The sequence below is a fragment of the Lepidochelys olivacea genome (genome assembly GCF_965140295.1).
Source record: "Lepidochelys olivacea isolate rLepOli2 genome assembly, chromosome: 2".
NCBI classification, from domain to species: Eukaryota; Metazoa; Chordata; order Testudines; family Cheloniidae; genus Lepidochelys; species Lepidochelys olivacea.
The window spans coordinates 255,940,362-256,011,734 of record NC_140412.1 but is presented as its reverse complement, the minus strand read 5'-3'; the positions used below and the strand labels follow the sequence as shown (position 1 = coordinate 256,011,734).

General features: G+C 45.5%; 1 protein-coding gene across 2 annotated transcripts; it reads right to left on the bottom strand.

Moving 5' to 3' along the window:
* Nucleotides 1-10,865: 10,865 nt before the first annotated feature.
* Nucleotides 10,866-60,317, bottom strand: WDR86 (WD repeat domain 86). 2 transcript variants are annotated; one of them, XM_084620892.1, is made up of 7 exons: nucleotides 59,651-60,317; nucleotides 56,985-57,314; nucleotides 45,652-45,793; nucleotides 42,511-42,934; nucleotides 20,409-20,544; nucleotides 12,743-12,846; nucleotides 10,866-12,637 (listed from the first exon to the last, which is right to left on the bottom strand). In XM_084620892.1, the coding sequence occupies exons 2-7, from the start codon at nucleotides 57,145-57,147 to the stop codon at nucleotides 12,419-12,421; spliced, it is 1,188 nt and encodes a 395-aa protein (XP_084477018.1). In that variant the 5' UTR covers nucleotides 57,148-57,314; nucleotides 59,651-60,317; the 3' UTR covers nucleotides 10,866-12,418. The 2 variants fall into 2 exon arrangements, with proteins under 2 accessions (XP_084477018.1, XP_084477019.1); XM_084620893.1 differs by having other exon boundaries at nucleotides 12,456-12,612.
* Nucleotides 60,318-71,373: the final 11,056 nt, after the last annotated feature.

The window sequence follows — 71,373 nt, the reverse complement described above, 5'->3', positions numbered from 1 at the left end:
TGTCTCTATCTCAATTTTTAGATAATTTAAACGTAAGGAGGAGGAAACAAAACACTGGCCAGCTAATAAAGACAGAAATTGGGCCAGGCTCATTTCACCTGTCACTTTGTTGCCTTCAGAAATTTAGCTGAATGTTCCTTCCCAATGCTCTTTATCTTCCTTTTGATTCTAACACTTAGCCCTCTTCTTTTTGGTGTCCCTCCAAATGCAACTGCTGAACAGAGATGTTCCATTTTTGAGATCTGTGGTGATGCCGTAGCCCTGTTGGTCCCATGAGACTAGAGAGACAACATGGGGGAGGTAATATCTTTTACTGGACCAACTTCTGTTGGTGAAAGAGACAAGCTTTCAGGCTTAAACAGACCGACCTCTTCTTAAGGTCTGGGAAACTGAAGAAGAGCTCTGTGTAAACTCAAAAGCTTGTCTCTCTCACCAACAGAAGTTGGTCCAGTAAAAGATACTATCTCACCTACCTCTCGTGTCCATTTTTGAGAGGCTGTTTTGGAACAGAGAATGTGGTATAATATTTTTATTAACTTTATTCAAGCAGTAGAGGGACTCAAAGTCCCATCCATTGTGTCGGTCCATTTAGATGGCCCTACTTCAATGAAGAAAACAGTGATTGGGAAAGGAGGGAATATGACAGCAATGTGTGGTGTTCATAGTCATCTGTATCTAAACCCAGATGAAGCCCCTTCAAAGGTTAGTTTACTGCCTAAGCGGTGTACACAAGTTATTCAGGGGCCTGCTTTTCAGTTTACTCCAGTTAATTCATATGTGCTGGAATTCTAATGAATTAGCCTTCTCTAGAAAACACAAGGACAGTGGCACCTTATGGTCCAGTTAGAACAAGGAGGAAACATGGAACTATAGTTTGGTCCACCAGTATAACAATCTGGAGGGGGTACCTGGTAAGAGTTTTGTCTGCATGAAATGCCGTCTGATAGAGCTAAAGAGGAGGAAAAGATCCGAGGTTTGGAGATGCAGGTGGAAGGTCTGGTTGAGTTTAGAAAGGAGTTCGAGCAGATTATGGAGCAAAGACATGAGGTATCTGAAGGGAAAAGCTCAGACTTGCAGATGGAAGCAGGACTGAGGAATTCTGAGGGGAGACTGGGTGAGGAAAGTGATCATTGGAAGCATGTGACTAAAAGAACCAGGCAGAGGAAAAGACGGGCTAGTGAAGGAGAAATAGAGCTCAAGAACAGGTCTACAGAGTTGGAAAATGAAGGAGGGGCTCAGCAGGTAGTCACTGAAGGTGGAAGGGCAAGGAAGAAGAGAAGAGCAGCTAGTCCTATAGGAAAAGGGGAAGAGTCAATGGAGATTACACCAAATATGAGCCCCAGGAGGATACAGGATGGGTTGAAGAGGATTACAAGGGAGAATAGGAATGGAAAGAACTTGCAGCCAGAGGGAACAGGGGATAGACTGGAGAATAGCACCATCACCAGGAAAAGGCAGGTCTATGTGATCGGGGATTCTTTACTGAGAATAATAGACAGGCCTGTAACCAGAGCTGATCCAGAGAATAGAAGGGTATGCTGTCTTCCAGGTGCTAAGATACGGGATGTAGACCTGAGGTTGAAAAGGATCCTAAAGGGAGCAGGAAAGAATCCCCTAATTATCCTTCATGTGGGAACAAATGATACCGATAGATTCTCGCTGGAAAGTATTAAGGGAGACTATGCTAGGCTGGGGAAGACACTTAAGGAAATTGAGGCTCAGGTGATCTTTAATGGGATTCTGCCTGTTCCTAGAGAAGGGCAACAAAGGTGTGACAAGATTATGACTATCAACAGATGGCTTAGGCAGTGGTGCTATAAGGAGGGCTTTGGGATGTATGGCCACTGGGAGGCATTCATGGACAGAGGACAGTTTTCTCTCGAGATGGACTTCATCTGAGTAGGGAAGGAAATAGACTTCTAGGATGGAGGCTGGCACAACTGATTAAGAGAGCTTTAAACTAGGAATTAGGGGGAGATGGTTGGGAGATGTCCAGGTAATCTCCACACCGGATATTAGCATTGAGAGGGAAGAAAACGAAGTAAGAAAGGATACAGCCGTGGGTAGGAGAATGTATACAAGGAGGAAGGGCAGTGTGGATACCAGTCTAATAGGTTATACTGGCTGTAGAATGACCGTGCCTAATAGGGTACAGAATGTGAGTGAGGCCAAACAGCAAAAATTAAGATGTTTGTACACCAATGTGAGGAGCCTAAGTAACAAAATGGAGGAACTAGAGCTACTGGTGCAGGAAGTGAAACCAGATATTATAGGGATAACGGAAACATGGTGGAATAGTCGTCATGACTGGACTACGGGTATTGAAGGGTATGTGCTGTTTAGGAAAGACAGAAATAAAGGTAAAGGTGGTGGAGTAGCATTGTATATCAATGATGAGGTAGAATGTAAAGAAATAAGAAGCGATGGAATGGATAAGACAGAGTCCGTCTGAGCAAAAATTACATTGGGGAAGAAAACTATTAGAGCCTCCTCTGGGATAGTGCTTGGGGTGTGCTATAGACCTCTGGGATCTAATCTGGATATGGATAGAGCCCTTTTTAATGTTTTTAATGAAGTAAATACTAACGGAAACTGCATGATCATGGGAAACTTTAACTTCCCAGATATAGACTGGAGGACGAGTGCTAGTAATAATAATAGGGCTCAGATTTTCCTAGATGCGATAGCTGATGGATTCCTTCATCAAGTAGTTGCTGAACCAACTAGAGGGGATGCCATTTTAGATTTGGTTTTGGTGAGTAGTGAGGACCTCATAGAAGAAATGGTTGTAGGGGATAATCTTGGTTTGAGTGATCATGATTCAAACTGAATGGAAGGAGTAACAAAAATAAATCTTCAGCTAGGGTTTTTGATTTCAAAGGGGCTGACTTTCATAAATTAAGGAAATTAGTTAGAGAAGTGGATTGGACTGAAGAATTTATGGATCTAAAGGCAGAGGAGGCCTGGGATTACTTTAAATCAAAGCTGCAGAAGCTATCGGAAGTCTGCATCCCAAGAAAGGGGAAAAAATTCATAGGCAGGAGTTGTAGACCAAGCTGGATGAGCAAGCATCTCAGAGAGGTGATTAAGAAAAAGCAGAAAGCATACAGGGAGTGGAAGATGGGAGGGATCAGCAAGGAAAGCTACCTTATTGAGATCAGAACATGTAGGGATAAAGTGAGACAGGCTAAAAGTCAAGTAGAGTTGGACCTTGCAAAGGGAATTAAAACCAATAGTAAAAGGTTCTATAGCCATATAAATAAGAAAACAAAGAAAGAAGAAGTGAGACCGCTAAACACTGAGGATGGAGTGGAGGTCAAGGATAATCTAGGCATGGCCCAATATCTAAACAAATACTTTGACTCAGTCTTTAATAAGACTAAAGAGGATCTTGGGGATAATGGTAGCATGACAAATGGGAATGAGGATATGAGGATACCATATCTGAGGTAGAAGTGAAACTCAAACAGCTTAATGGGACTAAATCGGGGGGCCCAGATAATCTTCATCCAAGAATATTAAAGGAATTGGCACACAAAATTGCAAGCCCAATAGCAAAAATTTTTAATGAATCTGTAAACTCAGGGGTTGTACCTTATGATTGGAGAATTGCTAACATAGTTCCTATTTTTAAGAGAGGAAAAAAAAGTGATCCGGATAACTACAGGCCTGTTAGTTTGACATCTGTAGTATGCAAGGTCTTGGAAAAAAATTATGAAGGAGCAAGTAGTTAAGGACATTGAAGTCAATGGTAAATAGGACAAAATACAACATGGTTTTACAAAAGGTAGATCGTGCCAAACCAACCTGATCTCCTTCTTTGAGAAAGTAACAGATTTTTTAGACAAAGGAAACGCAGTGGATCTAATTTACCTAGATTTCAGTAAGGTATTTGATACCATGCCACATGGGGAATTATTGGTTAAATTGGATAAGATGGGGATCAATATGAAAATTGAAAGGTGGATAAGGAATTGGTTAACTGGGAGACTACTGCGGGTCCTACTGAAAGGTGAACTGTCAGACTGGAGGGAGGTTACCAGTGGAGTTCCTCACGGATCAGTTTTGGGACCAATCTTATTTAATCTTTTTATTACTGACCTTGGCACAAAAAGTGGGAGTGTGCTAATAAAGTTTGTGGATGATACAAAGCTGGGAGGTATTGCCAATTTAGAGAAGGACCAGGATATCATACAGGAGGATTTGGATGACCTTGTAAACTGGAGTAATAGTAATAGGATGAAATTGAATAGTGAGAAGTGTAAGGTTATGCATTTAGGGATTAATAACAAGAATTTTAGTTGTAAGCTGGGGACGCATCAATTAGAAGTAACGGAGGAGGAGAAGGACGTTGGAGTATTGGTTGATCATAGGATGACTATGAGCTGCCAATGTGATATGGCCATGAAAAAAGCTAATGCGGTCTTGGGATGCATCAGGCAAGATATTTCCAGTAGGGATAAGGAGGTTTTAGTACCGTTATACAGGGCACTGGTGAGACCTCACCTGGAATACTGTGTGCAGTTCTGGTCTCCCATGTTTAAGAAGGATGAATTCAAACTGGAACAGGTACAGAGAAGGGCTACTAGGATGATTCGAGGAATGGAAAACTTGTCTTATGAAAGGAGACTCAAGGAGCTTGGCTTGTTTAGCCTAGCTAAAAGAAGGTTGAGGGGAGATATGATTGCTCTCTATAAATATATCAGAGGGATAAATACCGGAGAGGGAGAGGAATTATTTAAGCTCAGTACCAATGTGGACACAAGAACAAATGGATATAAACTGGTCATTGGGAAGTTCAGACTTGAAATTAGAAGAAGGTTTCTAACCATCAGAGGAGTGAAGTTTTGGAATAGCCTTCCAAGGGAAGCAGTGGGGGCAAAAGATCTATCTGGCTTTAAGATTAAACTCGATAAGTTTATGGAGGAGATGGTATGATGGGATAACATGATTTTGGTAATAAATTGATCTTTAAATATTCATGGTAAATAGGCCTAATGGCTTGTGATGGGATGTTAGATGGGGTGGGATCTGAGTTATTACAGAAAATTCTTTCCTGGGTATCTGGCTGGTGAATCTTGCCCACATGCTCAGGGTTTAGCTGATGGCCATATTTGGGGTCGGGAAGGAATTTCCCTCTAGGGCAGATTGGAAGAGGCCCTGAAGGTTTTTTGCCTTCCTCTGTAGCATGGGGCATGGGACACTTGCTGGAGGATTCTCTGCTCCTTGAAGTCTTTAAACCACGATTTGAGGACTTCAATAGCTCAGACATAGGTGAGAGGTTTATCACAGGAGTGGGTGGGTGAGATTCTGTGGCCTGCGTTGTGCAGGAGGTTGGACTAGATGATCATAATGGTCCCTTCTGACCTTAGTATCTATTAATCTTCAAATTCCAGTATGGAGCATGTTTATTTGATTTAGTACAAAGATTTCTTTTAGTCATGGCAAATATGGATCAGATATTACAGCTCACAGCAATGGTGTAGACAGTGGTATTATTTGTATGGTTTTAATATTTGATATTATTTACAGCTTTTGTACACCAATAGAATGGACAGTACAAAAGTTAAATACAATAGTTATGCATTTATGGGAATACTAGTAGCATACCAAAACCCAGTAAAGGGTGGCTGGAATGAAACAAACCTGAAAAAGATCAGCTCCTGGACTACCTAGAAACAAACGGAAGAAATATGATGTCCTCCAAGACAGCGGTACAAAGGAAGGACAAGGAAGTGGTTTGGCCCTGAGGGATTTGGGCTTGAGCCTGTGACCAGCTGAGAACTCTCAGCTCGTATTAAAACCAGTGGAAGTTGAGGAGGCTTGGTGCCTGGCAGGATTTGAGCCCTTATTAAATTGATACTGTGTTACCGGATAGAGCTTCCCACCAAATGATGTAGTTGGGGTAGATGGACTCTATAGCTTGATACAGTGCAGAGTGAATAGCAGGAGTGGGGGGACAATTGAGTGTGCATCAGTTTTGATGGAACTGTTCACTTCTCCTGCTTTGTGCTTTCCTTAAGCATTGAAGCTTTGCTTACGCAAGACAGTACAATTTAAAATGAAATGCTTGCCATAGGGAAATTTAAAATTTACTATTGAATGTGTAAGGTCATTCTAACAGAAACAGTTCCACCAGTCATGTAACTAATCCAAATAGCCCATGTGGCAAATAGTGAACAGCTGCCACTGGCAAGTGAGCTGCAGAGTAAGAATTACACGTTGAAGTCTGAGAGTAATTTCAAACATATGTTTGCTACTGTGATCTGCTTACAAGCAAGAGGCAAAACTCAGGTTACTCATTCACCCAACTCTGATCCAAGGGATCATCTCCACCATTTATCGTTCTTTCCCAGCACCATGTGCTGCTGCAGGGCAGCCTGTTCAGTTCATGTAAACATACACAATATTGTTTTCTTTTAAATTTTCTGTACGGGTGTAGGTGCACTTTACCCAGCAGAGAAAAAACTAAGCCTTTACCTGTCCTCCAGCCCAAACTCCAGTGTATTCATCTGAACTCCTAACACACATCACTGAGCTCGCAGACAGCCCATGAATAGAGTGAGCCTCCTGGCTGTTGAGGAGGGAGCCTGGTAAGAGCCACCATCTTATAAATGTGTCCCCTCAGGACCAATAGTTAATAGCGAGCTGCATAGCAAGATGGAGTAGTGCCTAGCCGGGGTAGAATATGGGGCCAGTCCTCCTTGCAGGTATGTTCCTAAACCAGCACTTCTAGATGTGTTCACACGTCAAGCTGTAATTTCAAGCTGGTGGAGACTGCCCCAGGCTAGCTCTGGACAAGCAAGCATAGGTCATTCACCTGGAGCTGGACATTACACCTCTAGCTTGAAGTGTAGACTTACACCTAGTATGAGTTAAACTCACAAACTCCAGTCCCAGCCAACAAAGTGGTGGGGTCACCTGCTGGACATAGAAAACAACTGGTAAACAAACACCTGCATAGAAAAGCAGGACCGTGCATGTTTAGTCAAGCAAAAGGAAGGCGGAGAGGGGCAATGATTGCCCTCTATAAATAGATTGCGAGGGACAGGAGGGGTGCTAATAGCATGGTAGGTGACAAGCAGAGGTGAAAGTAAGCCGGTACACCCTGGTACCGGTAAGGCTTCCCCAGGGGGCAATTTAAAGGGCCTGGGGCTCCCAGCAGTGGCTGGAGCCCCAGGCCTTTAAATTGCCTCCAGAGCCACGCTGCTGGAGCCCTGGGGTAGCGGCTGCAGGGCTCCGGTGGCTATTTAAAGGACCGGGGCGGTAGAAGCAGGGGATCCGCGGGGCCCTTTAAATAGCCCCCGGAGCCCCTAGTGGGGGGCTCCAGGGGCTATTTAATGGGCTGGGGCTCCAGCTGCCTCTGCCGCCCTGTCCTTTAAATAGCTGCTGGAACCCTGCCACTTCCCCAGGGCTCTGGTGGCTATTTAAAGGGCCAGGGCAGTAGAAGAGGGGAGCCCTGGGCTGCTGCTGCTATCCCGGTGGGGGGGGGCACTTACCTTACAGGGTGGGCTGGGGCTGGCTCTGACCCCCTCAACCCCGCCCCATCCACCCTAGGCCCCGCCCCTTCCAGGGGCCAGAGCTGGCCCCAGAGTACCGGTAAGTCACTCGACTTACTTTCACCCCTGGTGACAAGCTACTTAAGCTAAAGGACAATGTTGGCTCAAGGGCAAATGGGGGGGGTCAACTGGCCATGAACAAATTCAGGCTGGAGATTAGAAGAAGGTTTCTAAGCAGTAGAAGGTTGAGTGAGCATCTTAGTTTGTGTCAAGAACAAGCTGGACAATGTTATGGGTGTAACTGTATGAAGGGGTTACTTGTGATGGTGGGGGGGCAGGGCTCACGTCCATTTTATGCTCATAAAAGCTCATGTTTCAGGCAGCCCGCTGGAGGGGGATCAGGAAGGATTTTTCCCCCACCCTCAATGTAGTCTGGCAGGTTGGGGTTTTTTTTAAAATCTTCCTCCGATGCATCTGCAATAACCCTCCCCCCACCCCGCTTCCGGCGCTCCTCAGCCTTGGGGGTGGGGGGGTCATTGTATAGGGAGCGGCTCCCCTGTTCATCTGGGCTCCTCCACACCCAAACACACACCCCAGCTGAGCCTCACTCCCCCACCAAGCACCCATACACACACCTGAACTCCCACCCGTCCTGCACCTGGACCATGTCAACAAGCTCCCCCTGCACCCAGACCCTCCCACCCGCACTGAACCCCAACTTGCTGCACCCAGACCAAGCCTCCGTCCCTCAGCACCTTCACCTGGACACACACACAGCCACCCCACAGAGTCCCATTCCCTCTGTACCCAGATCTCCCCAAGAAGCCCCTGTGCATCCAGATTTTCCACTTCTGAACGGCCCACCTCCAGCTTGCCCTACAGCGAACCCTCACCCCACACCTGGATCCCCACACTGAGCCCCTCCACACCTGGATCCTGCAAGGCAGAGCTGCTTGCCTCATACCTGGATCAGTGGCCAGGGCTGGGCATGCAAGTGAGACGCTGTTCTTCTCACTTACTGTCTTGGCACCTGGCATGGAGGGGCAGGGCCCTGGGCCGTGGCCCTTGTGCTGGGTGAGGCTCAGGTGCAGCCCCACTGCCAAATCTGGAGGGGGGCACAGGGTGATCTCCTACCTTTGTGCAGCCAGGGCCCTGTGTTCCCCCACAGCCCCTCCCCCAAGCCATGCTGCAGTCTCCACCTTTATTTATTGAGAAAATATGCAGCATTTTAAAATGTTGCAGATAGAATTTTTATTTTTTGGTGTAGAATTTTTTGGCACCAGAATTCCCTCGGGAGTATTAGACCCTGAACAAGATCCAGCCAAGCACCTAACTGCTCACCATATGTGGGGTGGAAAGGGACTTTTCCTCCAGGTCAGGTTGGCAGTGACTATGGGAGTGTTTGCTTTCCACTGCAGTACATGGGTAACCAGAATTAGCTGGGTCTATCTCAATCATTTCTCTGCCACTGCAGCACCTTGGCACTGGTGCACCTCAGTCCCTCTTTTCTCTGCCTGCAGCACCTAACAGTCTCCTGTGGGTTGTAATACTTCACACTAACGTGGGGTGTTGGGTATAAAGGGCTGGTCCTGGATGGCACTGGGGGCCTGTGCTATACACAGGGTCAGATTAAGTGATCTGGTGGTCCCTTGTGGCCTTGAAATCTGAGTAGAGCTGTACTGGTCCTGTCACTGGGCAAGGCTAGACTTTCACCACTGCATTTAAGAGAGAGAGAAAAAAAGATAGGCCTGTGGCAGCTTGTTTAACTCCTTCTAGGACAACCCTCACCGTATGAGACGTGCTACTTTCCCCCACAGTGTGAGTCAGCAGGCTTTGACCCAAGACCTTCTGATCCCCAGTCGCCAGCTCGACTGCTTGCACTACAGGAACAACTGGTCGCAATGTCGGCTGTTATCCTTGTGGCCCAGGCACGATGTGTGGGGTTCAGCGTGGCACAGACTTTGCCCCAGTTCACACATCTGTTTGCTAGACAGTATTAGCATTGTAGGCGTAAGGCTGCCGTGGTTCACTGCTGTGCATTGGGAGGACAGCGTGCTAATGGTTAGGCTGAGCCAAGCCCTTACAGGCAGTGTGACTGAGGAGTGGCACTGTGCTACCGAAGAGCTAGGTTCTGGTCCCAACTTTGCCATCCGTAAAACGGAGGGTGTCACATTCTCCTGCTTCGGGGGGGGAGAAGGGGGGATGAGCTCCCTCGCTTACTAATAAGGGTTGTGAAGTGCAACAGCTAGTGCAAGCCAAGATGTGAAACCAGGGTGTCCTGGCTCCCAGCATAACATACCTTGTGCCAAGGCTGCAGGGTATTTTGTGGCTTTGTCAGTCAAACTCAGTGGATTAAAGCGTTGAGATGTTGGCATCATACAGCTGTAGCAGGCAGGGCATAAGAATTTAGGGACCGTCCTTCTTCACTAGTAACAGACTTGACTGCAGCCCAGGGGTGACCAACCTGAGCCTGAGAAGGAGCCAGAATTTACCAATGTACATTGCCAAAGAGCCACAGTAATACGTCAGCAGCCCCCCAACAGCTTCTCCCAACACCTCCCGCCCACCAGCAGCCCCGCCGATCAGCACTCCCCTCCCTCTGCATCAGCTGTTTCGTGGCGTGCAGGAGGTTCGGGGGGGGTAGGGGGAGGAGTGAGGGCATGGAGTGGGGGGCAGGGCGTGTGGCAGAGCCGGGGGTTGAGCAGTGAGCCCCCCCCCCCCCCCGGCACATTGGAAAGTTGGTCCCTGTAGCTCCAGCCCCGGAGTCGGGGCCAATCCAAAGAGCCGCATGTGGCTCCGGAGCCATACGTTGGCCACCCCTGCTCCAGCCCATCTAAGCGGGAAAAGTGAGGACATGTTTGTAAAGTTCACATGATTTTTTCCCTATGCTTCTCCCCTTCTCCTCCCTGTCTGACTGCCATTTGTCTGCAGCCCATCCTATGTATGCAGCAAGAAAATAAAGGATTCAGTTTCATCTATAGATGCCATGTGTTTATTACCCACTCGCAGAGTATTACAGCATTTATCCGCCACAATACAGAATAAATAAAGCCACAAAAATAAAAACACATGGTTACGTATCTGTTTCATTGATTCTGCAAAGTGTGCTATATCAACAATAAAAATATAAGGACACTTGAATATTTATGGCTCAGTGATTATCAAGGAGCAGTGAACCTGGACAAGACGAGTGCGCCACCCCTAAATTTAGATCAGCTGTTCTCAACCTGCGGCCCAATTAGCGCACAGCTGTGTACTAAAAAAAATTCAAAATTTGCTGCTTTGGTCTGGTGGGGGCAGGGCTGGCTGAGGGGGAGACAGTCTTGCAGCCTGCTGGAGCACTCCTGCCAGCAGGGGGCTGATGAGTGGGTCTGTGGATAGGTTTGGTGTGGGGGGGGAGGCGGCCACTGGGCAGTGAGGATGTGGGGGTCACTGGGAGCTAGGGGTTTACCAGGGTGCTGCAGAACCCCAGGTTTCAGGTGGGGCTCCGCTCCTGGCCCCTTCTCAGGTCCTGGCTGCTGGCCAACTCAGCTCCTGGCCCAGTGCCAGGGCTCCCAGCTGCCCAGTCCCGCATGGCGGGGTCCAGGTCCAGCTGCTGCCCGGCCTGCACCCAGGGCACTGTTTCTGGCCCTGCTGTGGGCAGGGGTGCTGGGCATAGGGGACTGTGGGCAGTTCAGGGGTGGCACTGTGGTTCTCAACCTGCAGCCCACATAATACACTGTGGGCCGCATAAACAGGTTGAGAACCACTGATTCAGATGCTTTTCCAAACCTACTGCACCCCTTTCCTTCAGGCACACCTAGGTGGTCTCTAGCAATTTCACTCTAGATCTTTACACACCACCACCTCCCTTCCAACAGGTCCCCACCTTCTTCCATGGTAACACCCTTCTACATTCCCATGCTCTTCATTTCAAAGCCTCTATGGTCTCCAGGCACTCTCTAGCTTTTGTCTGGCTCCTATGGCACCTGTCATGGAATGGGCAGCACCGCTGCCGGGTTAATGAGATGTGAAGGGAGCCCAGGCTGAGCAGAGACGCCAGAGAGCTACTGGGTGGCTGCATTCACTCAACCCCCCCCTCCATCACATCCTTCAGAACCAGCATCCCTGAAGCCTGTTGACCTGCTTTCCAAGCTCCACAACAAGGAAACAAGGCCCTCGCCCCACCGGGTACACCCACTGCCATCCTGCTCTCCCACTCGAGCTGTATGGGGAGGAACTGGCCTGAAGTTCAGGTTGGTCGTTTGCCGGAGTTTTTTAAAGCCCATTTAAATCTCTGCTCTGTTGCTGTAAGCTCAAGCCCCAGAGAGACTTCAGGCATCTGTGTGCCTCAGCCAAACTCTCCTACATTAAAGTCACTCGGATCAGCGAGAGGCAAGGACATTATTACCCCAAAGGGAGCTGAGAAAATTCAATTCAGAGTCATCCTGCAAGGCAGCTTTCGCTTGCACATTCTGCTCCATCGCAGTGTGTTGTAACAGGCAATAAGAAGGGGAGGGAGCCTATTGGCTTATTACTTATTCCTGCCTCTCCTCCTGTCAGGGACCAGCATGATACAGCAGTGGGGTCAAATACCACTGTACAGGGAGGAACTGGGAAAAGGAGACTTAAATACAAATTATAATTACAAACAAAAATACAGGGGAAGGCATATCTCATGGACTGCTTTCCACAATGGCTCCTAACCCCATATTGCCCCTGGTCTGTAAGTCATCCACGTAAGTTTACTTTCCATTACAATATACTGTGAGATGCGGCGAGACGTCAGTAATAGTCTGAAGAGAGTAGTTTCATGATTCACAAGAATGTGAACTCTTGATTGAGCACTTTGGGCAATATAATTTCCCACCCCTTTCCACGGTCTGGCTTATCTGCACCCAGTGGTACAGCAGATGGCTCAGAAAGTTTGTTCCAGGCAATCACATTAGTTCAACAGCCTCAAGTTCCCCATTCTCCTGTTGCATTGTGCAGCCAACTCTGTTATTGAAAAGACGAGACAGGCTTCCCTTCTGAGAGCTCTTGCCCGGGACAGACCGCTCCGTCTTCAGGCGATGCTTGTTTCGCTTGCAGATTCCTTGTACATCCCAGATCCTTAGCGTGCCATCATGGGAAGCTGTGTACAATAATTCATTGTGAATCTGGAACAATAGGGTCATATTTAATCCCATACTGCACATTTCAGGGTCACCACAATCAAAATACAGCTTGGAGGTTTAGTCCTTTACATTTAAGGCCCTCCTCACCTGAATGCAGTTGATGATGAACTTGTGTCCTCGGAAGACCCTCTGCAGGACTCCTGTCTTTGAATTGAAAGCTCGAGCGCTGGCATCACCACTTCCTGTAAACACTAACACAAAGAAGCAATGAGGCCTTTTGAGGATAGCCATGTGACCCATCATAAAGGATGAGTTATTAGAGAAAAACACTTTTTGGGCCCCATTCTCCACTTGCTCATACCAGTTTAGCTTCATGGACACCAGTAAGGTTGCTCCCAATTTAGTCCTGTGTAAATGAGAGAAGGGTCATTCTGGAATGTATTAGCAGGAGGGTTGTAAGCAAGACACAAGAAGTAATTCTTCCACTATACTCAGCACTGATAAGGCCTCAACTGGAGTACTCCAGCCAGTTCTGAGCACCACTCTTCAGGAAAGATGTAGACAAATTGGAGAAAGTCCAGAGGAGAGCAACAAAAATGATAAAGGATCTAGAAAACATGACCTATGAGGAAAGATTAAACAAACCCTTTTTTTTTTCAGTCTGGAGAAGAGAAGACGGGGGGGGGGGCATAACAGTCTTCAAGTATGTAAAAGGCTATTATAAAGAGAAGGATGATAAATTGTTCTCCTTAACCATTGAGGACAGGACAAGAAGTAATGGGCTTAAATCGCAATAAGGGAGATTTAGGTCACACATTAGGAAAAGCTTCCTAACTTTAAGGGTAGTTAAGCACTGGAACAAATTACCTAGGGTAGTTGTAGAGTCTCCATTAGTGGAGGTTTTTAAGAACAGGTTAGATAAACACCCGTCAGGGATGGCCGAGATCATACCTTGTCCAGCCTCTGTGCATGGTCCCTTCTAGTCCTACATTTCTATGGTCTTTCCCACCATTGCTAAGCATTCTGGAGCTCCAACAGCAGAGTAGTGTAGACAATGCACCAGTAGCCACTGATGTTTTAATCACCATGAAATACAGGTTTGCGCTGAGCAGGGTTAGATGATGTGGGGCCAGACCCTCAGCTAATGAGAGTCAGCAGAGTTCCACTGAACTTCAGTGGCACTATCTGGATTTACTGGAGCTGATGATCTGGTCCAGAATGCCAATGTACATAATCCACTGGGAGGAAGAAGTTACTGCACATAACATGAAATGACGGCAAAGGACCCTGTTTTATTAACATGGGTATCTTCCTCCAGGAGATGCTGCCACGCCTCAGGTTCATCTAACCAGCTCCCGACTTTACCCCTGAAATGTTCCCCACTCAAAAACATTCGTTTTATTTGTAAAGCAAGCAGTTGCTGCTTCTGTGGCTACATTTGTTGTTCCATGCTACACATTCATTACACTCAGCCTAAATTCCTTCTGGGCTTTGTTTCCCTCACACACACCTCTCATTTTTCAAAGTACTGAGCTCCTCCTCAAGTCTATGGTTCCTTCTCATGTTAAGTCTACCCGACCACGTTAATTGCACACATTTAGGTTTCCCTTCCTTCTCTCTGTATGTTTCCCTGTCTATACACATGCTTTGACAGTCTCTAGAGTTTCAAAGATTTTTCTGAAGCCTTCATTATCTTTGAACACCATACAGTTCCAGGGGCCCATTCCTTGCTGTAGTATCTTCACTGGTTTCTTCTATTGCATCAAGCAGCGGAGGCAAATACCCTTCTGATTTTGAAAGAAAAACTGCAAACCCCAGTAATTAAGTACGAGTCTAACACTTTCTCTCATAATATATGAAGCACGGCTTTACCACTGTTAGAATAAAGCCTGGGCTTTTCAACCAAAAAAGCTTATTATCAACAGGTAGGATTCCTCTGTGCAGAGATATCACACAAAAGAAAATCCTTTTTCTTCAGCAGTGAAAATGCATCTTCAAGCAACTCTACACATTTCCTTTCAGAAGAGCTGATTTTTTCAATTAACTCTTGTAGCTTAGGATCCTTGAAAGCAATACATCCTTTGAGTGATTTAAGCCACAGGTTAGAGCTGGTATTCCATTACAGTATAGGAGTTTATAGAAATGATTGAAAGTGTGTGTCATGTCTATATTGTATATCACATACTATATGAACTATGGAAGGTTATTATAAATTCAAGCATGATTAGTGATTTTGGGTGCCCAACTTGAGATACTTTCAAGGGGCCTGATTTTCAGAGGGTATATGCTCAGCGCCTTTAAGGAGTTTCAGGTTGGGCACACAAAAATCACAAGACTTTTTTGAACATTTCAGACTATGAACAACTAGCTATTAATACGCACAGTAAGGACCATATCAACCAGCTTTAATGGTTGGGGAACATTCTCTTCTAATGGCACCACTTTTCTTAACTATTCCCAGCTCATTGACTTTTCCTACAGATAGAAATTTCTGAACTAAGATAGAAAATAGGTGAAATCAGTGATCCTTGTATTTCATGCCTCATCATAAACTGCCAGTGTGGAAAGTTTTGTGAAACAGAAGGGCATCCAAGGATTCACATTCTGTCTCCAGCCATCTCACCCCTCAAAACAGATGACAAGGCATTGATTGACTACTGAAAGAGAGGAAATGGACAAACGTGGTAGTTCAGTATTATTTACTGGTACACCGAGCAACCTGTCACTGTACATCTAGTGGCACAAGCTTTGCAGATCTCAAATTAAGCAAGGGAAGGCTGGAGCAGCAACTGCATTGCTCTTAGCAAGTACATTTTAGTTCACTCTTTCTTTCAGGATTTGCCTTTTGACAGGTATCCTTTATTTCCCTGTGAACTGTCATTTTGCATTTAAAGAGATTATTTGTATAACTGAGCTTCAACAGGGCAATGTAAAATCAAGTTTGGGCCAACATTTAGTTTGTATATAAATAAATTTGTATCCAAACCTACCTACAAACCCAATAGAAACCCCTTTTATGGAGGGTGGAGGGGGTTGGAGAAGAAGGGGTTAAAATTCAGTGCAAGGAGCAGTTCTTAAACAAGATTCCCTGGCAACCTTTGCAACACAAAAACTGCAGCACAGACATCTGAGTTGACTAAATTCATTTTCATTGTCCAAGCCCAAAAATGTAAGAGAGAAACAACAAGCATAACCCGTGAAAGAGAAATTGCACTGAAAAAAATCTAGTTTTAATAATCTGTGGTGTTATTAGTTACAGAGGCAAAGAGAAGATGACGCATGGTTGTGTGGTTAGGATGCTAGCCTGGCCTTCAAGAGATTTGGATTCAATTCCCAGCTCCGCTGTGGACTTCCTGTGTGACCTTGGGCAAATTGTTTCTTTTCTCTGTTCCCCATCTGCAAAAATAATACTTTGTCTGGCTCGTCTTTTTTCAGCTGTAAGCTCTCTGGAGCAGGCAACGCCTCTGACAATGCATGTGTACAGTGCTGAGCAGAGTGATGCTCTTATCTCTACTGGGGCCTCTAGGTGCTACTGTAACAAATCATATTGTAAACAAATTACTGGTTGTAAGGGGGCAGTTTCTCTTTTACAAGGTTAGAATGGTGTGTTTATTCTTCCCAAACAGGTCCCTAATGTTCTTCATTGCCCACTTGATGTTCTATTTCCCAAATGGGACAAGTCAGCTGTCTCATCAATGGCTGTGATCAATGGCTCCATGTCTAGTTGGCAGCCGGTATCAAGTGGAGTGCCCCAAGGCTCAGTCCTCCGGCCGGTTTTGTTCAATATCTTCATAAATGATCTGGAGGATGGTGTGGATTGCATCCTCAGCAAGTCTGCAGATGACACTAAACTGGGAGGAGAGGTAGATATGCTGGAGGGTAGGGATAGGATACAGAGGGACCTAAACAAATTGGAGGATTGGGCCAAAAGAAATCTGATGAGGTTCAACAAGGACAAGTGCAGAGTCTTGCACTTAGGACGGAAGAATCCCATGCACCGCTACAAACTAGGGACCGAATGGCTCGGCAGCAGTTCTGCAGAAAAGGACCTAGGGGTTATAGTAGACGAGAAGCTAGATATGAGTCAACAGTGTGCCCCTGTTGCCAAGAATGCCAATGGCATTTTGAGATGTATATGTAGGGGCATTGCCAGCATATCGAGGGACGTGATCATTCCCCTCTATTCGACACTGGTGAGACCTCATCTGGAGTACTGTGTCCAGTTTTGGGCCCCACACTACAAGAAGGATGTGGAAAAATTGGGAAGAGTCCAGCAGAGGGCAACAAAAATGATTAGGGGACTGGAACACATGACTTATGAGGAGAGGCTGAGGGAACTGGGGATGTTTAGTCTTCAGAAGAGAAGAATGAGGGGGGATTTGATAGCTGCTTTCAACTACCTGAAAGGGGGTTCCAAAGAGGGTGGATCTAGACTGTTCTCAGTGGTAGCTGATGACAGAACAAGGAGTAATGGTCTCAAGTTGCAGTGGGAGAGATTTAGGTTGGATATTAGGAAAAGCTTTTTCACTAGGAGGGTAGTGAAACACTGGAATGCGTTACCTAAGGAGGTGGTGGACTCTCCTTCCTTAGAAGTTTTTAAGGTCAGGCTTGACAAAGCCCTGGCTGGGATGATTTAATTGGGGATCGGTCCTGCTTTGAGCAGGGGGTTGGACTAGATGACCTCCTGAGGTCCCTTCCAACCCTGATATTCTATGATTCTCTTGTCAAATCCTTTTAGCTTTTATTATTATATTAAAAGCTAATAATACCCTTGTGAACACCTCTGTCACATGTTTCTCCCAGGTCTGGCTAAATATATCAATGGTGACTGCTTAGTCACAGAGCGTGGAGTGCTATGGAAAGAGAAGGGGATGAAAGAAAAGACCGCAAAGTGTGCAAAATCTAGCAATACTGGGGTGGCAGCTTGGAAAGTTTTATTTGAACTGTGTGTAATCTTTCAAGTGAGCCAATGTCAATTGATTTCCCAGCTGAGCTACAGAGCGGGAATTGTTCTGAGACTTTTGTCTTTCTCATGCTCTCATTAAACAAAGAAAGACCTCCCACCCCTTCACCTCTCCTGTCCTCCTCCCCAACAGGAAGTAGGAGTTACAATAGTGGATCAGACCAGCAGTGTATATAAAAAGAAAAGGAGTACTTGTGGCACCTTAGAGACTAACAAATTTATTAGAGCATAAGCTTTCGTGAGCTTCAGCTCACTTCATTGGATGCATGCCGTGGAAAATATAGTGGGGAGATTTTATATACACAGAGAACATGGAACAATGGGTGTTACCATACAGACTGTAACAAGAGTGATCAGGAAAGGTGAGCTATTACCAGCAGGAGAGTGGGGGTGAACCCTTTGTAGTAATATATAGTGTATATAGTTCAGTATCATGCCTCTGGGCTTGTCTACCTGAACACTTTTTAAGTGCCCCAGAACAACTATGAAATCAAGTTAGCTTACTTGATTCTGATCATGACCAACCAGCCAGTGTGGACCAAGGAAAACCATGTTCAGCATTATGTCAGCTAATCATTGTTTACCCATGATCTGTATGTCTGAGTAGCTCATATTATTCCTTCCAATGTGCATTACCTTCTATTTGTCAACAGTGAATTTCACCTGCCATTGTACTGCCCTTTCACCTATAGGGATGGACCGTTAGTTCCAAATTACCCTACAACAATGCAGTTAGAGTTATTTGCAGGTATCCTATTTGAGGCAGATGTGGAAGAGGGAGCTGAAGAGAGAGCAGTGGCCTTGTGGATTGGCTCAGGAAGGGCATTTCTTCCATGTTGCCTGTATGCAAGAAGGTATGGAGACATTTATTGGGCAAATAGCACACCACAGCTACATCACTGGCAGATCAGGCCAGAGGATGATACATAAAAAGGCTCAGGATCAGTGGTGAGCTGGAGCCGGTTTGCACCAGTTTGCGTGAACCAGTTGTTAAATTTTGAAGCCAGTTTAGAACCGGTTGTTAAAGGGGTGGGCAAATTCCGGCCCATGGGCCACATCCAGCCCGCAGAACCATCCTGTCCGGCCCGCCTGAGCTCCCGGTTGGGGAGGCTCCCCTGGCTTGGAATCTCTTTTTAATTTTTACTCACCCGGCAGCGCTCCGGGTCTTTGGCGGCACTTCGGCGGCGGGTCCTTCGCTCGCTCTGGGGCTTTGGCGGCACGTCCTTCAGTGCCGCTGAAGACCCGCAGCGAGTGAAGGACCCGCCGCCGAAGTGCCGCCAAAGACCTGGAGCGACTGAAGGAATCGGTTCTTCAGATTTTGGCAGCTCATCGCTGCTCAGGATGATGACTATCTAGGATCAGCGTTATACATGATCCTGAAGCCAAGAACAAGAAGTGTAAATGAGCCATGCTAGAAGAGATAGCCTACAAAGGGATTCAGAGAGCGGCAAGGATATGGTGAGAAGTCTAGGCTGTAAACTCTCTGAGGCAGGAACTATCTTCATTGTTTGTAGTGCCTACCACAACGAGGCCTTGATGGGGTTTGTAGACACAAGACATTACTTATTTGCAGGAATCAGTATGGGAGATTATGAAGGTCTGAATAGGAGTTTTAGCTTTCAGGTCAAAGTAGACAGAATGTTTTGGAAGGGGAAGGAGCCAGGTTTCACAGATGTACATTTTAGTTTGAGAACAATAAATTGTGCATTACACAAACCCAATATCTTGCTATACCTGCATGCTCTAGTCAGTAGCGTAGCCAGGGGGGAAGTGGGGGGAGCAGCCACTCCGCCTCTGAGCACAAGTGGTGCCCTTTTAATTTATAGGCACCTTTTAAAATTTTTACTCACCTGGCGGCACTCCGGATCTTCGGCAGCGGGGGCCTTCACGCGCTCCGGCTCCTCAGCGGCCCTTCGGCGGCGGGGGCCTTCGCGCGCTCCGGCTCCTCAGCGGCCCTTCGGCGGCGGGGGCCTTCGCGCGCTCCGGCTCCTCAGCGGCCCTTCGGCGGCAGGGGCCTTCGCGCGCTCCGGCTCCTCAGCGGCCCTTCGGCGGCGGGGGCCTTCGCGCGCTCCGGCTCCTCAGCGGCCCTTCGGCGGCGGGGGCCTTCGCGCGCTCCGGCTCCTCAGCGGCCCTTCGGCGGCGGGGGCCTTCGCGCGCTCCGGCTCCTCAGCGGCCCTTCGGCGGCAGGGGCCTTCGCGCGCTCCGGCTCCTCAGCGGCCCTTCGGCGGCGGGGGCCTTCGCGCGCTCCGGCTCCTCAGCGGCCCTTCGGCGGCGGGGGCCTTCGCGCGCTCCGGCTCCTCAGCGGCCCTTCGGCGGCGGGGGCCTTCGCGCGCTCCGGCTTGGCAGGGGCCTTCACTCGCTCCGGCTCCTCAGCGGCATTTTGGCGGCGGGGGCCTTCAGTGCCGCCGGGTGAGTACAGCGGGTGGCACCTTTTTTTATGTCCACTGCCCCTGTACGCTCCACCTAGCTACGCCACTGGCTCTCGTGCTAGCTGGTGCACATGAGGACGGAACCCAGCCACGCTTCCAACCCATCCAGATATACTGTGAGATGTGCAGAAATAAACGGATCCCGCTGCAGCCAGGGAGTAGAAGCAGCTGCATGCACCTGCACTAATGTTCTGCTTGGGAGAAGCGAAGGTGCTCTCAGCAACCGCTCACCAGCAGAGTGAGCGCCATACTTTGGTGCTGAATCTGGTAGCGCTAGAGCAGGAGGAAGAGTCAGTGAAGATTTCACAAGATCTCACTCCTCACAGCTATAATGTTACCTTTATTATTCACTTTTAATCAAAGGAAAAACATCCATAAATAGCAGGGAAAATGAGACAAAATTTCTGGAACGGAAACTTACAGATTCCTGCATGGTATTTCAAAGTGCTAACGCTGTGTTTGTGAGTCTTGTATGTTTGGACTTGCTCCCCAGTGTCTGCTAACCAGCACTTCACCGTCTTGTCTGCACTCCCCGAATACAAGTATCGATTCACCAGCTGAAGGGGAAAGAGAAAAGAACATCGGGAATAGCCTCTTGGGAAAATTCAGAGAACTGCACTCAAGTGATTCATCCTCAGTCACATCTTCGAACTGAAAAAAAAAGCAAACAGCTTTTAGAGGGGAGTTTCATCAAAACAGTTCTCTCAGAGCTGAAACAGAATTGCCTGATCCTGTATTCTTTGCACAGCCACGTCCCTCATGGGACTGCTGGGCCCTAAAAATGGTTTCCAAATTTCAAACAAGGGAGAGATTAAGGGCCAGATTCTCTTTTGGTGAAAGTGGGCACATGTCTCTTGAAGTTTATGGAGCTGCATCCACTTGCAGTAGTAGAGAGTTTGGACTAGTTTGTCAGTTTATAAAAGCACTAGACTAAAAACAATTGGGAAATATGTTATGAGATCACAAATTTCAAATAAAAAAAAAATGTCAAAGAACAAATCCTAAGTAATAAAAAGGCAAATTTAAAAAACCCAAGTCAGAGGCTAATGCGATAACAACGGACAAGGTCAGCGTTTCGAAATACTGTGTTTTCTTTGTAACTGTTTTGGATGTGTGTTTCCAGTATTGTTCAATGATGCAATAACATTTTTTAAAAAGCTCTTTTCAGACAGGATCCTAGAAGTGTTTCATAAATTATCTTAGCAATGTAGCAATTAAAACAGTTTCCAATATTATTTGTATTACAGCCATACTGCCTAGAGGCTTCAGCTGAGATCAGAACTTCATTGTGCTAGTCACTGTAAATCCACGTGGTAAGAGACAATGCCTTACAGTCTAAACGGACAAGACAGGAAGGGCAGGAAAAGGGAAGAGTTACCTCCACCAGACAGATGGGAAACAGAAGCAAAGGGAGATTAAGTGGCTTGTGCAAGATCATGTAGCAAGTCTGTGGCACAGCTGTGAATTAAACCCAGATTTCCTGAGTCATAGTCCAGTGCCTTAGCCACAAGGCCATCCTTCCTCTCATCATCCTTCCCTAATATGGGAAAGATTTCACTGAGTTCTTCTAACATACAGATAAGGAAATAAACCAAGACAAAACAGGCATCATTAAAATACTAAGATTGTAAACTCTTCAGAACAAGGACTCTGGCTGGGCGCTTGTCTGTAAAGCGTCAAGCATGCAGTTGGTGCTACATGAAAAAAAAGAAATTTCTCTTACCAAAAGCTCCAATTCAGGAGCCAGGGTAATCACAGTTTCACATATCAGGTTTTTAAGGGCTAGTAGGAACCACCTTGGGACTGATTTAAATACGTAAAGAAAAGGGAGAAACAGGTGCTGATTGGAAGAAAAACAGAACTTGCACAAGGAATAATGGCTTATTTTCCCTACGAGCACACAGGTTTAAAGGCTGTCATGTCCAGAAGCATGGCTTAAATTCAGCTGGAGCTGACTGGAACAGAGCACCGGTAAATATTTTCAAAACTTGGCTCCTGTCTGAGTTCCCAACAGTTCCCAATGGGGGGGCTGCAAGCTGGTTTCAGGAGGTCCATATAGCACCTCTTGTGGGGCTGAAGCCCCAAGTCCCTGGGCACCTCCCATGAGGAATGGGGGTCGGGGGCTCTGGGAAATACTCTGAGAATTTAAGCCCTGTCCAGAAGATAACCCCTCGCCTGATCAAATTCTCTCTGATGTCAAGGGGAGTCCTGCAGAGAGACTGACTGCAAGATATGCACTAACCCAGCTTGGCATGGACTTCACTTTTAGGCCATGTCTCTATTCCTATAAAATCACCCATCCCTTCACCATAAAGTAAGTTATTTAAAACACCTCTCCCCCTCCCACACACACACACACACACACACACTCCACGTGGCTATTCAGCACCTTTGCTCACCTCTGGATTTTGCAGATAAATTTGATTTCCTTCCTGCCCAAAATCCCATTTAGTGTCCTGAGTCAGCTTTGTAGCAAAGGGGTGAATCATATCTTTACTGCTTGTACAGTATTATGAGACCCTCTAACAAAAGATACTTAAAATATTTATGATGGAGCTGTGCTGCACTGGACGAGAGTAATGTGACAAACTCACACAGAAGGACAAAGATGCCCTTGAAGACACATGCACAAACCCCACCGAATTCAAGAGTAACTGTGCTCATGCAACTCACTGCAGGCAGAACTTGATACACAGGACCTCTTCCAAGGCCATGTCTCAGAAGCTCATAAAACACACAATTGCCCAAAAACTAGTAGTTTGAAATTTCACATCTCATTAAATTTCTGATGCATCAGCAGTGGCATTACTATTACATCTCAAGAAGGGAAACGAGGGAGTGACCTGCTGAATAAACAGACTTTGAGCTACACAAATAGCCTGACAGAGCTAATCTGAGCTCTAACCTTAAAACCCAACCTAAGTGGGCATCGAAAACATTGTCACATTTCACTGCTAATTGGAAAAGGATGGCTGGAGTTTGGATCCTGCTGGATTGTTCTTGGCCAACTCATGGTATTTCTGTTCCAAACATCTTACAGGAGGCAGAATCTACTCAACAAGAACAAACACTAAGTTACAGCCTCTTACAGGTACATGCCACTCTACATTAACGGTACATTAGGTTATAGTGCTTGAGTTCTCCATTTAAGCGGGTGTGAAAACATTTAAGTCAAGCCAAATAACAGCTGTGTGCCTTGGTTTGCTCTCCATCTTTATTTCTCTGCTAGAAATACAATGTGGCAAATGAAGGGGGCTTAGCTGGCTAGTCAATGGAACCCACAGTGTAATGGCAGTGAAAACTTTCCCTGAACAGTCCTAGCTGTGATATGAAGGGATGAACTCTAAGAGTCTTTGTGAACTCTAGTTTAGTCTTTATTCAGTCTGTAGCCTCTGTAACAAGAAGGGTACCAGTTGTACTGATTTATAGGCTTTTCTATGCTGTTCACAACTACAGTGTATGGGCATCACACCAACTTAATGAAATTAGACCCATAATACCCATTTGATATAGGAAAGTATTATCAGCCTCATTTTACAGAGTGGAAAACTGAAGTATCAACACGTTAAATATTTTTTTGCCAAAGGTCACTCAGGAAGTCTGTGGCTGAATCAGGAACAAATCTCTCAAGTTCCAGTCCTTAACCACAACATGATCCTTCCTCTCATTTTGATGCTGTTTTTGCAATAGGAACTGAACTGAACCCACCATCTCATTGCACCTAGGGCACCTGTCAGCCATCAGTTGGTGATAGCTTTCAAAAACTCCCACTGGATTTGAAGCTGTAACCTATGTGGCACTTTGCACCCCAAAGCACCCCATATTTATCATGGTGATGTAATTATGAGATGTTTTGTACAAAGTATGCCATGAGAGGTATCATTCTAAAAGTCTGGATCTGCTAAACATTAATATCTTGTTGGACTGTATGTGCTATCATTGCATGTGAAGTTATGAAATCTTGCTATGTGTGAGTTATTAAAATATGATGTGAAGCTGGAAATACCCCAAACTAGCCTTTCAGGTACAACAATGGAGTAGCCAGACAGTGTTAATTGCTGTCATCAACACCCATCAAGGGAAGAATCCACTAACACAGGAACTCGGTATAAGGAAGCCTCCTCCCAGGGAGCACGGAGACAATGGAGAATGTTTGGCCAATGGAGGCGAACCCCTTCCTTCCTCCCACCCTACCCCCCTTCACATTTATAGACTTTCCAGCAAACTGGAAGAAACTATAAAATACAGGGAGTGACATCTTGATTTGTCTTCACTCCCCCACAACTCAACACCTGAAAGAACCTACGGAAGACAAAAGACTTTGAAAAGTGGAGGGGAACCCAGGCTGCCAAGCAGATGCAGCCTGCATATCAAGAATCTGTAAGACTGCTTGTACCATCAGTCAGGGTGAGATTTTGCTGATTCAAATCCTATCTAGTTTGTATGAGACTTAGATTGCGATTGTTTGATTTCCTAAGTAACCTGCTTTGATCTGTTTGCTATCACTTATAATCACTTAAAATCTATCTTTCTGTAGTTAATAAACCCGTTTTATCTTAACCAGGGTGTTTTTGAGTGAAGTGTTTGAGAATCTTAGCTGTGTTAACAAATGCTGGGCATATCTTCCCCACAGCAGGGGGGAGGAGGACAGAATAATTAATGAGCTTGCACCGTACAAATGCCTGTGCAGTGCAAGATGGTATAATTCTGGGTATATGCTCCAATAGGGATGCAATGCTGGGGACCTGGGAAATTGGCTGGTGCCTCCATTGTTGGTCCATGAGTGGCTTAGGTAAAGCACTCAGGTAACTTAGTTGTGTGTGTGGTGCCACCTGCTGTCATGTTAGGGTGATAACAGGGCCCAGAGGGACTGGCTGTGTGTCGCCAGCAGACCATGGGGAGAGGGCAACCCAGCTGAATAGTTAGGGGAACACAGCGGTTCCAACAGTTTCGAGGCTTCACCTGGGGATACATCACATCACAACCTAGATCTACCTATAGTACTTGTGTGACACCCATCCCTTTACTATCTGAGTGTCTCTCAACACTCCTGTGAGGCAAGGAATTAATAATATCCCTATTTTATAGATGGGGAATTAGGGAAGAAAAATTAAATGATTTGCCCAAGATCATACAGGAACTTTATGGTGAAGCAGGGAATTGAACGTGGGTCTCAAGTCTCAGGCTAGCACCCTAACCACTAGACCATTCTTCCTAGATGTGAAAGACTCCATATACCATTACTAACTCTTGACTTATCCAATCCTGTTCCTTTATTAAAGCAAAATCTATTTTCATACAAAAACAAACCGTACAGACCAAAGAGAGTGAACTTTAGGGTGATCAGATGTCCCTATTTTACAGGGACAGTCCCAATATTTGGGGCTTTTTCTTATATAGGCACCTATTACCTCCCACCCCCTGTCCCAATTTTTCACACTTGCTGTCTGGTCACGCTAGTGAACTTTCTAGTTTAGTAAGGCCTCACCCATTTGTTTTTCTGAGTAATATTTGTTTCCAGGGTATAAAATATGGAATAAAATACTTTAGGCAATCTCCTAAAAAACTCATTGGGCTACTGAAATGGAAAAATGACTGCGGCCTCAGGCTTGAAATAGTCTATATCATACAATGCATATCAAGTACACAAAATCCTACATTAGGTCTTCACTTCAAAATGTCAAATATTCTAATTTTAATTTATATTTGTTTCATTACAAAGATACAGATGCCTTATGCTGACAAGAGTGCAAATTAATTTCCCATGATTTAGGTGGGAGAGGGGAAAAAAAGAGAAACTTTACACAACAGCTTTTTTAAATATACCCAAGTCTGTCAACTCCTGATTTATAAGTGATCAGAAGATACAATTACAAATTCTAATCTGTCACTGCCTGGAGAAGCAGTGATAGCCTCAGAGCTGTACTTTCCTTGGCTGACTTTGGAGAAGCTTTGTTCGTTTTGGCCAATTTCCCAAGAGAGCTCCTGTCGGGGAAAAGCATAGCAAACCAAGGAGACTTCTAATAGATTAGAGAGCACAGGCTGGGATTGCAGCTCTGATATCAATGAGAAAAGTGGACACTGAAGTCCCTAATTCAAAGAGGTCTAAACATCTGAAAACTAGTTAGCTAAAAAAGGAGATGGCAACCAGCTGCCTGGTTTTAAAGCCTTATTTACAAATTAATTATATGGAGGGGCTATCACTGCATAGCTGGCCAGAACTCCAACCCATTCACTTGTCCCATTGCTGAGAGAGGCATTTCCTCTGCACTCTGTGCTAGCTGAAACACTAGCTCTCACCTAGGACAGATGAATAAAACAAATTTGAGCATACAGGCCACACCATTTTAGATATACTATTGCATGAGAAATTTCAGGCAGACCAGTTTAGTATTAGCAAAATTAGGGCAGGAGCAAAACAAATTATAATGGTAACATTGTTACAGCTTTAGCTATGGTGAGGTCATCTTCGGGGTGGCCCTGCTCTTGGTTGGGGTCTCTAAGACACTACTTTACTACAAACAATACATGAACAACAATGTTCTCACCCAGGCAGCTCTCAAGACTGAAGAGGCCAGTAATGGCTTAATGTTCAACAGTTTGGTGGATCTGAATATGCACAGCAGCTCAAGATTTCCCTTCTCTTTGTATGACGGCCAAAAATATCTGCAGTACAACTGCCTGGCTGGTACTTATGCCAAGGCTCATAGACATGTGCTTTCCTCTCACAGGTACATCTCTGCCAGAGGAGAACAAGTTCACGTCTCATCCCTCCAATCAGATTTGGACAAATATTATTGGTGTCAGTGCATCTACATGTATTCCCAGCCACTCCTGTGTCTCTTCGCTTACCAAATTCCCAATTATCTGCTTACTCACCACTTCACTGGGCCGCATTCCCCAAACTTTTCCGCAGGAGACTCATTTAAACTGAGCTTGTTAAATTCAGAATCACTAATGGGACCAGTTCCTGAGGTCCAACTATATGAGCTTTCAGCTGAGCTGGCCTTTCAAGATCCTATTCCAACCACATTCATTTTAATGAACAAAAAAAACTCTGCAGACAAGAGGTTGTTTTCTGACAATCAGACTATAGTTATGCTGGCTGGAGTCTCAGAAAGAAACAAACAGTCCAACCCCTCCACTGCAGCTTGATCTCTTGGATTGGTGCTGAAACTATGCTTCTCTAGTACCCCTCAGGTACTGTACAAAAGTACATTACACTGATTTATATGTGTATCACCTGACTAGTTATAAAATAAATATTAAGGCAAATTACAAGATTTAAGAATATTTCAAATCCACTTAACAACTGGACAAGTCGTTCCTCCTCTTGTGATCACAGTAGGTCAGGAAATGGAGTGTAGGTGACAATTTAGTAGGTGGCACTCCTCCACTCCTTGCGTTCTAAAATTCAATACATCTTTAGGGGGACTGCTCTACTAAAGGTGCCATATTTTGGAAGAGACCCAAAGCTAAGTTCCTGCCTGTTTGTGGTCCTGTTGCACTTTTCACCACAGTAGGAATATTTCCTCTGGCTTCCAAGCTAAATCCCAAACTGCATAACTTTGTTCTACTAACCTATGTTCTCAGAAGAACATAGGAGATTCCACACTGGTCAGACCCAGTGGTCTATCTAGTCCAGTATCCCATCTCCAACAGTAGCCAGCACCAAAGCTCAGGGAAAGTGTACACAACAGGGCAATTTTGGAGTGATCCACCCATCTTTCAGTTCTGGCTTCCGTCTGCCAGAAGTTTACGGTCACCTCAAGCATGGGGTTGAATCCCTGACCGTCTTGGATAATACCCATTAATGGACCCATCATCAATGAACTTATCTAGTTCTTTTTCTAACCCCGCTATACTTTTGGCCATCACAACATCCATGGCCATGAGTTTCACAGGCTAATTGTGCCTTGTGTGAAAAAACATTTCCTCTTGTTTGTATTAATCCTGCGGCCTATTAATTTCATTGGATGATCCTTGGTTTGCATATTGTGGGAAAGGGTAAATAACACTTCTCTATTCACTTTCTCCACTCATTCATGATTTTATAGACCTCTATCATATCCCCCCTTAGTTATCTGTTTTCTAAGCTGAACAAACCTAATCTTTTTAGTCTCTCCTCAACAAAAGCCATTCCATATCCTTGATAATTTTTGTGGCCCTTCTCTCAACCTTTTCCAGTTCTATTATATCCTTTTTGAGATAGGGCAATCAGAACTGGACACAGCACTGTAGGTGTGGGCTCACCATGGATTTATATAGTGGTATTATATTTTCCATCTTATTATCTATCCCTTTCTTAATAGTTCCTGCCATACTGTTAGCCCTTTTGACCACTGCTGCATATTGAGCTGAAGTTTTCAGAGAACTATCCACAGTGACTCCAAGATCTTTCTTGAGTGGTAAAAGCTAACCCATCATTTTTATATTATATATTACTGTAGTTGGAGTTATTTTTTCTCCACTGTGCATTACTTTGTCCTTATCAATATTGAATTTTATCTGTCATTTCTTGCCCAGTCACCTAGTTTTGAGATCCACCTGTAACTCTTCACAGTCTGCTTTGGACTTAACTACCTTGAATAATTCTGTATCATCTGTAAACTTTGCCACCTCACTGTTCACCCCCTTTTCCCAATCATTAATTAATATGCTGAACAGCACAGGTCCCAGTACAGATCCTTGGGAGACCCCACTGTTTACTTCTCTTCATTGTGAAAATTGACCATTTATTCCTACCCTCAGTTTATCATCTTTCAGCAAGTTACTGATCCATAAAAAGACCTTCCCTGTTGTCCCGTGACTACTTAGTTTCCTTATGAGCCTTTGGTGAAGAACCTTGTCACACACTTTCTGAAAATCCAAGTAGAGTATATCAACTGGATCACCCTTGTTCCCATGCTTGTTGACCCCCGCAAAGAATTCTAGTAGATTGGTGAGGCATAATTTCCCTTTTAAAAGCCAGGTTGACACTTCCCCACTAAATCGTATTTATCTATGCATCTAATAATTCTGTTCTTTAGCACAGTTTCTACCAATTTGTCTGGTACTGAAGGTATGTGTGCCAGCCTACAATTGCCAAGAGATTGACATTGGAGCCCTTAAAAAAAATCCATGTTACCTTACATACCTTCCAGTCAGAAGCTGATTTCAGCAATAGATTATGCACTACAGTTAGTAGTTCTGCAGTTTCATATTTGAGTTGCTTCAGAACTCTTGGGTGAATAAACATCGGGTCCTGGTGACTTGTTAAATTTTTCAATTTGTTCTAAAACTTCTTCTATTGACACATAAGTATGGGACAGAACTTCAGATTTGTCCCCAAAAAAGGAAAGGTCTGATGTGGGTATCTCCTGCACATCACCTGCAGTGAACACTGATGCAAAGATTACCTTTAGCTTCTCTGCAATGACCTTGTCTTCCAGGAGTGCCCCTTTAACACCTTTAACACTGAATGCATCCGATGAAGTGAGCTGTAGCTCACAAAAGCTTATGCTCAAATAAATCTGTTAGTCTCTAAGGTGCCACAAGTCCTCCTTTTCTTTTGCAAATACAGACTAACACGGCTGCTACTCTTTAATACCTTTGTCATCTAGTGGCCTTGCTGCCTGTTCGGCATACTTAAAAATATTCTTGTTAGTTTTTATATCTTTAAAGCAAGTTGCTTCTCTGGATTGCATTTTTGTACTTTTACACTTAACCTAACAAAGTTTGTGCTCCTTCCTATTATCCTTACTAGGATTTGACTTGTAAATTTTTGCCTCTACTGGCCTCCATTACTCTGCTATTTAACCATGCTGGCATTCTTTTGGTCCTCTTATTGTCTTTTCTGATTTGTGGTATACATTTAGTCTGAACCTCTATGATGGTGTTTTTTAAGTAGTCCAGCATGCTGTCTGCAGGCATTTAACCCTTGTGGCTGCGCTTTTTAATTTCCATATAACAAGCATCCTTGTTTTTGTGTACCCTTTCCCTTTTTAAAATAAAATTTTACCATGGCAGGTTTTTCTGTATTATCCCCCCCCCAAGGATATTAAATTTAATTACATTATAGCCACTATTACTGAGCAGTTGAGCCATATGGATCAGATCCTGTGCTCCGTTTAGGTGTAAATCAAGAATTGCCTCTCCCTTTGAGGGTTCCAGGACTAGCTGCTCCAAGAAACACTCATTTATGGTGTCTAGAAATTTTATCTGCATCATGTCCTGAGGTGACATTTACCCAGTCAATAGAAGGATAGTTGAAATCACCCATTATTATTGTATTTTCTGTTTTTAGTCAAGTATGGAATTTCTATCTATAGATATCCTATGGTACAGTTTGTTTCATTTAAGATTTTTACTAGGGCTGTCGATTAATTGCAGTTAACTCATGCGATTAACTCAAAAAAAATTAATCGTGATTAAAAAAATTTATCACAATTATTTGCAGTTTTAATTGCACTGTTAAACAATAGAATACAATTGAAATTTATGAAATATTTTGGATGTTTTTCTACATTTTCATATATATTGTATTCTGTGTTGTAATTGAAATCAAAGTGTATATTATTTTAATTACAAATATTTGCACTGTAAAAATGATAAACAAAAGAAACAGTATTTTTCAATTCACCTCATTCAAGTACTGTAGTGCAATCCCTTTGTCATGAAAGTGCAACTTACAAATGTACATTTTTTTGTTACATAACTGCACTCAAAAACAAAAAAACAGCGTAAAACTTTAGACCCCGCAAGTCCACTCAGTCCTACTTCTTGTTCAGCCAATCGCTCAGACAAACAAGTTTGTTTACATTTACAGGAGATAATGCTGCCCTCTTCTTATTTACAATGTCACCAGAAAGTGAAAACATGTATTTGCATGGCACTTTTGTAGCTGGCACTGCAAGGTATTTACGTACCAGATATGCTAAACATTCATATGCCCCTTCATGGTTCGGCCACCATTCCAGAGGACATGCCTCCATGCTGATTACGCTTGTTAAAAAAATAACGCATTAATAAAATTTGTGACTGAACTCCTTGGGGGAGAATTGTATGTCTCCTGCTCTGTTTTACCTGCATTCTGCCATATATTTCATGTTATCGCAGTCTTGGATGATGACCCAGCATGTTGTTCATTTTAAGAACACTTTCACTGCAATTTGACAAAACACAAATAAGGTACCAATGTAAGATTTCTAAAGATAGCTATAGCACTTGATCCAAGGTTTAAGAATCTGAAGTGCCTTCCAAAATCTGAGAGGGATGAGGTGTGGAGCATGCTTTCAGAAGTCTTAAAAGAGCAATACTCCGAGGCGGAAACTTGTAATAAAATATAAATATAAAGTGAGCACTGTACACTTTGTATTCTGTGTTGTAATTGAAATCAATATATTTGAAAATGTAGAAAACATCCAAAAATATTTAAATAAATGGTATTCTATTATTGTTTAATCGTGCAATTTTTGTAATAGTTTGACACCCCTAATTTTTACTTTATTTGACTCTATGCTTTCTTTCACATATAATGCCACTCCCCCACCAGAGCAACCTCCTCTTGCAGTGTCATTTTGATAAATACCCACAGAAGCTGTACATCAGTAGTAGATAAAGTAACCTCTGGGGACAGTTGGTAGAGCACCTTGGAAATTCTCAGGTTAAGAGGTACTGTATATATTTAGGGAAGGTTGTCCAAACTGTTGTGGTAAGGAAAGCATGTGTGTTTGGTTATGAATTGAACATGCTCCCTTAGGCATGCCCTGACATTTTTAAATGTATAGGTCTGAATCAGCTGCATCACTACATCCTCCCCAGCTGTCTCCAAGCAGCTGCTGTACCTTCCCTGATGCAGCTGCTCAGCTGCCACGCTGCTTATGTGTTGCACTGCAGGGAGAGGAAAGAGTGAGTAGCTCTAGCTGCTCCACAACCTGGTTAGGTAACAGGCAATGGAAGTCTCAGAGGGAGCAGGTTGGAAGCTTGACTGGCTCTGCGTAATCCAATGGGAGCACCTAGCAAAGGACAGCCCAAGAAAGGGGGAGAGGGGGGCTGAAGAGGCAGTGGGGAAGAAAACCTAAGAACCAACCACCACTCACGGCTCCCTGATTCTACCCCCAGAACAGCCTGGAGGCTACTCTAGCTTGTGCCAGCTGACAGAGATACTCAAGAGACCACATGCCAACTGAGGAAATCCAGAACACAGCCCAATCCTGCCACTTCACTGTCCCCACACCCCCAACATGTCTTTTGCACCTGGAGCCACGGGAAATGAAGTATAAAACCTGGGTATTCCAGCTATATTCCCACCAGACACCACCCTCCATATGCCAGGGGAATCTCTGGCAGAGCCTTGCAGGAGGTTTCTGCTCCCTTTTCAGCACCTGAAAAGTGCAAAGGGAACAAGACAGAAAAATCTGCCCCAAAGTACTCACTGTCACCCCTTGATCTTTCTGAAGCAATATGTCTGGCCCTCAGATTGAAGAGGTCTGGCATGACAGATGAATGGTATTCTAAGGCAGGGCCCATGCATGTAGTGCTGCCTATAGCTAAAACTACCTACCACTTTTCATTACAAGTCCATTTTCATTTGCTTACAACCTTGCCGAAATTTAACCGCTTGGACTGAAATTTTCCAGGCTTGGTTTCTGCCTCAGGCCACAGATTTTTGTGAAGTTTCAGCAAAAGCAGCTCAGTTACTTTTGAGAACAAGACTCAGGAAAAGTAGGTTTCTTGAAGAGCTGTAGGGTGAAAACCTGGCTCCATTGAAGTCAATGGCCTATAACCCGTTGAAAGAAATGGGGCCAGAAATTTACCCTACTGCTTAGGGGGTCTGAAGCAGGAATTAAGCATATTAATCATTTTGTTTATTTTCCCCACTTATTTTTGCCTTCTGATTATACCTTTAAGAGCAGTAATTGACTACTAGAGCATCCTCAAAACATATTACTGTAATAGTAGCACAGAGGGAGCAGAGAAACAACCTTTAACCCCAAAAATGTATCCAAACAAAACAGAGGTTATTTGGTGCCTGCATAATTCAGCTTTAAGTTTTCCCTCTAAGAGAGAGGGACGCTCAAATTCCCATGTTACAATAGCTTTTGGGCCTGTAGGACCTAGCAGCAACCGTCTCCTTTACGAAACAATGGCAACACTTATTAAACAGCGACTAATATATTTTTGCCCTGCAAAGGAGCAGCAATCATTTTATACACCAGTAAACAAGGAGAGAGTTGACTGCATGTGTTTTCCCATGGAAGCTAACACAATACATCTATTTAAGACCATTTGGGCTTGAAATCCCTTAAGTTACAGCCACCAGAGCATGGAATTTCTAAAAATATCCTGTTAAAAATGACCTGTTATCTCAACTATACACTCAGAAGAGAGGAGCAATTTTATCCAAGCCTCTTCACGCCAGATGTCCCCCAAACCTGCCATTTTGTGGCTGGGGGGGAGGGGTTGCCATAGAAACACAGTGAAATATAGACAGCAAGATGTACAAATGAAATAGGATTTTGCTAACCTAAAAACTACACCATGTCTTTTCTTTTCTTCTTTACCATTTCCTGGTTTTCTTCTATCAGTCTGATCAAGCCCTCGGACCGCTACCCCTTCCTACTTCTCCATATGGGCACCAATGATACTGCCAAGAATGACCCTGAGCAGGTCACTGCAGACTACATGGCTCTGGGAAGAAGGATAAGGGAGTTTGAGGCGCAAGTGGTGTTCTCATCCATCTTCCCTGTTGAAGGAAAAGGCGCAGGTAGGGACCATCAAATTGTGGAAGTAAATGGGTGGTTACCCAGGTGGTGTTGGAGAGAGGGCTTTGGATTCTTCCACCGTGGGATGTTGTTCCAGGAAGTAGGATTGCTAGGAAGAGATGGGATCCATCTAACGAAGAGAGGGAAGAGATCTTCACAGGCAGGCTTGCTAACCTAGTGAGGAAGACTTTAAACTAGGTTCGATGGGGTGTGGTGACCTAAGCCCTGAGGTAAGTGGGGAAGTGGGATACCGGGAGGAAACACAAGAAGGAGGGTAACAGGGGAAGCCTCCTGATTCATACTGAGAAAGTAGGGCAATCGGCTAGTTATCTTAGGTACCTGTACACGAATGCCAGAAGCCTGGGAAACAAGCAGGAAGAACTGGAAGTCCTGGCAGTCAAAGAACTATGATGTGATTGGAATAACAGACTTGGGGGGTAACTCACATGACTGGAGCACTATCATGGATGGGTATAAACTGTTCAGGAAGGACAGGCGGGAGAGAAAGGGGGGAGGAGTTGCAGTGTATATAAGAGAGCAGTATGATTGCTCAGAGCTCCAGGATGAAACTGGAGGAAAGCCTGTTGAGAGTCTTTGGGTTAAGTTTAGAGGCGAGAGCAACAGGGGTGATATTGTGGTGGGCATCTGCTATAGACCACCAGACCAGGAGGATGAGGTAAACAAGGCTTTCTTCGGACAACTAACAGAAGTTTCCAGATCACAGGCCCTGGTTCTCATGGGGACTTCAATCACCCTGACATCTGCTGGGAGAGCAATACAGCAGTTCACAGACAAGCCAGGAAGTTTTTGGAGAGTGTTGGGGACAACTTCCTGGTGCAAGTGCTGGAGGAACCAACTAAGGGTCATATGCCTCTTGACCTGCTGCTCACAAACAGGGAAGAATTGGTAGGGGAAGTAGAAGTGGGTGGCAACCTGGGCAGCAGTGACCATGAGATGGTTGAGTTCAGGATCCTGACAAAAGGAAGAAAGGAGAGCAGCAGAATACGGACCCTGGACTTCAGAAAAGCAGACTTTGACTCCCTCAGAGAACTGATGGGCAGGATTCCCTGGGAGGCTAATATGAGGGGGAAAGCAGTCCAGGAGAGCTGGCTGTATTTTAAAGAAGGCTTATTGAGGGCGCAGAAACAAACCATCCCAATATGCAGAAAGAATAGCAAATATGGCAGGCAACCAGCTTGGCTTAACAGAGAAATCTTCGGTGAGCTTAAACACAAAAAGGAAGCTTACAAGTGGAAACTTGGACAGATGACTAGAGAAGAGCAGCTAATCCTATAGGAAAAGGGGAAGAGTTAATGGAGATTACACCAAATATGAGCCCCAGGAGGATACAGGATGGGTTAAAGAGGATTACAAGGCAGAATAGGAACAGAAAGAACTTGCAGCCACAGGGAACAGGGGATAGACAGGAGAATAGCACCGTCACTAGGAAAAGGCAGGTCTATGTGATTGGGGACTCTTTACTGAGAAGAATAGATAGGCCTGTAACCAGAGCTGATCCAGAGAATAGGAGGGTGTGCTGTCTTCCAGGTGCTAAGATACGGGATGTAGACCTGAGGTTGAAAAGGATTCTAAAGGTAGCGGGAAAGAATCTCCTAATTATCCTTCATGTGGGAACAAATGATACAGCTAAATTCTCGCTAAAAAGTATTAAGGGAGACAATGCTAGGCTGGGGAAGACGCTTAAGGAAATTGAGGCTCAGGTGATCTTTAGTGGGATTCTGCCTGTTCCTAGAGAAGGGCAACAAAGGTGTGACAAGATTATGACTATCAACAGATGGCTTAGGCAGTGGTGCTATAAGGAGGGCTTTGGGATGTATGGCCACTGGGAGGCATTCATGGATAGAGGACAGTTCTCTTAGGATGGACTTCATCTGAGTAGGGAAGGAAATAGACTTCTAGGATGGAGGCTGGCACAACTGATTAAGAGAGCCATAAACTAGGAATTAGGGGGAGATGTCCAGGTTATCTCCACACCACAATTTAGCATTGAGAGGAAAGAAAATGAAGTAAGAGTGGATACAGCCGTGGGTAGGAGGAAGGGCAGTGTAGATACAATTCTAATAGGTCATACTGGCTGTAGAATGTCCGTGCCTAATAAGGTACAGAATGTGAGTGAGGCCAAACAGCAAAAATTAAGGTGTTTGTACACCAATGCGAGGAGTCTAGGTAACAAAATGGAGGAACTAGAGCTACTGGTGCAGGAAGTGAAACCAGATATTATAGGGATAACGGAAACATGGTGGAATAGTCGTCATGACTGGACTACGGGTATTGAAGGGTATGTGCTGTTTAGGAAAGACCGAAATAAAGGTAAAGGTGGTGGAGTAGCACTGTATATCAATGATGAGATAGAATGTAAAGAAATAAGAAGCAATGAAATGGATATAACTGAGTCCGTCTGGACAAAAATTAAATTGGGGAAGAAAACTATTAGATCCTCCCCGGGATAGTGCTTGGGGTGTGCTATAGACCACCGGGATCTAATTTGGATATGGATAGAGCCCTTTTTAATGTTTTTAATAAAGTAAATACTAATGGAAACTGTGTGATCATGGGAGACTTTAACTTCCCAGATATAGACTGGAGGACGAGTGCTAGTAATAATAATAGGGCTCAGATTTTCCTAGATGCGATAGCTGATGGATTCCTTCATCAAGTAGTTGCTGAACCAACTAGAGGGGATGCCATTTTAGATTTGGTTTTGGTGAGTAGTGAGGACCTCATAGAAGAAATGGTTGTAGGGGATAATCTTGGCTCAAGTGATCATGAGCTAATTCAGTTCAAACTGAACGGAAGGATTAATAAAAATAAATCTGCAGCTAGGGTTTTTGATTTCAAAGGGGCTGACTTTCAAAAATTAAGGAAATTAGTTAGGGAAGTGGATTGGACTGAAGAATTTATGGATCTAAAGGTAGAGGAGGCCTGGGATTATTTTAAATCAAAGCTGCAGAAGCTATCGGAAGTCTGCATCCCAAGAAAGGGGAAAAAATTCATAGGCAGGAGTTGTAGACCAAGCTGGATGAGCAAGCATCTCAGAGAGGTGATTAAGAAAAAGCAGAAAGCATACAGGGAGTGGAAGAAGGGAGGGATCAGCAAGGAAAGCTACTTTATTGAGGTCAGAACATGTAGGGATAAAGTGAGACAGGCTAAAAGTCAAGTAGAGTTGGACCTTGCAAAGGGAATTAAAACCAATAGTAAAAGGTTCTATAGTCATATAAATAAGAAGAAAACAAAGAAAGAAGAAGTGGGACTGCTAAACACTGAGGATGGAGTGGAGGTCAAGGATAATCTAGGCATGGCCCAATATCTAAATAAATACTTTGCCTCAGTCTTTAATAAGACTAAAGAGGATCTTAGGGATAATGGTAGCATGACAAATGGGAATGAGGATATGGAGGTAGACATTACCATATTTGAGGTAGAAGCGAAACTCAAACAGCTTAATGGGACTAAATCGGGGGGCCCAGATAATCTTCATCCAAGAATATTAAAGGAATTGGCACAAGAAATTGCAAGCCCATTAGCAAGAATTTTTAATGAATCTGTAAACTCAGGGGTTGTACCGTATGATTGGAGAATTGCTCACATAGTTTCTATTTTTAAGAAAGGGAAAAAAAGTGATCTGGGTAATTATAGGCCTGTTAGTTTGACATCTGTAGTATGCAAGGTCTTGGAAAAAATTTTGAAGGAGAAGGTAGTTAAGGACATTGAAGTCAATGGTAAACAGGACAAAATACAACATGGTTTTACAAAAGGTAGATCGTGCCAAATCAACCTGATCTCCTTCTTTGAGAAAGATTTTTTAGACAAAGGAAACGCAGTGGATCTAATTTACCTAGATTTTAGTAAGGCGTTTGATACCATGCCACATGGGGAATTAATAGTTAAATTGGATAAGATGGGGATCAATAGGAAAATTGAAAGGTGGATAAGGAATTGGTTAAAGGGGAGACTACAACGGGTCCTAATGAAAGGTGAATTGTCAGGCTGGAGAGAGGTTACCAATGGACTTTCTTCAAGGATCGGTTTTGGGACCAATCTTATTTAATCTTTTTATTACTGACCTTGGCACAAAAAGTGGGAGTGTGCTAATAAAGTCTGCGGATGATACAAAGCTGGGAGGTATTGCCAATTTAGAGAAGGACAGGGATACCCTACAGGAGGATCTGGATGACCTTGTAAACTGGAGTAATAGTAATAGGATGAAATTTAATAGTCAGAAGTGTAAGGTCATGCATTGAGGGATTAATAACAAGAATTTTAGTTATAAACTGGGGACGCATCAATTAGAAGTAACGGAGGAGGAAAAGGACCTTGGAGTACTGGTTGATCATAGGATGACTATGAGCTGCCAATGTGATATGGCCGTGAAAAAAGCTAATGCGGTCTTGGGATGCATCAGGCAAGGTATTTCCAGTAGGGATAAGGAGGTTTTAGTACCGTTATACAAGGCACTGGTGAGACCTCACCTGGAATACTGTGTGCAGTTCTGGTCTCCCATGTTTAAGAAGGATGAATTCAAACTGGAACAGGTACAGAGAAGGGCTACTAGGATGATTCGAGGAATGGAAAACTTGTCTTATGAAAGGAGACTCAAGGAGCTTGGCTTGTTTAGCCTAACTAAAAGAAGGTTGAGGGGAGATATGATTGCTCTCTATAAATATATCAGAGGGATAAATACCAGAGAGGGAGAGGAATTATTTAAGCTCAGTACCAATGTGGACACAAGAACAAATGGATATAAACTGGCCACTAGGAAATTTAGACTAGAAATTAGATGAAGGTTTCTAACCATCAGAGGAGTGAAGTTTTGGAATAGCCTTCCAAGGGAAGCAGTGGGGGCAAAAGATCTATCTGGCTTTAAGATTAAACTCGATAAGTTTATGGAGGAGATGGTATGATGGGATAACATGGTTTTGGTAATTAAATACTCATGGTAAATAGGCCCAATGGCCTGTGATGGGCTATTAGATGGAGTGAGATCCGAGTTACCCAGGAAAGAATTTTCTGTAGTATCTGGCTGATGAATCTTGCCCATATGCTCAGGGTTTAGCTGATCGCCATATTTGGGGTCGGGAAGGAATTTTCCTCCAGGGCAGATTGGAAGAGGCCCTGGAGGATTTTCGCCTTCCTCTGTAGCATGGGCACGGGTCACTTGCTGGAGGATTCTCTGCTCCTTGAAGTCTTTAAACTACGATTTGAGGACTTCAATAGCACAGATATAGGTGTGAGGGTTTTTTTTGTAGGAGTGGTGGGTGAAATTCTGTGGCCTGCGTTGTGCAGGAGGTCAGACTAGATGATCATAATGGTCCCTTCTGACCTAAATATCTATGAATCTATGAGGAGTATAAAAATACTACTCGAGCATGCAGGGGTGTAATCAGGAAGGCCAAAGCACAATTGGAGTTGCAGCTAGCAAGAGATGTGAAGAGTAACAAGAAAGATTTCTACAGGTATGTTAGCAACAAGAACATGGTCAGGGAAAGCATGGGACTCTTACTGAATGGGGGAGGCAACCTAGTGACAGATGATGTGGAAAAAGCTGACATAGAATCATAGAATATCAGGGTTGGAAGGGACCCCAGAAGGTCATCTAGTCCAACCCCCTGCTCAAAGCAGGACCAATTCCCAGTTAAATCATCCCAGCCAGGGCTTTGTCAAGCCTGACCTTAAAAACCTCTAAGGAAGGAGATTCTACCACCTCCCTAGGTAACTCATTCCAGTGTTTCACCACCCTCTTAGTGAAAAAGTTTTTCCTAATATCCAATCTAAACCTCCCCCACTGCAACTTGAGACCATTACTCCTCGTTCTGTCATCTGCTACCATTGAGAACAGTCTAGAGCCATCCTCTTTGGAACTCCCTTTCAGGTAGTTGAAAGCAGCTATCAAATCCCCCCTCATTCTTCTCTTCTGCAGGCTAAACAATCCCAGCTCCCTCAGCCTCTCCTCATAAGTCATGTGTTCCAGTCCCCTAATCATTTTTGTTGCCCTTCGCTGGACTCTCTCCAATTTATCCACAATGCTTTTTTTTGTGGATAAATCCACATACTCAATGCTTTTTTTGCCTCCGTCTTCACTGACAAAGTCAGCTCCCAGACTCCTGCACTGGGCATCATATTATGGGGAGGAGGTGAGGAGCACACAATGGTGAAAGAACTATTTAAAAAAGGTGGACATGAACAAGTCCATGAGACTGGATCTAATGCATTCGAAGGTGCTGAGGGAGTTGGCTGATGTGATTGCAGAGCCATTGGCCATTATCTTTGAAAACTTGTGGCAATCAGAGGAGGTCCTGGACGATTGGAGAAAAGGCAAATATAGTGCCCATCTTTAAAAAAGGAAAGAAAGAGAATCCAGGGAACTACAGACTGGTCAGCCTCATCTCAGTCCCTGGAAAGATCATGGAGCAGGTCCTCAAGGAATCCATTTTGAAGCACTTGGAGGAGAGGAAGGTGACCAGGAACAGTCCACATGGATTCACCAAGGGCACGTCATGCCTGAATAACCTGACTGCCTTCTATGATGAGATAACTGGATCTGTAGATATGGGGAAAGCAGTGGACATGATATACCCTGACTTTAGCAAATCTTTTGATACAGTCTCCCACAGTATTCTTGCCAGCCAGTTAAAAAGTATGGATTGGATGAATGGACTATAAGGTGGATAGAAAGCTGGCTAGATCGTCGGGCTCAATGGGTAGCGATCAACAGCTCAAAGTCTAGTTGGCAGCTGGTATCAAGCAGAGTGCCCCATGGGTAAATCCTGGGGCCAGTTTTGTTCAGCATCTTCATTAATGATCTGGATGATGGGATGGATTGCATCCTCAGCAAGTTCGCGGATGACACTAAGATGGGGGGCAAGGTAGATATGCTGGAGGGTAGGGATAGGGTCCAGAGTAACCTAGACAAATTGGAGGATTAGGCCAAAAGAAATCTGATGAGGTTCAACACGGACAAGTGCAGAATCCCATGCACCGCTACAGGCTGGGGACAGAGTGGCTAAGCCGCAGTTCTGCAGAAAAGGACCTGGAGATTACAGTGGACAAGAAGGTGGATATGAGTCAATAGTGTGCCCTTGTTGCCAAGAAGGCTACCGGCATATTGGGCTGCATTAGTAGGAGCATTGCCATCAGATAGAGGGAAGTGATTTCTCCCCTCTTTTCGGCACTGGTGAGGCCACATCTGGAGTATTGTGTCCAGCTTTGGGCCTCCCACTACAGAAGGGATGTGGACAAATTGGAGAGTCCAGCGGAAGGCAACAAAAATGATTAGGGGGCTGGGGCATGTGACTTACGAGGAAAGGCTGAGGGAACTGGGGTTATTTAGTCTGCAGAAGAGAAGAGTGAGTGGGGGATTTGATAGCAGCCTTCAACTACCTGAAGGGAGGTTCCAAAGAGAATGGAGCTAGGCTGTTCTTAGCGGTGGCAGATAACAGAACAAGAAGAAATGGTCTCAAGTTGCAGTGGAGGAGGTCTAGGTTGGATATTAGGAAAAACTATTTCACTAGGAGGGTGGTGAAGTACTGGAATGGGTTATCTAGGGAGATGGTGGAATCTCCATCCTTAGAGGTTTTTACGGCCCAGTTTGACAAAGCCCTGGCTGGGATGATTTAGTTGGGGTTGGTTCTGCTTTGAGCAGGGGGTTGGACTAGATGACCTCCTGAGGTCTCTTCCAACCCTAATCTTCTATGATTCTAACTCATATGAATTCCAAGCTCAGAGAGGATCTAGGTAACAGATCTAGGAAAATTAGATCTGCCTTTCCTTTAGCCATACAGAAGCTTAGGAAAGACAGAACAGCTTCTGTGGAAGAGGAGTTGTTTCAAGGTTACAAAATGCCATTATTTCCATTACTATTTATATTTTAACGCCTGGCCAGGGACAGACCCATCTCCCCAAATTAAAATTATGCTCTCACCCCATTTGCTAAACAAAAATATTACATTAAGAGTTAAAAATAGATTTGATAAAAAGCTCCTTATTACCTTTCATAGAAACATAAGACTGGAGGGGACCTCCCGGGTCATCAAATCCAGTTGCCTGCTACTGGAGACAATCGTGTCATATAACCCCATTCATATTTTTATCAAGCTCTATTGTTAGATTAAGTTGATTGCCACCATTACTCCTATTGAAGGCTGCTCCAGAACCTCACTCCTCTGATGTTTAGAAATCTTCTAATTTCTAGCCTAAATTTATTCATGGCTAGTTTATACCCATTTGTTCTTGTGCTAACTTTGTCCTTTAGCTTAAACAGCTCTTCATCCTCCCTGGTATTTATCCCCTGAGGTATTTAGAAACCAATCATATCCTCTCTCGGCCTTCATTTTTCAGAGCTAAACAAGCAAAGCTTTTTTAGTCTCCTCTCATAAAATAGGTTCCCCATTCCCTTGATCATCCAACTAGCCCTTCTCTGTAGCTGTTCCAGCTGGAATTCCTGCCTCGCTTCTACCTGGCTTTTTATCCCAAACACCAGTTTCTGGCTACTTTGTGGTCTGAGACTAAAGCTTGTGCTTCTTAGTCACACTTACTGGAACATTTTGTTTCATAGCTTGTCAGTACTGAAGCTTTTTAGCCACGGACGAGGCAGCAACTGGACAGGTTTCCTGCATGTTATTGTTGTACACTGTCTCAGAGGAACCTCTTCTGAGTATAAGGTGGCAGCTCAGTCCCCTTGGCCTATTCAGTTCTTGGCCAAGAATGGTACGATGTGGATAACCACCTCCAGGTGGCAGTATGAAACATACTGGTTCTTACCTCTAGACAGATAACCGATCCTTGATGCTCTTTGAACACTTTTAACTGCTCGCCGGTTACAATATTCCATGTTCGGATGGTATAATCTGTGCTGCCAGAAAATAGCTCCCTGTTTGGAGCATCGAGTATAAGGCATAAAACAGCCCCAGTGTGCCCTAGCAGGGTCTGGTAGCAACGCCCACTCGACACCCACCAGACCTTAACAGTGCAGTCTGTGCTTCCTGTCACCAGGAAGTCTCTGCTCAGTTTCTCCTGCTCCTCCTCTGACTCATCATGAACATCCCTGGAGGAGTAGTGAGCCAGAGTCAGAACACAGTTCCGATGGCCCCGGAATTCCTGGATTTGCTTCTCCTTATCCACACTCCAGCACCGAGCTGTCCTGTCATAGGAGCCGCTAAACAGATAGTCTTTGGCAACCAGGATCCTGTTAAAAATAAAGAACTAGTATACACATTGTTGCTTTGTGCTTTAACTGCCGCCCTCTCACCCCCGGTGACTGCATAAAGGGTACTGTACCAAGACTGCAATGAAGCACAAGAAGCAACTGTCCTTCAAATAACTGTTCAACCATCAGATATATTAAATATATCAATGTGAGCACCTCATTGCCACACGCAAGGACATGGCACAGTCCTGCAGAGACTTACCCAGTTACAAGTGAAAACAAACACATTACAAGGCAGAAGACTACTCCATTCAGGGTTCATCCAGGTTTTGGCCTTTGGTATTTGATTCTCTGCTGCTTAACATTTCCATTCCAGTTTAGGACACCATGTTGCTAGCAAGCAACTCTAATTCCCCACTGAACCTGCAAGACGTATCTAGATTTCTGATACACTGACAATGGAAGATTCCCAGGATCATAAGACTTGCCAAACCAGATCAGAGATCCATCTAATCTGCTATCCTATCTTCAACAGTGGCTAACACCAAATGTTTCAGAGGAAGATACAAAAATCCCATAGTGGACAATTATATATGAAATAATTTGCCCACAGAAGAGATTTCTTCCTAATTCCAGCTAATTAGGGGTTATTTATACCCTGAAGAATGAGGGTTTAATCCTCTTACAATTTTTTATCCTCATTTAATTGCTGATCTTTTCATTAACTATATGAATTACATGTAAAAAACAGGATAAAAAGAATGTTAAAGTTACAAATATAAGCATTCGGAAGTTAGGAAATCCCAGTATTAAGGTTGCATGTGGAACCTTAATTTGGCCCTTCTGCATATACATAATCACATGTTATCCTTCCCTTCCCTCTCCTCTACCCCCCCCCTCCAAAAGCCAAAACAAGCCAAAACAAAACCTGCTTCAGCATTCTGAAGTCAGGTAACTTATTTAGGTACCTAAAATAGACTAATTTGGGGCACCCTTTAAAAAATAACCTTGACTAGCAGCGCTACCATGTGTTATTCATTAGTTATCAGTTGCTTTTATAAACTTATTTAGCAGCTCATTTTTCATTATGGCTATTTAGTTGTCCAAAAGCCAAAGAAAATAGCCAACAATAACAGCAATTAAACTAATCGAACATTTAGTTTCCAAGAACTTGGAACCACAGATGATGGTTCCTAAGACCAATTATCACACAACTGTCAGACAAACAGGCAGGTTAAAAACAACTTTTAAAAAAATACCTAGTCAAGGATCTCACAAAAAGAGGATGATCATCATTATCCCAGTTTTACAGATAGAGGCTACGGCTACATGAGAGAGCCGTGCACTACAGCGGCGCAGCTGTAAGCTCTCTAATGTAGCTGCTCTACGTAGATGGGAGAGAGCTCTCTCAACAGCTTCACTACTTCAGCCCTGGTGAGCAGCTGCTCCCTATGCTGGCAGGAGAAGCTCTGCCATCGACATAGTGCTGTCCACACCAGCGCTTATGTTGGTGTAATTTACATCACTCAGGGGGGTGGTTTATTCACACCCTGAGCAACATAAATTATGCTGACAAAAGCTGTAGTGTAGACATAGCCAGAGAAACTGAAGAACAGAGGGGTTAAGTGACTTCCTTAAACTCTCAAAGGGAGTCAGTGACAGATGTAGGATCAGACACCCAGTCCAGCACTCAGTCCACTGGACAACAGAAGATCTGATCAAAGAGCAGCATGCAGCCCATGAAGTTCTACCCTGCAGTTCATAGCACCTTCACCTTAATGAGGAAAAGAAGGTTGTCCACTTAGATCAAGAAGCCAAATGTCCAAATTACAGACAGGGCAGGGTGGGTTAGGGTTAGGAATACTTCTAACCACCTTCTTTTCCGTAAGTTAGACATGGCCCTTTGGCACCTGTCAGGCTGCAAAGGCAGCCATCTAAAATGGGCAATGTTTTGGTGTCCATTTAATTCAAGATGTCATGAAAACTGGCTGACCCAGTATTTGAGCTGTCTCCTCCAACTGTTTACATATTCTGTTACATGCGTGTATTTGTTTTTTCCTTTCAAAACAAATGCTTCAATTGCTCTATTCCTAAATAAGTAAATATTTTCCAGCAATCAGGAGAAACCCTAGGATAACAAGCTAGGGAATATGCAAGTTCAGTAAGAGGTCACAGTGTAATTTTAAACTTAGTTTTAACAATAAGGAATAAATCATTCAAACAGGACCATGTCCTTTTTGCTAACAAGAATGGCTGACACGCTGCTTTTAAAATCTATTTATTACAGGTATCTGCTTTCAACTGAGCAATTTCTCCTAGAATTCCATTCCCAGTGGCAGATTCACCATACTGTGAGCCTTTTGCTGTTCTCCCATCTCCAGTCTATAGCTGTGTCAGCACCGTTGCTAGGATAACTAATTATTACCGCAAAGAACATGAGTAGCAGAGAGTCAAAGATTTACACAACCCATTTAGTTGTATAATGGAGATTACCAGATAAATTGTCTTTCTACCAGGATACAAGGTGGGTGAGATAATATTTTTTGTTGGACCAACATCAGTTGGAGAGAGAGACAAGCCTTTGAGCTACACAGAGCTCGTCCTCAGGTCCCACAAAAAATATTACCTCACCCCCTTGTCTCTCTAACATCCTGTGACCCACAGGGCTACAACAGCACTGCATACAATTTATCTTGTGTCCAGTTACAGAAGCACAATGGAATGATCCTCTTAAATGAAAAATCTGTAGTACCAACCTGTTGACAATTGATGTGTGCCCTCGGTAAATGGCCAGACACTGGCCTGTCATCACATCCCACTTTCTAATTGTGTGATCTGCACTACATGTGAATGCAACCTCATTTTCTAAGTGGCAAAAGGTGATGTAGCTTTCATGTCCTAGGAACAATGAGGGAGATAAAAAATATTCAATATGTTTCAAACAGAACAGGTCGGGCAAACTGTGACATGCTTTCTTTAGTTTAATTTAAAAAAAAAAAACTAGTTTGAAATTGGCCTGATCCAAAACCCCAGACCCTAATACTTTTGCGGCTGCAGTTTAAAAATCCACAACTGAGTTCATCACAAGCAGGAGCTCATGGAAAACATGGCACTTTTAATTTTAAAAGCATGAACTCCATCTTTGATTTACTGCTTCACTGGTATAAAGAATAAATTAAACAGAGGCATAGGTGCTGGAACTAGGGGTGCTGGGAGTGCTGCCGCACCCCAGGGCTTGGAGTAGTAACAACACAAATACATGGTTTCCGCATTCCCCCACTATAAAAATTGTTCAAGGACCACTGAACAGAGGTATGGTGGACCATTTCAATGATTACTGTCAACCAATTTAAGGCCCATCACTGAGCTTCTTGTTGTTTTAAAGGGTATTACAGAAACAATGAGCCAAATTCATCCTTGGTGTAACTCAACTGAAATCAACTGAGTTCAAATGAGCAATGAATTTGGTTCACTATATAAATACAAGTCTTTTCTCTTCTCTTTTTTAATTTGGTGAAAAAAGTGTATTTCAACATTACCCTCTGGTTTTTTAGACAAACAGCAGCACTGGGCTAGTGCAGGAAATTCTGAAATTCAAAAGACTAATTGGAAAGTTTCATTACCCAATCTAATTTAATAAGGTCCAATGTGAGTGAAATGCAAGCAACTAAAAGAACATGAGTGATGAAAAATAAATCAGCTGTATTCCCCCCCCCCCATTATTTCTAATAACAAGTAGAAATATTAAATATGCTTTCAATGGCAACAGTATCTCTTTAAGCAAATAGAGAGAAAGAATAAATGCATTGTCATTACTATTTATACAGTGATCAGAGCGTAGTAGGCTTTATAGTCAGATTAAAAACAGACATGGTCCCTGCCCTAAAGAGTTTACACTCAAGCAAAAGTGTGGGAATAGAGGCAAGGAGGAGTAGGGTTACAACATTTAGGTTGAGTTGTTATTTGATTGTACCATTAAGTGTATTTTACTAGGCCTCTGTGAGTTCAAGATTCAATTCCCACCAGCTCTGCCATAGCCTTCCAATTTGGCCTTGTCACAAGATCTCTCTGGGCCTTGGTTCCCCATCTGTAAAACAGGGGTATAATACTTTCTCTCCTTCCCCCCACCCACCGCTTCATTTTATCTGTTTAGATTGCTTACTCTTGGGGTAACATCTCTTACTATGCGGCTGTACAGTGCCTAGCACAATGGAACCCCAGTCTCAGCAGGGGCCACTAGGTGCTATGATTATTATTCCAGTAGCTTTGGGGTTTGTTTGGAGGGGTGGGGGAAAGAGGTAGAACATGACAAGCAGAAGAGGATGGAGGGAAAGAGGAAGGAACAAAGATATAGGGAAAGGAGTGGTAGAGTACGGAGAGTTATGCAGAAGAGGGAAATGGGAAAGGGTAGAGGTAAGGATCATCAGGAGGAGAGCAGATGGTAAAATGAGGCAAGCAGTCATAGTTAACTGACAGCATTAAAAATATGTGACTTAAAACAAGTGACTAAAGATAGTCAATTAGATATCAGGGGGTAGCTGTGTGAGTCTGTATCCCCAAAAATAACCAGGAGTCCAGTGGCACCTTAAAGACTAACAGATTTATTTGGGCATAAACTTTCATGGGTAAAAACCCCACTTCTTCAGATGCATGGAGTGAAAATTACAGATGAAGGCATTATATACTGACACATGAAGAGAAGGGAGTTACCTCACAAGTGGAGAACCAGTGTTGACAGAACCAATTCAATCAGGGTGGATGTAGTCCACTCCCAATAACAGATGAGGAGGTGTCAATTCCAGGAGAGGCAAAGCTGCTTTTGTAATGAGCCAGCCACTCCCATCTCTATTCAAACCCAAATTAATGGTGTTAAATTTGCAAATGAATTTTAGTTCTGCTGTTTCTCTTTGTAGTCTGTTTCTGAAGTTTTTTTGTTCAAGTATAGCTACTTTTAAATCTGTTAGCTACTTTTAAGATTTAAAAGTAACAGATTTAAAAGTAGCTATATAAGCTCCTAGTCAAATACTTATCTAGAAGAGGGACACACGCAATATACTGTCAGACTAACTGTAGACCATGCTGTGCACAGGAATTTGTTTATTGTTAATCTGACAGCATATTGCACATCTTGTCAACTAGAGCATAAATTTTTGCAATGAAACGAATATGTGGCTGACTTCCAGAAAGTCAGAGTCTTTCCAGATGGTATCACAAGTAAAGGTAAACTGAAATGCATTTTAAGTAAATAAAAGATGGCTCTGGGGATTAGTAATGTGATATAGCACTCTTCTAGCTGCTGGCTGAGTTCCAACCTAGGTCACATGACCAAAAGTTGTTACCATCAACAGCCAATGAAAAGTGAGCTTGATGGCCTCAGTCCAATTACCCAGGGACTGTAATGTGCACCGAAAAAAACCCCCACACACACCAAAATTTGGCACCCTTATAAGCAGACTCAACACACTGGTCAAGAATCAGGCCATCTGATCTATACTATGAACCCTTGTACCTATGCTGAGGTTTTGTGAAAACCTTCCACCAGTGCTAGCAAATTTGGGAGTGTGAATGTAGACATTCACCAGCATCTTGAGCACCATGCTACATAATTCTGCTCTGAGCAGCTCTAGACCAGTGGTTTTAAAACTTCGGGTCACGACCCAGTACTGGGTCATGGAATGCAAGGCACTGGGTCACCTTCCTCAGCACCCAGGTACCATGGCGCCTGGCCAGTAAAAACTAGTGGTTCCTGGCAATGGGAGCTAGGGCAGGCAGGGGGTGGTGCCTGTGGGTGAGAGCTGCTTGCGTGCCTCCGCCTAGGAGGCAGCCCTGCTGCTGGCTGCTTCTGTGGCGCAGCGTGGTCTGTGGTGCCAGGACAGGCAGGAAGCCTGCCTCTGCACCCCGGCTGTGCTGCTGACCGGGAGCTGCCGGAGGTAAGCCTGTGCCCCAACCCTGCACCCCGATCCCCTGCCCCAGCTCGGAGCCCCCCCAAACCTGAAGCCCCCTCCTGCACCCCAAATGCCTCATCCAAGGCCCCACCCCAAAGCCTGCACCCCCAGCCCAGAGCCCTGACCCCCCTCCCACACTCCAACCCCCTGCCCCAGCCCAGAGCCCCCTCCCACACCCTGAATCCCTCATTCCTGGACCTATGCCAGAGCCCTCACCCCAACCCTCTGCCCTAGCCCTGAGCCCCGTCCCACACCCCAAGGCCCTCATCCCCAGCCCCTTTGGGTCATGGGCATCAACAATTTTCTTCAACTGGGTCACCAGAAAAAAAGTTTGAAAACCACTGATCTAGACAACCTGGTGGCTGAATTACTTCACCACTATCTACATTAGTTACTCTTGGAGGAATTATGCACCACTGCACACATGCAAAGTTCAAGTCCCCTGCAGATTTTTTCCCCCCTGCAGAAAATAGATTCTGCAGGGGAAGTGCTGCAATTACACCTTTCACCCACCAGGGGCTACTGTTGTGCCAGAAGAGGACAGTTGGCTCATGGGCAGGAGAGGCTGCTTTCCTCACAGTGCCCTGCCTATGGGGACAGGTGAGGAGGCACAGTATATGTGAAGCACTTAGAGGAGAGGAAAGTGATCAGGAACAGTCAGCATGGATTCACCAAGGGCAAGTCATGCCTGACTAATCTAATTGCCTTCTATAAGATAACTGGCTCCGTGGATGAGGGGAAAGCAGTGGACGTGTTGTTCCTAGACTTTAGCAAAGCTTTTGACACTGTCTCCCACAGTATTCTTGCCAGCAAGTTAAAGACGTATGGGCTGGATGAATGGACTATAAGGTGGATAGAAAGTTGGCTAGATTGTCGGGCTCAACGGGTAGTGATCAATGGCTCCATGTCTAGTTGGCAGCCGGTATCAAGTGGAGTGCCCCAAGGGTCGGTCCTCGGGCTGGTTTTGTTCAGTATCTTCATTTATGATCTGGAGGATGGTGTGGATTGCACCCTCAGCAAGTTTGCAGATGACACTAAACTGGGAAGAGAGATAGATACACTGGAGGGTAGAGATAGGATACAGAGGGACCTAGACGAATTGGAGGATGGGGCCAAAAGAAATCTGATGAGGTTCAACAAGGACAAGTGCAGAGTCTTGCACTTAGGATGGAAGAATCCAATGCACCGCTACAGACTAGGGACCGAATGGCTTGGCAGCAGTTCTGCAGAGAAGGACCTAGGAGTTACAGTGGATGAGAAGGTGGATATGAGTCAACAGTGTGCCCTTGTTGCCAAGAAGGCCAATGGCATTTTGGGGTGTATAAGCAGGGGCATTGCCAGCAGATCGAGGGACGTGATCGTTCCCCTCTATTCGACATTGGTGAGGCCTCATCTGGAGTACTGTGTCCAGTTTTGGGCCCCACGCTACAAGAAGGATGTGGAAAAATTGGAAAGAGTCCAGCGGAGGGCAACAAAAATGATTAGGGGACTGGAACACATGACTTATGAGGAGAGGCTGAGGGAACTGGGGATGTTTAGTCTACGGAAGAGAAGAATGAGGGGGGATTTGATAGCTGCTTTCAACTACCTGAAAGGGGGTTCCAAAGAGGATGGCTCTAGACTGTTCTCAGTGGTAGCAGATGACAGAACAAGGAGTAATGGTCTCAAGTTGCAGTGGGGGAGGTTTAGGTTGGATATTAGGAAAAACTTTTTCACTAGGAGGGCAGTGAAACACTGGAATGCGTTACCTAGGGAGGTGGTGGAATCTCCTTCCTTAGAAGTTTTTAAGGTCAGGCTTGACAAAGCCCTGGCTGGGATGATTTAATTGGGGATCTGTCCTGCTTTGAGCATGGGGTTGGACTAGATGACCTCCTGAGGTCCCTTCCAACCCTGATATTCTATGATTCTATGTGGGGGATGGACAGAGTAGGGCACATGGGGCTTCTGGGGGGTCATGTAGACTGGGGTTCACAGGGGGTAGTGGGGGGACAGACTGGGGCAGGAACACAGGAGCTAGTGGGTGATAGCATTAAGCCAGGGAGTGGGAGTGCAGGGCCACATGGGAACAGTGGAGGACTGGTGGCTGAGTGGAGGTGCAGGAACACATGGGGACAGAGGCAGATGTGCCTGACTGAATGGGAGAGGCTTGGGGTCAGCCAGGGACTCCATGGGGGAGGCTCCCCAACTCCCTAACAACTCCTCCCAAAAACAACTATTCCACACTTCTCCCACTCCAACCCACACCCAACAACCCTCCACGTTCACTCCTAGGCTGTTTCCCAGCAATTACTTCCCTCTCCCTCAGCTCCTCTCTTACCCCTGACTCCCACAAGCTTTTGCACTGTTTCTGAGAGGTGCAGGAAATTAACAGAGCCCTGCAAATCCACGGGTATCTGTTTTATATCCATGGACCATTTTTGCAGATAGCCACTCGGATGCAGATACAAATTTTGTATCCGCGCAGGGCTCTGACGGTAAGAGTCAGGCAGGCAGCTGTGAGAAACCATGGCTCGGACTCTCCACCTGCCCTGGGCAGGGCGCCTGGGGTACAGGGACACAGACTGGGGCTGCTCAGGCCCCACGCAGGGCAGGTGGAAGGTCTGCTGCGACTCCCCACAGCTGGCTCTTAGCATGGCCAGGCTGCGGCTCAAAGGGCCAGTCCCCCACTGGCTGGAGCTGGGTCAGGGAGAGCCATGCTGGCAACTGTGGGAAGCCGAGGCAGACCCTCCACCTGCTGTGGGTGGGGGACCCGAGCAGCCCCCGACCCGTTTCCCTGACCCCCCAGATCACCTGCCCAGGGCAGGTGGAGGGACCCAGGCTCCCCACAACTGCAGCTTCCCAACCCAGCTCCGGCCAGTGGGGGACAGGCAGCTGTGGGGAGCTGCAGCGGACCCTCTCATTGGCCATGACTCCGCGGCTCCTCACAGCTGCCCGGGTGGCTTGTATCATGGCTAGGCTGTGGCTCCAGGGCCCTACCCCCCGGCCAGAGCTGGGTCGGGAGAGCCGAGTGGGCAGCTGTGGGGAGCTGGCATGAAGTCATGGACCTCCACCTGCCCTGGGTGGGGGGCCCGAGCAGCTCCACAGGTCACCATGCAGCAGTGACCAGTAGCACTGGAACAGGGGACCAGGAGGGGCCTCGCCCATCCACTCTTCACAGGGGTGGACCCCTCCTCCTTCCCCCACCAAGGTCCCACCCACCCTTCCCCACAGCCAGGCCAGCTGGAGCCCACCTGGGGAGCTGTGGGGAGCTGCAGCAGACCCTCCACCTGCCTGTGGTGCAGGGGAGGGACTGACAGCAGCCCCCAGCCATGTCCCTGCCCCCCAGGCTCCCTGCCCAGCCAAAGGCAGGTGAAGGGTCCATGACAGCTCCCCACAGCTGCCCACGTGGCTCTCCATGACCCGGCTCTGGTGCGGGAGGGGTGTGCCTCAGAGCCTCAGCCAGGCCACAGTAAGTAAAGCCATGCAAATCCGTTGATATCTGTGGATATCCACAGACAACTTTTGTGGATCACAGCGCAGATACACAGATGCAGATCCAAGCAGGGCTCTCGAAATATGTTTCTTTATTGTAGTTTAAATGAATTATTACTCAAAGTTCTGTATTAATATGCCTATTAAGGAATCTATTTGATAAAAATATTTCCTGAATCTTTTTTGTTGTCTATATTGTTACAAAAAGAAAAGGAGTACTTGTGGCACCTTAGAGACTAACAAATTTATTTCAGCATAAGCTTTCGTGAGCTACAGCTCACTTCATCAGATGCATTCAGTGGAAAATACAGTGGGAAGATTTATATACATAGAGAACATGAAACAATGGGTGTTACCATACACACTGTAACAAGAGTGATCACTTAAGGTGAGTTATTACCAGCAGGAGAGCAGGGGGGTTGGGGGGAACCTTTTGTAGTGATAATCAAGGTGGGCCATTTCTTGGACGTTGACAAGAACATCTTAGGAACAGTGGGGGGGGAGTGGGATAAACATGGGGAAATAGTTTTACTTTGTGTAATGACCCATCCACTCCCAGTCTCTATTCAAGCCTAAGTTAATTGTATCCAGTTTGCAAATTAATTCCAATTCAGCAGTCTCTCATTGGAGTCTGTTTTTGAAGTTCTTTTGCTGAAGTATTGCCACTTTTAGTTCTGTAATCGAGTGACCAGAGAAACTGAAGTGTTCTCCAACTGGTTTTTGAATGTTATAATTCTTGACATCTGATTTGTGTCCATTTATTCTTTTATGTAGAGACTGTCCAGTTTGACCAATGTACATGGCAGAGGGGCATTGCTGGCACATGGTGGCATATATCACATTGGTAGATGTGCAGGTGAACGAGCCTCTGATAGTGTGGCTGATGTGATTAGGCCCTATGATGGTGTCCCCTGAATAGATATGTGGACACAGTTGGCAACGGGCTTTGTTGCAAGGATAGGTTCCTGGGTTAGTGGTTCTGTTGTGTGGTGTGTGGTTGCTGGTGAGTATTTGCCTCAGGTTGGGGGGCTGTCTGTAAGCAAGGACTGGCCTGTCTCCCAAGATCTGTGAGAGTGATGGGTCGTCCTTCAGGATAGGTTGTAGATCCTTGATGATGTGTTGGAGAGGTTTTAGTTGGGGGCTGAAGGTGATGGCTAGTGGCGTTCTGTTATTTTCTTTGTTCGGCCTGTCCTGTAGTAGGTGACTTCTGGGTAATCTTCTGGCTCTGTCAGTCTGTTTCTTCACTTCTGCAGGTGGGTATTGTAGTTGTAAGAATGCTTGATAGAGAGCTTGTAGGTGTTTGTCTTTGTCTGAGGGGTTGGAGCAAATGCAGTTGTATCATAGAGCTTGGCTGTAGACAATGGATCATGTGATGCAATCTGGATGAAAGCTGGAAGGCATGTAGCTAGGAATAGCGGTCAGTAGGTTTCCAGTATAGGGTGGTGTTTATGTGACCATCACTTATTACCACCGTAGTGTCCAGGAAGTGGATCTCTTGTGTGGACTGGTCCAGGCTGAGGTTGATGGTGGGATGGAAATTGTTGAAATCATGGTGGAATTCCTCAAGGGCTTCTTTTCCATGGGTCCAGATGATGAAGATGTTATCAATGTAGCGCAAGTAGAGTAGGGGCATTTGGGGACGAGAGCTGAGGAAGCGTTGTTCTAAGTCAGCCATAAAAATGTTGGCATACTGTGGGGCCATGCGGGTACCCATAGCAGTGCCACTGATTTGAAGGTATACATTGTCCCCAAATGTGAAATAGTTATGGGTGAGGACAAAGTCACAAAGTTCAGCCGCCAGTTTATCCGTGACATTATCGGGGATAGTGTTCTTGGCGTCTTGTAGTCCATCTTTGTGTGGAATGTTGGTGTCGAGGGCTTCTACATCCATAGTGGCCAGGATGGTGTTTTCAAGAAGATCACCAATGGATTGTAGTTTCCTCAGGAAGTCAGTGGTGTCTCGAAGATAGCTGGGAGTGCTGGTAGTGTAGGGCCTGAGGAGGGAGTCTACATAGCCAGACAATCCTGCTGTCAGGGTGCCAATGCCTGAGATGATGGAGCGTCCAGGATTTCCAGGTTTATGGATCTTGGGTAGCAGATCCCCAGGTCGGGATTCCAGGGATGTGTCTGTGCGGATTTGTTCTTGTGCTTTTTCAGGGAGTTTCTTGAGCAGATGGTGTAGTTTCTTTTGGTAACCTTCAGTGGGATCAGAGGGCAATGGCTTGTAGAAAGTGGTGTTGGAGAGCTGCCTAGCAGCCTCTTGTTTATATTCCGACCTATTCATGATGATGACAGCACCTCCTTTGTCAGCCTTTTTGATTATGATGTCAGAGTTGTTTCTGAGGCTGTGGATGGCATTGTGTTCTGCACGGCTGAGGTTATGGGGCAAGTGATGCTGCTTTTCCACAATTTCAGCCCGTACACGTCGGCGGAAGCACTCTATGTAGAAGTCCAGTCTGTTGTTTCGACCTTCAGGAAGGGTCCACCTGGAATCCTTCTTTTTGTAGTCTTGGTAGGAAGCTCTCTGGGGTTAGTATGTTGTTTAGAGGTGTGTTTTTTACCTTCAGTCCTTTTGGTATGATGTCCATCTGTTTGCATTTGGAAAGAAAGATGATGTCTGTCTGTATCTGTATGAGTTTTTTCATGAAGTTGATAGATTTCCACTCCATACAGCTAAATTCAGTGCCTTGCATAATGACAGGTTTCAGAGTAGCAGCCGTGTTAGTCTGTATTCGCAAAAAGAAAAGGAGTACTTGTGGCACCTTAGAGACTAACAAATTTATTTGAGCATAAGCTCGTGAGCTACAGCTCACTTCATCGGATGCATTCAGTGGAAAATACAGTGGGGAGATTTATATACACAGAGAACATGAAACAATGGGTGTACATTGGTCAAACTGGACAGTCTCTACGTAAAAGAATAAATGGACACAAATCAGACGTCAAGAATTATAACATTCAAAAACCAGTTGGAGAACACTTCAATCTCTCTGGTCACTCGATTACAGACCTAAAAGTGGCAATACTTCAACAAAAAAACTTCAGAAACAGACTCCACGAGAGACTGCTGAATTGGAATTAATTTGCAAACTGGATACAATTAACTTAGGCTTGAATAGAGACTGGGAGTGGATGGGTCATTACACAAAGTAAAACTATTTCCCCTTGTTTATCCCCACCCCACCCCACCGTTCCTCAGACATTCTTGTCAACTGCTGGAAATGGCCCACCTTGATTATCACTACAAAAGGTTCCCCCCCACACCCCGCTCTCCTGCTGGTAATAGCTCTCCTTAAGTGATCACTCTTGTTACAGTGTGTATGGTAACACCCATTGTTTCATTGTCTCTGTGTATATATATCTCCCCACTGTATTTTCCACTGAATGCATCCGATGAATTGAGCTGTTGCTCACGAAAGCTTATGCTGAAATAAATTGGTTAGTCTCTAAGGTGCCACAAGTACTCCTTTTCTTTTTGCAAATACAGACTAACATGGCTGCTACTCTGAAACCTATATTGTTACAGATATACTTATTGACAGGTATTTTAAAATAAATTAACAAAATAATTGAAACTGGAGTGTTTATATTGTGTTATTTTGACTAATAATATAATAATATAATAATATATGCTGAATTTTGAAATATTTTGAGCAGAATTTTTAATGTTTGGGCACAGAATTCCCCCAGGAGTAAATAGTGCTCTGACCATCATGTACTAGAGTAACAGTGAATAATTCACAAAAACCTCATTGTAGATGAGGCTTCACTGATGGGTTACGGTTGCGGCACCTTGGTTATGTTGTGGGTGAAGCTTGCAGTGGTGTTTGTTCTGTTGGCAGAGGGCTGTCAATATGGTGACTTTCACAACACCAAATTTATATGATTTTTTTCATTAAATATGATAAACTGTTTCATGTAGATTTGAAACTAGCCAACATCCTTAAGGGAGATTATGCGTGGGTAGAGCCCCAAACCCTAGCAGTAAGTAGGCCTGGTTGTGAATACACCCAACCCTTATTGAGTGGATTGAAAAAGAATTATAATCCTAAAGGGGTATGCAGGAAGTTATCTAAAGGGCAGCTTTTACACTGGAAATTCAAGATTTCAATTCACAATCCCCTCCTGCAGGCTTTCTGCATTCTTTAATCGTTTTGAGGTTAGTCTAGGGATTGTGTACGAAGATGTAAATCTCATTAAACAGGCAAAAACAATTTCAGAAGTAAAAGCCTAGCAGTTTGCATTAGACACATGGAAATGTTTTGTTCTACTGAAGAAAATCCCATTGTTCACTGAGGCCTGTTTCTCAACTGTAAGGTCAAGAAGTTCTGAATAAAAAAAAAAGTCTCCTGGAAAAAGTGAAGATTTTAAAAGAAAAAAACAGTTACACTTGGGTGAGCAGCTGAGGACTGCAGTGAGGAAGCAGAAGTTAAATTGCTGTGTTCTACTCCAGAGGCCAAGGGATTCCTCTGTGCGGTAACATTTGTAACTTGCTTTGGGATGAAAGAGCTTCTAGTTAATATTACTCTTACTGATTCTTAAGCACGATATTTGGCCACTCAACCTGCTCCAGAGACTGGAGAAGATGGAACATGCTGTGTCAGGTTTGTCCCATACCTTAGAATAAACTGTACTTGAACTCAGAACCTAGATAAAAGGGACACATACTGTACCTTGGAAGTGGCCATGGCACTGGCTATCTGCAGTGCTCCAGAGACGTGCAGTGCCATCTTCACTGCCCGTCAGCAGGTGCTGCCCGTCTGGGCTCAGACTGAGCCAGTTGATGCCTCCTCGGTGATCAGAACAGACCTTCAGTGCCGAGCCACTGCTCCCCATCCTGCTGGCCTCAGCACAGGCCCCAGCAAAGGCAGAGGACCCAGACAGGGGTTGACTCACTGATTCCACACCACTTTAGAAAGGTAGTATGAGCCTGCAGCGGGCTCCCAGAGACCAACTTCAGCCATTACTATGGCCCTGAGAAACCAGCAGTCTAGCCTAGTCCCCTGCAAAAATGCACAAGGTCACAGAACAGGACACACATCCATCCTTAGCATGGATAGTTACCCTTTTCCCCTCCCCTGGTCAGGACATATTAAACTAACTGATCCTTGACCCTTCATGAGTAAACATGGGAAATGCAGCAATTCTCACTGCTATAGGCATGGGGCTGAATCTATGTTGCCACCCTGCCCCGCACACTTTATTCTGGTTATAAGAAAGGGCTTGATTTTCTGCAGTAAAGAACACTGGTAGCTCCCACTTCTCCCTCTGGCTGGCTGTAGTGTCCATAATCTGGTGTCCTGACCACCCCAGAGGATTCTAATGTACCCTTGAAAGGTTTAAAGCCAGGTCTGACTAAACACAGGGGATTAACACCTTAAAGCAGCACAAAACCCGGCCCTGAACAGAAAATACCCCCCACCCCCCGGACAGAGATCTGTCTCTTCTACAGTTTGCAAAACATGTGTAGCTTGTCATGCCAATGCAGTATTATCAAACTGACCTGACTGGACATGATGTCAGCCCAGGGACCCTTACCCTGGCCCCACAAAACCTGCCCTTTCTAAGCACAGCTCTCTCACACCCCCTTGGGAACTAACTCTGCTTTTAGCCCTTATTCATCACCTTCATGCCAAGTCCTGAGCAGACACATTGGAAAAGAGGTTATATGCCAAAGAGAGCAGTGAGAATGCCCACACCACCTCCTCTCACGTCCTAGGAGCAGAGGCCAGGGCAGGTTTGTTCCCTGTGGTACAGTTCCTAGTATTGCTATTCAGTGCCCCTCCTCTGCGGTACAGGCCCACAGGTTTCTGCCTGCACCTCCCACCGAGGGGAGATGGAAACCAGGCAAGGGCTCTCCCCTCTTTCCCTGGATTATATCCTCACCTTCCCCAACCCCCCAAAAAACCTCAACCTCTGTGTAAAATCAAACAGGATGATAAACCCTGAATGGTTCCTGCCATCAGAGAGCAAACCCCTCTCCATGCCCATCGCTGTGCTCAGCCCCCGCCCCTCCACCGCCTCCTGCCCCCAGGAGAGAGAAAATCCCCACCCCCATCTCTGTGCTCATCCCCTCCCACCCCATGGCTGTGCTGCTCTCCTTCTGCCCTTCCCCCCAACAAGGCGGAGCCCCCTCTCAGCCCCCCCCATGGCTGTGCTGATCCCCTCCTGCCCTTCCCCACCCCCAGGGAGGAGCCCCCTCCCAGCCACCCCCCCCCATGGCTGTGCTGATCCCCTCCTGCCCTTCCCCACCCACAGGGGGGAGCCTCCCCAGCCACCCCCCCATGGCTGTGCTGATCCACTCCTGCCCTTCCCCACCCCCAGGGAGGAGCCCCCTCCCAGCCACCCCCCCCCAAAGGCTGTGTTGATCCCCTCCTGCACTTCCCCAACCCCAGGGGGGAGCCCCCGCAGCCACCCCACCATGGCTGTGCTGATCCACTCCTGCCCTTCCCCACCCCCAGGGGGGAGCCCCCTCCCAACCACCCCCCCATGGCTGTGCTGATCCCCTCCTGCCCTTCCCCACCCACAGGGGGGAGCCCCCCCCAGCCACCCCACCATGGCTGTGCTGATCCACTCCTGCCCTTCCCCACCCCCAGGGGGGAGCCACCCCCCCAGCCACCCCCCACCATGGCTGTGCTGATCCACTCCTGCCCTTCCCCACCCCCAGGGGGGAGCCCCAATCTGAACTGTTCCCCACCATGCCTGTGCTGCTTTTCCCCTCACGCCTCCTTCTTTCCCAGAGGAGACCCCCTCCCATGTTCCCCCCTAGAGAGCAGGGGTCCCTCCCCCATGGCGGACCGGTGCTATCTGCCTCGCAGCGATACCTTCCGGCTGTGTGTCCTGAGCCCCCCCCCCCGCCCCCCGCATGCCAGCGCCGCTTCTCTCCTGCCAGACACCCCCCCCCAGGACAGCAGCGTCCCCCTCCCCCACGTCTGTGCTGCTTCCCCCGGCCCCCTCCCCCCACGTCTGTGCTGCTTCCTTAACACTCCTCTCCCCCTTTGTCTCTGCCGCCCCCTCACAGAGGTGCCCCCCCCACTGGCCAACCCCCAGCAGCTGCTCCCCCCAGGGCTATTTTGCTCCTAATGCCCCCAAGCACCCACCCTTCCCCAAATAGTGCAGCCCGACTCCCCCACATACGACCCCCCCATCTATGTTGTTTCCTTTGACACTCCCCAGGGAAGGAAACACCCCCTCCCCCCCTCCCCAGAGCTGGACCGTCTCCTTGTCACCCCAGCTCTTCCCCTCGCCTGTGCTTCCACCCCAGCCCCATGCAGGACACCCTCCCTCCCGCCGTGTCTGTGGTGCCCCCCCCCGCTCACCCCCAGTCCCGGTTTCTGACCTCATTGTAACCCGCCAGGGCGGGCGAGGAAGATCCCGCGTCCCGGAGCCTGTGGGGCAGAGGCACCCACTTGCTGGAGAAGAGCGGAAAATAAAGCGCCCCCGGGGGGCTCGTCTGCGGGGGCGGGGGGGGCAGAGACACGTTCCCGCAGCCGCGAGTTTTCTCCTTTTAACCAAGGGACTTTCTCCCCGCCCCAAGGGAGAGGGGCAGGGAGAGGCACCGAGCCTCGCGTGCGGACAGACCCACGTCCCTGCCTGCGGAGGGGCAAGGGGGCAACCTGGGGCGAGGAGCCCCCCCGCCTAGCAGTCCCGGGAACCCTCCACGTTCCCACGCGTGGGTCCTGCTGGGAAGATGCTCGTGGGGATGGTCCTTCGCCCGGGCTTAGCCCCCGGCGCTGTGGCCGCCGCTGCCGTGCAGGGAACAGCGCTGCGAAGAGGTCGGATTCAAGAGGTTTCACGTTCAGCACGATGCCTTTTGTCCGGGTCCCGGCCCCCCTTCAGCTGCGCCCGGCTGAAGAGCTTCATCTGGGCTTCGTGCCGAGGCCCCCACAGGCATCCCCAACCCATTCGCTCTTCAGCCCCTTCCAGCGCCTTCGCCCTGGTTCTCATTAACGCGGTGGTTCAGAGCTCAGCTTGTCCGTCCATCAGCTGCGCAGGGGACCACACCACCCCCCTCAGGCTTCCCCTAGGTCCTAGAGGAAGTTGTCTTCCTCACGAGACTTTTTTTTTTTTTTTTTTTTAACACGTCTCTAGCACTTTCCATACTAGGAATCCATGCACTGGTTGCCTCACAACACCCCTGTGACACAAGGAAGCATTCTTTTTCTTACCGTGCCCATAGGCCCCCAACTAAGATCAGAGCCTACTGTGTTGGGCACTGTATAAATATGTAGAAAGAGACCGTCCCAGCACCAAAGAGCTACAGTCTTAGGCCATGTCTACATTAGCACTTATGCCGGCAAAACTTTTGTCGCTCAGGGGTGAGACAATTCCCCCCCCCTCCCCCAGTGGCATACATTTTGATGAATGTATCCAATGAAGTGAGTTGTAGCTCACGAAAGCTTATGCTCAGATAAATTTGTTAGTCTCTAAGGTGCCACAAGTACTCCTTTTCGTTTTACATTTTGCTGGCATAAGCAGTGCTGTGTCATGGGATGGCATCCCTAGCCTGTGTTTACCAGAAGCTGGGACTGGGTGACAAGCATAGGGTGTGCTCAGCACACACCAGCCATGGTTGTTTGGCAGGGCCATCAATCAGTTGTTTTGCGGCTGGTGGAAGGTGCTAGAGGGAGGGCAGAGAGCAGTGATTGGCGGGTGAGGGGCTGGAGGGAGGGAGCACAGCTGGGGCAGGAAGAGGCGGAGTGAGGGTGGGGCCTCTGGGGAAGGGGCAGATTGTGGGCGTGGCCTTGGGGTGGAGCAGGGGTGGAGCACCCACCAGGAAAAATAAAAGTCAGCACCTCTGGTTAAAGCAGATGGATCACTTGATGATTACCTGTTTTGTTCATTCCTTCTGAAGCACCTGGCATTGGCCACTGTCGGAAGACAGGATATTGGGCTACATGGAGACTTTGGTCTGATCCAGTTTGGCCATTCTTAAGTTGGTGGGAGACACTGTCCGGCCAACATAGCTACCACTGCTCATTGAGCTGGTTTTATTATGTCGACGGGAGAGCTCTCTCCCATTAGCATAACACGGCTACACAAGCGATCTTACAGAAGCACAGCTGTGTCATACAGCTGTGCCACTGTAAGCTTTTAAGTGTAGTCATGGGGAGAGAAGGAGAAACAGAGATACAGAAAGGTGAAGTGATTTGATCCAAAAAGTCACACAGCAGGTCAGTGGAGCAATCAGGAACAGAATCCAGATTTTTATGTAACAAATGGGCAACTGAGATGCAGAGGATAAATGACTGCCCAAGTTCACTCAAGACGTCTGTGGCAGAGGTGGGAACTGAATGCATTTCTCCTGACTCCCAGTCTTTTTAAGCCACACAACCATCCTTCTGGTGCTAGGCAAGATCTCCAAAATACTGTCGGGGGCAACCCACTTTATTATTGTGATTGTATTTAGTGACAAAAATACACTAGCCATTTTACAGATACATCAGAAGATAAGTTCCCGGCCCCAAAGGGTTGCTATCTGTATAAATTATTCCAATGTAAAGAAATGCACAGATTAAACATACTTCAGAAGGAATCATATTCAGTGCAGCACATTATGGCTGACACAAAACAGACCTAATACATTACGCCCACAAAGAAGAACATATGGTTAACTTCTGCTTCTTCTGCTCTCAGTTAGTTACAGTAATGTAAATCTGGAGCAACTCACTGAAGTTAATGTTAAGTTACAACAATGTAAGCCTGATGTGAAAGCAGAATCAAGCCTAATGGCCGTTTTCTGATGACACACATTTCAACACATTCACCAGGACCAAAACTGGGACCCAATTTTTTTTAAATGACCAGTGATTCTGGATGCCCAACTTGAGGGCTGATCACTAGTCCTCTGAAAAATCAGGCCTCTTTAACATGTCTCAATTTGAGAATCCAAAATTCAAGACACCCCAAATCACTAGTTACTTTTGAAAATTTAAGCCTGAGAATCTTTTGGGCTAGGTATAGTTGCAGAAGGTATCCCAGGTTATGGGGAAGCACTGCTTTACTATACTGCTGCAGTGTGGATGCAAGGATAAATTCAGGTTCCAGGCATAGACACACATTTTCATTACACAAGTATAAATCTCCTGCTTAGACTGGGCCATAGGGGATCCCTCTGTTATATCTCAGGTGGCCATGTTTTGGCTTTTGGTGAGCCCTTGGGTGTAGAAATTGATCTGCCACTTCCTATTTTGAAGAGACATTTCAAGGCTCTATTTCAAAGGTGGTTTTCCCCTGTGATCATTATTAGTTGTGATGGATAAAATGTTCAAAATTGTCCAAGCTTTTGAACATTTTGCCCTATTTTTATTACCTTCCCCCAGCCCCTTTCATCTTTTTCTATTGCTTTTATCTGTTTGATTTTTAGGATTTATTATATTTTATTGTATTTTGTTTGTATACCACACTGCAAGGGAGGAGCAGGAAAAATATCTGTTTGGTTTTGCTATTTAAGGCCCTGATCCTGCAATGAGCTCTATGTAGGCAGATTCCCTCCCTCTTGCTCAGAGCCCTGTTGAAGTCAGCAGGGATCTTCAAGCAAAGAACTCACTGTAGGTTCAGGGGCCAAGCTGGTAAGAGTTTTTAATGCAGATCAGATATGCCTACAGCCTTTAGACGTGGGTTTCTTAATGTTTTTTCTGGAGGGGACAATTGTACCAGGGCCCCAAGCTCAGGGTCCCGTCCCCCCCCCCCCGAACATCTGTAACTGGGGAGGAATGGAGGTTAAATGGAATGGGATGGGGTAGGCCCCAAATTTCTCTGAAGGGCCTGTGACTGGCTCACTCCCCTGATCCTAACCAGAGAGAGCAGGATCTAGGAGGATACTATAATTGGCTGGGCTCCTCCTCCCCCACAGACACAACAGGATTGTATGGGTGGAGAGGCCTCTGGTAGTGTATTTTCTTCTGACTTGTGTGAAAGCATGATCTTGCCTGCCTGAGCTTGCTTCCTTCTAACACACAGAACAGGCTTCCAGCCCCAACGTAAGCTTCATTTGGAGCAGCACTGAGGTAGACTCAGAAAAATAGCATTTTACCTCCTTAGCTGTACTCTGTACAAGATTTGAAAATGTTGGACAAACTGCTACTCTTTGTTGATGTTATTCACTTTTATTCTGAGCAGAAGAGAGGGGAAGAGATTATTGCCCCCCTCCTTATTTATATGAGCCAAATCCAAACCTGGTGTAAGCAGATGGAACGACCACGGACAACAAAGGCTCTTTTATTACATCAAAGAAGCAGAGCCAATAATGCTCTAAAGTAGTCAGTACTCAAGGCTCCTCTCACCCAACTAAAAACAAAAGAATAAAGTGTCTAGCAATACAAATGAACTTCCCTAGAGGATTAACCCCCTCAGCAATCCAGCTCTCTCTCTACACATTCCAGCAGAGAGGCTTGTCTAGATACCAGCTAAAAACATCTTTCTACTGCATCCTATCACTCTGCTTTCTAATTCAAGCTGTCAAACCTAATCCATGTCAGAACTGCTAACAATTAAATATTACCTCCCTTCTTCCCCAACCCAAAAGATTTCACAAGCCAAGCAAATCTCTCATGGAACAGCTGCCAGGACCCAGGAGACTGGTAATGGCATATGACACCTTCCACACTTAGCTCACTCTCTTGACAGCAGCCACATCATGTTAGTGAATGAAAATTGTTACCTTCTGAGGTGTGTTAGGTGGAGTCTCCACTGACATAGCCCCTCAGCAGTGAGGTCTGGTCTAGGCTAGAAAAGTTGCACCATCGTAATTACATTGATTTAAAATCACTCTAGTCACGCTGGTTCAAACCCCTAATGTAGATGCACTTAAACCAGTTTCTATCTTGCTAAAACTGGCTTAAACCTTGTTTAAATTGGTTTTGCTTAATTTAGTATGTTAGCAAGAACTAAATTGGTTCAAGTGCATTAGGAATTTGCATTGGTGAAACTTCTCATGGACCAGGCCTTAGAGATGGTTCTTATAGATAAGAGAAGAGGCATATTGGTTGAGCAATAAGGAAAACCCAGCTCCGTATTTGCTTTATAAATGCCAGTTCCTTAATTTCTTGCACCATCAATTCAAATCCTTTTACCAGCATTAAATTCACTAAAAACTAAGGAAAGAAATAGTAACAATCTCTGTAGGGCCTCCAACCACATCAAACCTCTAACAGAAACTGCTCTTCCTTCAAGCCCCAGTGGGATCTGAAAATATTTGTAGGTCAAGAGTGTGGACTCACCTCAACTAATATGTGGAGCAAACGTTCACATTACTATGCAATGGCGTAGGGAATGTAGATCAGGAACTTCTGATCTCCCTCTCCCATAACACAAAAATAAGGAGACATTCAATGAAAGCCAGCAAATTAAAAATGATAAAAGGGAATACTTTTTAGACAATGCATAATCAGATTGTGGAAGTCATTGCCACAGGATGTTGTTGAGGTCAAGAACTTAGCAAGATTCAAAGAGGGAGATATATATATATGGATAACAGGAATATCTATAGTAATTTTATGAGATACCAAAAAAAGTACTAGAAAGGATATAAAACCTCATGTTTTGGGGCGTAAACCAGTCTCTAACTATTAGGGCTTGTCTTCACTACCGGGAGATCGACACTGCTGCAATCAATGCAGCAGGGGTTGATTTAGTGGGTCTAGTGAAGGCCCGCTAAATCAATAGCAGAGCACTCTCCAGCTCCCTGAGAAGATTAAGGTAAGTCGATCAGAGAGCATCTCCTGTCGACGCAGCTCTGTGAAGGCACCAGGATAAGTCGACCTAAGCTACGTCGACTCCAGTTACATTATTCATGTAGCTGGAGTAGCGTAACTTAGGTCGACTTACCCCGGTCATGAAAGCAAGCCCTTAGAGGGGTTAGGAGGAGATGCTCCCTCTGCTGGGCAGATTATCCCATATTTGCCTGGTACAGGGTTTCCTGTACTTACCTCTGAAGCATCTGGTGAGAGACAGGACACTGGACTAGGTGGACCACAGATCTGGTCAAGTACGATAATTCTTAGGCTTCTGTACAGTCACTCTGTCCAGGTTCTTTGCAGGTAGGCATGCCCCAGCTTCCTCATGAGCCTTGCTTGAGTAGAATAGTTTTGCAAATTCCATGCACAGTCTAGCAGGTTAAAGCCCTGTTGGAGACAATTTCAAAGACTAGGATTTCCTGTCAGTATTCACAAAGGCCCTTCACTTTTTTTGATGAACTCTAAAGAAGTAGTTCCCAACTAGTGGTAGTTTTTATCACTGGTATTCTAGGTTCCTTCTCCCTATTTTAATGATTTAAGTTATCTGCTAAACTCCAGCACTCCACTGCTACACATGCCACACACTAAAGGGATTTAAAACTAGCTGATAGGTCTCCAAAGGAACCGTAAATCAGGCATCATCATCAAGCAGGTTGTTTCCAGTGGAGTCCTGCAGGCAGGGCCAGCTCCAGGCACCAGCGAACCAACCTGGTGCCTGGGGCTGCAAATGTAAAGGGGCGGCAGGATGTCGGGCTCTGGGGCGGCAATCCGCCCTTGGCGGCGGCAGGAATTCGGCGGCCACTCTGTCACAGTGCTTTTCGCACTCAGCGGCAATTCGGCAGCGGGGACGCGACTTCTTCTTCCTTAGAAGTTTTTAAGGTTAGGCTTGACAAAGCCCTGGCTGGGATGATTTAATTGGGGATTGGTCCTGCTTTGAGCAGGGGGTTGGACTAGATGACCTCCTGAGGTCCCTTCCAACTCTGATATTCTATGATTCTTCTTTGGTCGCTGGGGGCAATTCGGCAGCTGCACCATCACACCACCTCCATGTTTGGCGGGCAGGATTCCGCCTCCCCATTTGGCGGCAAGTTTGAAGTTTTTTTGCCACTTGGGGGGGCAAAAACGCTGGAGCCGGCCCTGCCTGGAGGCATCTGTTTCTGGCCCTACACGAGTTAACACTTTTATCAATGACCTTGAAGAAAACATAACATCATCACTGATAAAGTTTGCAGATGACACAAAAATTGGGGGAGTGGTAAATAATGAAGAGGACAGGTCACTGGTTCAGAGCAATCTGGATCACTTGGTAAACTGGGCACAAGCAAACAACATGTGTTTTAATATGGGTAACTGCAAATGTATGTATCTAGGAACAAAGAATGTAGGTCATACTTACATGATGGGGGACTTTATCCTGGGAAGCAGGGGTCTGTGGTGGATAATCAGCTGCATATGAGCTGCCAGTGCGACACTGGCTAAAAGAACTAATGCAATTCTGGGGTGCATAAACAGGGGAATCTCAAGTAAGGGTAGAGAGGTATTTTACCTCTGTATTTGGCATTGGTATGACCACAGTTTTAATACTGTTGATAGAAGTTATGGTGCCCACAATTCAAGAAGGGTTTTGATAAATTGGAGCGGATTCAGAGAAGAGCCACTAGGATGATATTACCAGCAGGAGAGTGGGTTTGTGTGGGGGGGAGAGGGCGAGAAAACCTGGATTTGTGCTGGAAATGGCCCAACTTGATTATCATACACATTGTAAGGAGAGTGATCACTTTAGATAAGCTATTACCAGCAGGAGAGTGGGGTGGGGGGAGGTATTTTTTCATGCTTTGTGTGTATAAAAGATCTACACTTTCCACGGTATGCATCCGATGAAGTGAGCCGTAGCTCACGAAAGCTCATGCTCAAATAAATTGGTTCATCTCTAAGGTGCCACAAGTCCTCCTGTTCTTTTTGCGAATACAGACTAACACGGCTGCTACTCTGAAACCTAGAATGATAGAAACCATGCCTTATAGATATTGAGCTGCTTGAGTCTATCTATTTAGCTGAACAAAAAGAAAGGTAAGGAGTGACTTGATCACAGTTTGTAAGAACCTACATGGAGAACAAATATTTAATAAGGGGCTCTTCAGTCTAGCAGAAAAAGGTATAACACAATCCAATAGCTGGAAGTTGAAGCTAAACAAATTCAGACTGAAAATAACTTAAGTTGTAAATTTTTAACTGTGAAGTTAATTAACCATTAGGACATTTTACCAAAGATTGTGGTGGATTCTCCATCACTAACCATTTTTAAATCAAGCTGGATGTTTTTCTAAAAGATCTGCTCTAGGAATTATTTTTTGGGAAGTTCTATGGCCTGTGTTATACAGGAGGGCAGACTAAATGATCACAGTGCTTCCTTCTGGATTTGGAATCTGTGAATCTACCTAGCCACGTGAGCACTAACTCTTGGTGCTTGGTCTGCTTCAAACTCCAGTCTAGTAACTGTAAGAGCAGAGTCTGGAGAAGCACAGATTCCCAGGCAGATGAGAGCTGACCTGAACAAGAGACCGTGGGTTTACTGGGTGCTACAAATGAGGTCTTTTAAGATCTGACCCAAAGCTCACTGAAAGCAATGGGAGTCTTGCCATCAACATCAATGGGTTCAGACCCTTAGTATGTTGAATGGATAGAGTTGCCCCAATAGTTTAGGAACTTCTGCTGTATAGTAGACTTCTCTCTCTGCTAACAAACCAATTATAATTTCCAAGAAACTTTCAAGATTATTTTTCCTGACATATAGCCAGTTGTGATCACAGCTGTTCCAGGAAAGGTTATTGCCATCAGCTTCTTCCATTCTATTCTCTGCTAGGACAGGCAGCAGACTTCCCTGCAATATTATTGTATTTCTGGAATGTTACAAAATAACTCAAAATTACAAAACTTTACAAAATTACAAAATATCCTGGAAAAAAACCCTCATTCAACCCTGTTCTACTTTGATAGGAGTCCTCGCTTTCCTTCCAGACAGTAAACTGGCCTCTTGCCCAGACCATATATCTCTTATGACAGGCTCCTTAAGGGCCAACTCTAAATACAAGCCAAAAGAAATGTTTCAAAATGTGATATAGGGGTAACACTATAGGCCTGATTGTGACCTCACAGTGGTTTTGCAGCATTGCAACTCCTTTGATTTTGGTTGAGTCACTCCTAATTTACATCTGTGTAAGAGAAAAACTGGGCCTCATGGCTTTGAAATAGGTAATAAAATACATTTTAAAAATAAATAAATAAATAAATAAAAGCCAAGTTGGCTATTCTCATTGCAAATGCTGATCTATACAGTATTTTAACTAATGCATTCATAATATGGAAGTGGTGAACTCTGAAAGCTGCCTCATTACTTTTTTGCCTTACTTAGTAAGTAATGTGTCCTACAAGAGACCTTGCCTCTTAGGCAGGGGATGCAAAATGAGCAGCCCCCAGAGCCCTAAATGTAACCCACCATTACCTTCTCCTTGTAACTGATCATTGCTGACCTCCTATCAATTTTCAATGCTGGGAAAGTCAGACGAGCTGATCCAAAACCCATTGATGACAACGGAAAGACTCCCACTGACTTCAGTGAACCTTGGATCAGATCCTTAAGGCTGGATTGTTCCTGCTCCCTAGCACAGCTTTCCAAAAAGGAGTACAAAATGTCCCAAAGACGTTGGAAGGGGCAGAGAGGAGCTGGGATCAGTGTGCTCCAGTGGGAACAGGCTGCACCATCCCAAAAGATAGCTATGCTTGTCCACTGCTCTGCATGGCATGGAGCAGGATGGAGGGCTGTATTTCTATCAGACTTCTGCCTTGGTCAGCATAATTCCCCACCATCCTTCTACGCAGAGCTAAATGTCACAGACTGGTACTTGGCAAGGAGATACAGATACCAAAAGAGATGAGCATAAGCCCAAACAATCAGACTGGAATCAAAATTTGAGCTGCTTCGATACAGCAGGCTGGGTTGAGTCCATATAGAAATAATTGGGTCATTTATTTTGTCACAAGAGGTCCATATGATTTTATATGCTGGTTAGACATTCCCCCCCGGCTCCTAACAAACCGGCAACGTGACCCTTAGTATCACAAAGGTCAAGTGCCCCTAGTTTAAGGGAAACTCAGGCTGCCCATTTGATTAGGAAATCCAGTGATGCGCAGCCAACATTTTACTGAAAATTTTAACAAAAGCCCTCCCTAAAGTGTCCTTCCTTTGCTGGTCCATGCGACATGGGGAGGGTAAAATACTTTCCGACGACCCAGCCTCGCACCCCATCCTGACCGGATGTGGCTCCCATACTGCCAAGTGTTCATCACAACAGCAGCCGCGTGACCTGCATACTCTGACTGTGGAGTGGGTGCTTGTGTGGCGATTGGTTTCCCTTTTGCACCTGGTCTGAGTGGTCAGTTGGGAGATGGGTCGTTTTTGGTTTGTGAGGTGGGTAGGTCTGCCCTCACTAGCTGAGGTGGGAGGAAATCAGAGTGGGGAACAGGCCTGCTCTGGCTGACACTGTCTGGGAGCCATGGGAACACACACTAGCATTTCAGTGAAGTCCTTTTTGTTGCTGTAACTACCAGTATGGCTGCATGTTTTAAGATGAGTGTCATGTGAGTATTCAGCATTATGCAGTTTGTCTGCTTGTGTAATCTGACAGTAGATTATGGGGCAAAAATCACCCTTTGCTGATGCACAGGGTGTATAAATTGTACTTCCTTGCACTAGCCTGATTGCTGTATCCCTGAATGGAAGGACCTCCAATGGAGGGAAAGCAGCATTTCCACATGCACCCCTTCCCAGTTTCTGCCAGGGACAGCTTTGTGTGTGGGGTTCTGTAGGAGCCCCACTGGTTAAGATGGCTGAGATGTCACTGAGCTTGCCATTACTCTTTTCCAGCTGTTGCACCCCGTATTTGGGTTTGCACTGGCAGGCTGTGCTTTCCACCTCATCCTCATGCAGGGGAGGTTGCAGCCACCTTAGACAGCTGTAACCTTCCCCCAGTAGACCTTCTGCCACCCAGAGCCGTTCTCTAGTAGCTGGCACATAACCTAGGTGAATGTGACTCCCTCAATCAGAAATCTACGTCTGTCTCTTACAACCAGAGTCACAAATCCTTCTTACATGTCTCAATGGCTTGGCCATATGTTCTACTGAGCTGAGTGTGTCTAGAATATGCCACATATCCATTATAGATTCCATCATGCCATTCTGAAGCAAAACCCCATTGAATTCAAAATCTTAATGTAAGTGGCAGAAAAAACATAGGGATGAACATTCTGCATCTGAATGGAACACAAAATGGCAGATACCTCACAGCTAACTTTGCTATAGCAAGGAAGTCCCTCTATATTTAAAGGCACAGTTCACAGATAACAAAATGACAGATAGACATTCTCTCAGTTATCGTACATATATGCTACATCCCCCTTTGTCTGTAAATCCTTTCTCTTCCTCCCCCAATTTTCAAAGGCTTTCATCATCTTATTTTTTAAAAAAAGCAACCCAACTCCTCCCTCTCGTGTGAGGTCAAGTGTAATTCAGATGATCCATAAGCATCTGTTTCTTCATCCAGAGGTTTTCCAGTTGCCCACGAAAATGATGCACTGACATACTCCAGGTAGATTTGAACTGAGTCCAGTGGAGGGTGGGTCTTAGGGAGTGTTGTGTATACAAGATCCCAGAGCAGATACCAAGATGACATGGTGTGAATGATGATTGTCAGGGAGCATTGCATTGACTGCATCAAGGCCAAGAATGGAACAGCAACCGCAACACGGTAGGATCTGACATATTGCTCCCCAATGATCAAATGACAGGATTCCCACACCCAAGTGTTCAGACATCAGCAGGAAAACCAAGATAGCCGTCCTGCAGCCTAATCTGATTGCACTTTCACTGCTATAAATCATGAGGAATAATGGACCTCTTCTGAAGTCAATGGAGTTACACTGGCATAATAGCCAGGGTTGTTCCTTTCTTGTTTATTTACTTTTGTCAAATTCTCTCTCCTTTTATCTTCCTTATCTTTTTATGGGGAAGAAAAAGAATAGTAAAAAAAAAAAAGGATGATTGCACAACTTCTTGATTTATACCTTTGCTGGATCTCAGCCAAACTCCCCCAATGATTTCAAGGGAACATTCTGGTAAAAACTGATGAGCTAATGGTAGAATAAACACCACCTAATGTCATGATGTCAATTGTGGTGTAAAATCACACCATGTGTAAATTGACCAGAAAATTGGTGTAAATGGCAATGTCATGCAATTTACGCCAATTTGACTCAAAGAGAAGATGCA

What these genes read in the sequence shown, in the direction of transcription:
- WDR86 (XM_084620892.1), bottom strand. Translation starts at nt 57,147, where the DNA reads ATGGGGAGCAGTGGCTCGGCACTGAAGGTCTGTTCTGATCACCGAGGA. An exon ending in GTGCCATGGCCACTTCCAAG is followed by an intron (nt 45,794 to 56,984) that starts GTACAGTATGTG and finishes CATTGTTCCTAG; the next exon opens with GACATGAAAGCTACATCACC. An exon ending in GAAATACCATGCAGGAATCT is followed by an intron (nt 12,847 to 20,408) that starts GTAAGTTTCCGT and finishes TCTTTGTGTTAG; the next exon opens with TGTTTACAGGAAGTGGTGAT.